Raw genomic sequence first — 72,089 nt, forward strand, 5'->3', positions numbered from 1 at the left:
TCCATTGTTCCTGAGGACAGGTCATAGTCAGGTCTCAATGTTCCTATCAATCTCCAGCAAACAAATGCACTCTCTGGGTGACAAGAAAGGGCAAGGTCCCAAGGCACAAGACTCACCCTCTGAGGTCCAGACCCACCTAAGAGAAAGGGGTCCCTGGGAGGGGTGGTGGTCCTCCTGCCATGGAGGGTTTGTCGAAGAGCTGGTCTGAGGCCTCCCACCAGTGCCCACGCCTCACAGAGGAGGCAGCTCTGCCTTGGTGGCTCCCTCAGGGCCAGGTCCCAGACCCTTGTTAGCTCTCATCCCTGAGGGAGCCGGGTGCACATGACCCAACAGGTCTTAATACTCCTCAGGCCACCCAAACAGTGGCGGTCAGGTACCCCAGACTGTGAGCCATACCCTTAGGGTCGCAGTGCCGGTGTGTGGTAGAGGTTCAACACTGCCTCAAGGCCTGGTCTGGGCCAATGGTCATTCATGGCCTTGGCTCTGGAGCCCTGCAGGACACACCCCCAGCCTGTTCTCTGGGCCCCCCATCACACCAGCTGGCCCAAGGCCGTGTGAGCAGAAGAATGCTGGGGAGAAGGCTGGCACTTGCCTTTTACCTCATGCTCCAGGTCTGAAGGGGCAGCACTCCACTGACTGCTGCCTAACAAAGGGCCCCCACTAAAGATGGCTGACAGACAGTGGCTTGCTTGGGGCAGGGGCCCACTACACTGCCCACCAATGGCTGAGCAGGGTGGTCACAGTGGCATTAGTGGTCTCCTGGTAACCATTGCCTGGTAACGGGGCAGTGGGTCACAGTGCACAGCAAGGGCTGCCTGGGAAGGGCTGCATTCAGCTGGCTATGGTACAATTCCCCCTTTTCTTTGGTCCTCTGCAACCCTGAGGAGAATATGTGGGTATGATTTGGATAGAGTGGTTAATCATAAACTCAGCAGCGGCTCTCTGTTTTAGGGGACTTGCTTTCAACCTAGATTCCTGGTTCATCTTTTCCCAAGTCTTTCAGGGAATGGGGTGACGACCACTCTAGCTACGTGCTGCTGGAGGAAAGCAAAGCCCTACAGTGCATTCTGAGTTGGAAGCAATGCCACGTTGCAAGGCTTGATCCAAGTCTTATATAAACTTGTATAAGGAATCCAGGAGAATAAGCCTGAAAAGCAGCGTGAGGGTGGCACTCTGGGGGAGACGTTCTGGCAGGTAATCCAGACACGCAGAAGCAGAAGGGAAGAAATTGTTGTAAGTTGTTAGGAAGTTGAGGGGAAGAGCTTCCCGTAACGGGAGAACACAGATCAAAATCAGCATTATTGCAAAGCAAATCCATAAACGTTAGTAGCATATGCATCTGTTTACTCAGTTTGTCAAAACTGCATTGCTAACAGTCTTCTTGAAGTTGAAGCACTTTGGGAAAGCCTCAGCCTAACTATCTGTTAGACACTTAAAGAGGCAAGGTTAAAGATCGCATGACAAGGGGTTGCGAAGGAAGCTTAATCAAGTGGCTCTCATGTAACCGTCAGCATGGCTGACCAATTATCCCAAGGCATACCTGCATTTCAGAAACTTTGTACCCTTTCTAGAATATCGACAGGTGTGCCATGTATCCATCCTGTGTAATTGGAGAAGCTTCTCCCCCATTTCACAATGTTTTCTCTGTAATTTCCATACCAGATATACGACTGAAATAGTCCTCCTTGAGTTGCCTTAAGGGCCCCACAACTAATCCAAAGTTAACAAACTATTTCAAAACACCTGGTCCAATAAGCTCATCAGTCCTTTGAAGAGAATTCTTCTTTCTTCTCCAAAGTGAGAAGAGATCTTAAAAGCAAATCGAGATCCCTTAAAGGCAGGACAGTTCACATACCATGTTATTGAAAGCAGCTTTCCAAGTAAACGTGTTCTCTTGGCAGAGGGGAACCCAATCCAGCCTTGAAAAAACCGTATTTTTAATAACATTATCCATTTCCCGAAGTGGAGTTTCGTTTCAGCCCAATGATGCATCAAATGTTGGTTTTTGGCTCAACACATTTATCCCACCTTCCTACTCTATCCTGAAATGTGTTCCTTTTCATGAGTTTCTTAGCTTTAATTACATATTTCGATTACAATCCGCAAGTCCTTAACACCTTCACTTAGTGAAAACCAAGAAGCAAGCAATTGTCAGCTGGATGCCATACCAGCATTTCTGATTGCAAACGGATGCTTTTGAGACCTTCTGCTAAGTAGGCAAAGGTAGGGAATCTTAGATGTGCCCAGCATCCAATGTTCCAATCCTCTATCCTCTTTGAAATGACCCGGAGAGTCAAGGAATGCTTGCCACTTACCTTGGTGAAGTTTCATGCTACCCAAATCTAGAGAGGCCATTTAGAAAGACTTCAAGTGTCATCATTTCAACTTATGGTCCTTGCTGTCAAATTGGCAACAGATATAAGGTCTTTTTGGATCTCTAAGAAACCTAGGGACCGCAGAAGGTTTATACTTCAGAATGCAAGAAGCTTAAGGCAGCTTCCATACCAGATATCAGTTCAGTACTAGCTATTTGCCAGATCATCAGGACCGAAAATCCATGGAAGCCAATTATCTCAAGAGGAGAAAGTATTGAATAGGTAAGTGCTTCCCTTTCAGTGAAATAGAGCTCATTTACACATCAACTCGGCAGTTGATGTCAATTGCCTTATCCCTAAAAGTGGCCCAAATCTGGAGAATGCACCTGAAAGGGGTGCGTTGGGGAAGCACATTTGAGTTTCCCAGAGCCACAACACTTTCACACAAAACAAACGCAAAAGTACATGCAAAAAAGAAACTCTCAGTCCTGAGGACCAAAGCAAAGGGTGAGGATGAACAACATCCTCAGTGTTTTCGAACTAAGTTCCCTCATTTTAACAACAAAACGACAAACAACATGCAAATTGAAAGATAGGGAATCAGGACCACAGTTGTCATGCCTACTGACCTGGGAAGCAGAAAGAGCCAAAAAGGAAAAAGCAAAGAAATTAGGAAAAGTTCAATTTGCTTCATTAACTTCCACATGTCTCCTGGAAATATGCTCGTTTTCTCAGGGTCACAATGATGAAAACCAAAAGGATTTCACTGAGCAAACTTTCTCTAACTGAATATTTTATATAGACTGGTTTTGCAGATATGAAAATCATTCATTTGATGCCATGTTTCACCAGAATCTGTGGAATATGCTGGCCATGCAATGTAAAAAAAAAAAAAAAAAATACTTGCTTGTCCCTTAGCGGACTACAAGATGGACTAGAGCTCTGCTGATCACAGCAGGTGTTATCCAATAGCAGAGAGACAAATGCAATGCCAAAAGGTCTCTCAGGATCGCAGTTCCCAGGCACCAAAGGGCAGATTCCTACCCATTGGAAAGGGAATATGTCAACCAATGTTCCACCACAGCTGAAACACAACGCAGGAGGGAACGATACCTAGTGTGATCATATGCAAGCTCCGTTACTGACCAAAGACGTCTCAAGTACTCAATGCAAGTGCTGTTTCACACACCTACAATGTACGAATCACAAACAGGATCCCACAAACCACAGCACAGACTGCCGTGATTAACACCACATTGACACACACAAACACATGAAGAACAAATAAACACTCCAATCACAAAGACAGAAAGCCAGAGAAGGCATTTTGTCAACTTCCACTTCCACTCCCACATGGAGGCCCCCAGTTCTCAAGAGGGAATGGACTCAGAGGGGCTCACATCCGCTAAGGGGAGCAGCCCAGTTGGAGTAGACCTATTTCCCAGCCTGTGCAAGCTGGAGCGACTTACCCCCAAATGACATGAACTGTATACCGTTGCTCTGGACATGTCTCCAAGACAAGCAGCCTCGTGCTGTAGGGCAGCCACTGCATATCAGGGAGAATCCCTGCCAGTATCCTGGAGCCAAATGTACTCTGGCATGTGCTGGGAACTATAAATGCAACGCCCCTGATCAAGATCAACACACCATGGGCACACACCTCCTGGCTGGCTCGCTATAATTGGTAACCAAAGGCCAGGATGTGTGCGCGACGCACAGTGAGGCCAAACAACAGCAAAACATTGGACTTTGGAGCCGAGAAATATTTGTTGTTGAGACATTCAATGAAATGGGTGGCTTATGCTGGGTAATCCCCAACCTTGAAAGCTTTTAGCAATGCCCTCTTAGAGGTAAGGTGATGGAGGGGTGTGGCTTTTCGTTGAAAACTTCTCCCTGTCCGATCCATTGTTCTTGAGGACAGGTCATAGTCAGGTCTCAATGTTCCTATCAATCTCCAGCAAACAAATGTCACTCTCTGGGTGATAAGAAAGGGCAAGGTCCCAAGGCACAAGACTCACCCTCTGAGGTCCAGACCCACCTAAGAGAAAGGGGTCCCTGAGAGGGGTGGTGGTCCTCCTGCCATGGAGGGTTTGTCCAGGAGCTGCTCTGGGTCCTCCCACCAGTGCCCACGCCTCACAGAGGAGGCAGCTCTGCCTTGGTGGCTCCCTCAGTTCCCGGTCCCAGACCCTTGCTAGCTCTCATCACTGAGGGAGCCGGGTGGACACGACCCAAGAGGTCTTAATGCTCCTCAGGCCACCCAAACAGTGGCGGTCAGGTACCCCAGACTGTGAGCCATACCCTTAGCGTCACAGAGGCGGTGTGTGGTAGAGGTTCAACACTGCCTCAAGGCCTTGTCTGGGCCAATGTTCATTCATGGCCTTGGCTCTGGAGCCCTGCAGGACACACCCCCAGCCTGTTCTCTGGGCCCCCCATCACACCAGCTGGCCCAAGGCCGTGTGAGCAGAAGAATGCTGGGGAGAAGGCTGGCACTTGCCTCTTACCTCATGCTCCAGGTCTGAAGGGGCAGCACTCCACTGACTGCTGCCTAACAAAGGGCCCCCACTAAAGATGGCTGACAGACAGTGGCTTGCTTGGGGCAGGGGCCCACTACACTGCCCACCAATGGCTGAGCAGGGTGGTCACAGTGGCATTAGTGGTCTCCTGGTAACCATTGCCTGGTAACGGGGCAGTGGGTCACAGTGCACAGCAAGGGCTGCCTGGGAAGGGCTGCATTCAGCTGGCTATGGTACAATTCCCCCTTTTCTTTGGTCCTCTGCAACCCTGAGGAGAATATGTGGGTATGATTTGGATAGAGTGGTTAATCATAAACTCAGCAGCGGATCTCTGTTTTAGGGGACTTGCTTTCAACCTCCATTCCTGGTTCATCTTTTCCCAAGTCTTTCAGGGAATGGGGTGACGACCACTCTAGCTACGTGCTGCTGGAGGAAAGCAAAGCCCTACAGTGCATTCTGAGTTGGAAGCAAGGCCACGTTGCAAGTCTTGATCCAAGTCTTATATAAACTTGTATAAGGAATCCAGGAGAATAAGCCTGAAAAGCAGCATGAGGGTGGCACTCTGGGGGAGATGTTCTGGCAGGTAATCCAGACACGCAGAAGCAGAAGGGAAGAAATTGTTGTAAGTTGTTAGGAAGTTGAGGGGAAGAGCTTCCCTTAACGGGAGAACACAGATCAAAATCAGCATTATTGCGAAGAAAATCCACAAATGTTAGTAGCATATGCATCTGTTTACTCAGTTTGTCAAAACTGCATTGGTAAGAGTCTTCTTGAAGTTGAAGCACTTTGGGAAAGCCTCAGCCTAACTATCTGTTAGACACTTAAAGAGGCAAGGTTAAAGATCGGATGACAAGGGGTTGAGAAGGAAGCTTAATCAAGTGGCTCTCATGTAACCGTCAGCATGGCTGACCGATTATCCCAAGGCATACCTGCATTTCAGAAACTTTGTACCCTTTCTAGAATATCGACAGGTGTGCCATGTATCCATCCTGTGTAATTGGAGAAGCTTCTCCCCCATTTCACAATGTTTTCTCTGTAATTTCCATACCAGATATACGACTGAAATAGTCCTCCTTGAGTTGCCTTAAGGGCCCCGCAACTAATCCAAAGTTAACAAACTATTTCAAAACACCTGGTCCAATAAGCTCATCAGTCCTTTGAAGAGAATTCTTCTTTCTTCTCCAAAGTGAGAAGAGATCTTAAAAGCAAATCGAGATCCCTTAAAGGCAGGACAGTTCACATACCATGTTATTGAAAGCAGCATTCCAAGTAAACGTGTTCTCTTGGCAGAGGGGAACCCAATCCAGCCTTGAAAAAAACGTATTTTTAATAACAGTATCCATTTCCCAAAGTGGGTTTCGTTTCAGCCCAATGATGCATCAAATGTTGGTTTTTGGCTCAACACATTTATCCCACCTTCCTACTCTATCCTGAAATGTGATCCTTTTCATGAGTTTCTTAGCTTTAATTACATATTTCGATTACAATCCTCAAGTCCTTAACACCTTCACTTAGTGAAAACCAAGAAGCAAGCAATTGTCAGCTGGATGCCATACCAGCATTTCTGATTGCAAACGGATGCTTTTGAGACCTTCTGCTAAGTAGGCAAAGGTAGCGAATCTTAGATGTGCCCAGCATCCAATGTCCCAATCCTCTATCCTCTTTGAAATGACCCGGAGAGTCAAGGAATGCTTGCCACTTACCTTGGTGAAGTTTCATGCTACCCAAATCTAGAGAGGCCATTTAGAAAGACTTCAAGTGTCATCATTTCAACTTATGGTCCTTGCTGTCAAATTGGCAACAGATATAAGGTCTTTTTGGATCTCTAAGAAACCTAGGGACCGCAGAAGGTTTATACTTCAGAATGCAAGAAGCTTAAGGCAGCTTCCATACCAGATATCAGTTCAGTACTAGCTATTTGCCAGATCATCAGGACCGAAAATCCATGGAAGCCAATTCTCTCAAGAGGAGGAAGTATTGAATAGGTAAGTGCTTCCCTTTCAGTGAAATAGAGCTCATTTACACATCAACTCGGCAGTTGATGTCAATTGCCTTATCCCTAAAAGTGGCCCAAATCTGGAGAATGCACCTGAAGGGGGTGTGTTGGGGAAGCACATTTGAGTTTCCCAGAGCCACAACACTTTCACACAAAACAAACGCAAAAGTACATGCAAAAAAGAAACTCTCAGTCCTGAGGACCAAAGCAAAGGGTGAGGATGAACAACATCCTCAGTGTTTTCGAACTACGTTCCCTCATTTTAACAACAAAACGACAAACAACATGCAAATTGAAAGATAGGGAATCAGGACCACAGTTGTCATGCCTACTGACCTGGGAAGCAGAAAGAGCCAAAAAGGAAAAAGCAAAGAAATTAGGAAAAGTTCAATTTGCTTCATTAACTTCCACATGTCTCCTGGAAATATGCTCGTTTTCTCAGGGTCACAATGATGAAAACCAAAAGGATTTCACTGAGCAAACTTTCTCTAACTGAATATTTTATATAGACTGGTTTTGCAGATATGAAAATGATTCATTTGATGCCATGTTTCACCAGAATCTGTGGAATATGCTGGCCATGCAATGTAAAAAAAAAAAAAAAATACTTGCTTGTCCCTTAGCGGACTACAAGATGGACTAGAGCTCTGCTGATCACAGCAGGTGTTATCCAATAGCAGAGAGACAAATGCAATGCCAAAAGGTCTCTCAGGATCGCAGTTCCCAGGCACCAAAGGGCAGATTCCTACCCATTGGAAAGGGAATATGTCAACCAATGTTCCACCACAGCTGAAACACAACGCAGGAGGGAACGATACCTAGTGTGATCATATGCAAGCTCCGTTACTGACCAAAGACGTCTCAAGTACTCAATGCAAGTGCTGTTTCACACACCTACAATGTACGAATCACAAACAGGATCCCACAAACCACAGCACAGACTGCCGTGATTAACACCACATTGACACACACAAACACATGAAGAACAAATAAACACTCCAATCACAAAGACAGAAAGCCAGAGAAGGCATTTTGTCAACTTCCACTTCCACTCCCACATGGAGGCCCCCAGTTCTCAAGAGGGAATGGACTCAGAGGGGCTCACATCCGCTAAGGGGAGCAGCCCAGTTGGAGTAGACCTATTTCCCAGCCTGTGCAAGCTGGAGCGACTTACCCCCAAATGACATGAACTGTATACCGTTGCTCTGGACATGTCTCCAAGACAAGCAGCCTCGTGCTGTAGGGCAGCCACTGCATATCAGGGAGAATCCCTGCCAGTATCCTGGAGCCAAATGTACTCTGGCATGTGCTGGGAACTATAAATGCAACGCCCCTGATCAAGATCAACACACCATGGGCACACACCTCCTGGCTGGCTCGCTATAATTGGTAACCAAAGGCCAGGATGTGTGCGCGACGCACAGTGAGGCCAAACAACAGCAAAACATTGGACTTTGGAGCCGAGAAATATTTGTTGTTGAGACATTCAATGAAATGGGTGGCTTATGCTGGGTAATCCCCAACCTTGAAAGCTTTTAGCAATGCCCTCTTAGAGGTAAGGTGATGGAGGGGTGTGGCTTTTCGTTGAAAACTTCTCCCTGTCCGATCCATTGTTCTTGAGGACAGGTCATAGTCAGGTCTCAATGTTCCTATCAATCTCCAGCAAACAAATGTCACTCTCTGGGTGATAAGAAAGGGCAAGGTCCCAAGGCACAAGACTCACCCTCTGAGGTCCAGACCCACCTAAGAGAAAGGGGTCCCTGAGAGGGGTGGTGGTCCTCCTGCCATGGAGGGTTTGCCCAGGAGCTGCTCTGGGTCCTCCCACCAGGGCCCACGCCTCACAGAGGAGGCAGCTCTGCCTTGGTGGCTCCCTCAGTTCCCGGTCCCAGACCCTTGCTAGCTCTCATCACTGAGGGAGCTGGGTGGACACGACCCAAGAGGTCTTAATGCTCCTCAGGCCACCCAAACAGTGGCGGTCAGGTACCCCAGACTGTGAGCCATACCCTTAGCGTCACAGAGGCGGTGTGTGGTAGAGGTTCAACACTGCCTCAAGGCCTTGTCTGGGCCAATGTTCATTCATGGCCTTGGCTCTGGAGCCCTGCAGGACACACCCCCAGCCTGTTCTCTGGGCCCCCCATCACACCAGCTGGCCCAAGGCCGTGTGAGCAGAAGAATGCTGGGGAGAAGGCTGGCACTTGCCTCTTACCTCATGCTCCAGGTCTGAAGGGGCAGCACTCCACTGACTGCTGCCTAACAAAGGGCCCCCACTAAAGATGGCTGACAGACAGTGGCTTGCTTGGGGCAGGGGCCCACTACACTGCCCACCAATGGCTGAGCAGGGTGGTCACAGTGGCATTAGTGGTCTCCTGGTAACCATTGCCTGGTAACGGGGCAGTGGGTCACAGTGCACAGCAAGGGCTGCCTGGGAAGGGCTGCATTCAGCTGGCTATGGTACAATTCCCCCTTTTCTTTGGTCCTCTGCAACCCTGAGGAGAATATGTGGGTATGATTTGGATAGAGTGGTTAATCATAAACTCAGCAGCGGATCTCTGTTTTAGGGGACTTGCTTTCAACCTCCATTCCTGGTTCATCTTTTCCCAAGTCTTTCAGGGAATGGGGTGACGACCACTCTAGCTACGTGCTGCTGGAGGAAAGCAAAGCCCTACAGTGCATTCTGAGTTGGAAGCAATGCCACGTTGCAAGTCTTGATCCAAGTCTTATATAAACTTGTATAAGGAATCCAGGAGAATAAGCCTGAAAAGCAGCATGAGGGTGGCACTCTGGGGGAGACGTTCTGGCAGGTAATCCAGACACGCAGAAGCAGAAGGGAAGAAATTGTTGTAAGTTGTTAGGAAGTTGAGGGGAAGAGCTTCCCTTAACGGGAGAACACAGATCAAAATCAGCATTATTGCGAAGAAAATCCACAAATGTTAGTAGCATATGCATCTGTTTACTCAGTTTGTCAAAACTGCATTGGTAAGAGTCTTCTTGAAGTTGAAGCACTTTGGGAAAGCCTCAGCCTAACTATCTGTTAGACACTTAAAGAGGCAAGGTTAAAGATCGCATGACAAGGGGTTGAGAAGGAAGCTTAATCAAGTGGCTCTCATGTAACCGTCAGCATGGCTGACCGATTATCCCAAGGCATACCTGCATTTCAGAAACTTTGTACCCTTTCTAGAATATCGACAGGTGTGCCATGTATCCATCCTGTGTAATTGGAGAAGCTTCTCCCCCATTTCACAATGTTTTCTCTGTAATTTCCATACCAGATATACGACTGAAATAGTCCTCCTTGAGTTGCCTTAAGGGCCCCGCAACTAATCCAAAGTTAACAAACTATTTCAAAACACCTGGTCCAATAAGCTCATCAGTCCTTTGAAGAGAATTCTTCTTTCTTCTCCAAAGTGAGAAGAGATCTTAAAAGCAAATCGAGATCCCTTAAAGGCAGGACAGTTCACATACCATGTTATTGAAAGCAGCATTCCAAGTAAACGTGTTCTCTTGGCAGAGGGGAACCCAATCCAGCCTTGAAAAAAACGTATTTTTAATAACAGTATCCATTTCCCAAAGTGGGTTTCGTTTCAGCCCAATGATGCATCAAATGTTGGTTTTTGGCTCAACACATTTATCCCACCTTCCTACTCTATCCTGAAATGTGATCCTTTTCATGAGTTTCTTAGCTTTAATTACATATTTCGATTACAATCCTCAAGTCCTTAACACCTTCACTTAGTGAAAACCAAGAAGCAAGCAATTGTCAGCTGGATGCCATACCAGCATTTCTGATTGCAAACGGATGCTTTTGAGACCTTCTGCTAAGTAGGCAAAGGTAGCGAATCTTAGATGTGCCCAGCATCCAATGTCCCAATCCTCTATCCTCTTTGAAATGACCCGGAGAGTCAAGGAATGCTTGCCACTTACCTTGGTGAAGTTTCATGCTACCCAAATCTAGAGAGGCCATTTAGAAAGACTTCAAGTGTCATCATTTCAACTTATGGTCCTTGCTGTCAAATTGGCAACAGATATAAGGTCTTTTTGGATCTCTAAGAAACCTAGGGACCGCAGAAGGTTTATACTTCAGAATGCAAGAAGCTTAAGGCAGCTTCCATACCAGATATCAGTTCAGTACTAGCTATTTGCCAGATCATCAGGACCGAAAATCCATGGAAGCCAATTCTCTCAAGAGGAGGAAGTATTGAATAGGTAAGTGCTTCCCTTTCAGTGAAATAGAGCTCATTTACACATCAACTCGGCAGTTGATGTCAATTGCCTTATCCCTAAAAGTGGCCCAAATCTGGAGAATGCACCTGAAGGGGGTGTGTTGGGGAAGCACATTTGAGTTTCCCAGAGCCACAACACTTTCACACAAAACAAACGCAAAAGTACATGCAAAAAAGAAACTCTCAGTCCTGAGGACCAAAGCAAAGGGTGAGGATGAACAACATCCTCAGTGTTTTCGAACTACGTTCCCTCATTTTAACAACAAAACGACAAACAACATGCAAATTGAAAGATAGGGAATCAGGACCACAGTTGTCATGCCTACTGACCTGGGAAGCAGAAAGAGCCAAAAAGGAAAAAGCAAAGAAATTAGGAAAAGTTCAATTTGCTTCATTAACTTCCACATGTCTCCTGGAAATATGCTCGTTTTCTCAGGGTCACAATGATGAAAACCAAAAGGATTTCACTGAGCAAACTTTCTCTAACTGAATATTTTATATAGACTGGTTTTGCAGATATGAAAATGATTCATTTGATGCCATGTTTCACCAGAATCTGTGGAATATGCTGGCCATGCAATGTAAAAAAAAAAAAAAAATACTTGCTTGTCCCTTAGCGGACTACAAGATGGACTAGAGCTCTGCTGATCACAGCAGGTGTTATCCAATAGCAGAGAGACAAATGCAATGCCAAAAGGTCTCTCAGGATCGCAGTTCCCAGGCACCAAAGGGCAGATTCCTACCCATTGGAAAGGGAATATGTCAACCAATGTTCCACCACAGCTGAAACACAACGCAGGAGGGAACGATACCTAGTGTGATCATATGCAAGCTCCGTTACTGACCAAAGACGTCTCAAGTACTCAATGCAAGTGCTGTTTCACACACCTACAATGTACGAATCACAAACAGGATCCCACAAACCACAGCACAGACTGCCGTGATTAACACCACATTGACACACACAAACACATGAAGAACAAATAAACACTCCAATCACAAAGACAGAAAGCCAGAGAAGGCATTTTGTCAACTTCCACTTCCACTCCCACATGGAGGCCCCCAGTTCTCAAGAGGGAATGGACTCAGAGGGGCTCACATCCGCTAAGGGGAGCAGCCCAGTTGGAGTAGACCTATTTCCCAGCCTGTGCAAGCTGGAGCGACTTACCCCCAAATGACATGAACTGTATACCGTTGCTCTGGACATGTCTCCAAGACAAGCAGCCTCGTGCTGTAGGGCAGCCACTGCATATCAGGGAGAATCCCTGCCAGTATCCTGGAGCCAAATGTACTCTGGCATGTGCTGGGAACTATAAATGCAACGCCCCTGATCAAGATCAACACACCATGGGCACACACCTCCTGGCTGGCTCGCTATAATTGGTAACCAAAGGCCAGGATGTGTGCGCGACGCACAGTGAGGCCAAACAACAGCAAAACATTGGACTTTGGAGCCGAGAAATATTTGTTGTTGAGACATTCAATGAAATGGGTGGCTTATGCTGGGTAATCCCCAACCTTGAAAGCTTTTAGCAATGCCCTCTTAGAGGTAAGGTGATGGAGGGGTGTGGCTTTTCGTTGAAAACTTCTCCCTGTCCGATCCATTGTTCTTGAGGACAGGTCATAGTCAGGTCTCAATGTTCCTATCAATCTCCAGCAAACAAATGTCACTCTCTGGGTGATAAGAAAGGGCAAGGTCCCAAGGCACAAGACTCACCCTCTGAGGTCCAGACCCACCTAAGAGAAAGGGGTCCCTGAGAGGGGTGGTGGTCCTCCTGCCATGGAGGGTTTGCCCAGGAGCTGCTCTGGGTCCTCCCACCAGGGCCCACGCCTCACAGAGGAGGCAGCTCTGCCTTGGTGGCTCCCTCAGTTCCCGGTCCCAGACCCTTGCTAGCTCTCATCACTGAGGGAGCCGGGTGGACACGACCCAAGAGGTCTTAATGCTCCTCAGGCCACCCAAACAGTGGCGGTCAGGTACCCCAGACTGTGAGCCATACCCTTAGCGTCACAGAGGCGGTGTGTGGTAGAGGTTCAACACTGCCTCAAGGCCTTGTCTGGGCCAATGTTCATTCATGGCCTTGGCTCTGGAGCCCTGCAGGACACACCCCCAGCCTGTTCTCTGGGCCCCCCATCACACCAGCTGGCCCAAGGCCGTGTGAGCAGAAGAATGCTGGGGAGAAGGCTGGCACTTGCCTCTTACCTCATGCTCCAGGTCTGAAGGGGCAGCACTCCACTGACTGCTGCCTAACAAAGGGCCCCCACTAAAGATGGCTGACAGACAGTGGCTTGCTTGGGGCAGGGGCCCACTACACTGCCCACCAATGGCTGAGCAGGGTGGTCACAGTGGCATTAGTGGTCTCCTGGTAACCATTGCCTGGTAACGGGGCAGTGGGTCACAGTGCACAGCAAGGGCTGCCTGGGAAGGGCTGCATTCAGCTGGCTATGGTACAATTCCCCCTTTTCTTTGGTCCTCTGCAACCCTGAGGAGAATATGTGGGTATGATTTGGATAGAGTGGTTAATCATAAACTCAGCAGCGGATCTCTGTTTTAGGGGACTTGCTTTCAACCTCCATTCCTGGTTCATCTTTTCCCAAGTCTTTCAGGGAATGGGGTGACGACCACTCTAGCTACGTGCTGCTGGAGGAAAGCAAAGCCCTACAGTGCATTCTGAGTTGGAAGCAATGCCACGTTGCAAGTCTTGATCCAAGTCTTATATAAACTTGTATAAGGAATCCAGGAGAATAAGCCTGAAAAGCAGCATGAGGGTGGCACTCTGGGGGAGACGTTCTGGCAGGTAATCCAGACACGCAGAAGCAGAAGGGAAGAAATTGTTGTAAGTTGTTAGGAAGTTGAGGGGAAGAGCTTCCCTTAACGGGAGAACACAGATCAAAATCAGCATTATTGCGAAGAAAATCCACAAATGTTAGTAGCATATGCATCTGTTTACTCAGTTTGTCAAAACTGCATTGGTAAGAGTCTTCTTGAAGTTGAAGCACTTTGGGAAAGCCTCAGCCTAACTATCTGTTAGACACTTAAAGAGGCAAGGTTAAAGATCGCATGACAAGGGGTTGAGAAGGAAGCTTAATCAAGTGGCTCTCATGTAACCGTCAGCATGGCTGACCGATTATCCCAAGGCATACCTGCATTTCAGAAACTTTGTACCCTTTCTAGAATATCGACAGGTGTGCCATGTATCCATCCTGTGTAATTGGAGAAGCTTCTCCCCCATTTCACAATGTTTTCTCTGTAATTTCCATACCAGATATACGACTGAAATAGTCCTCCTTGAGTTGCCTTAAGGGCCCCGCAACTAATCCAAAGTTAACAAACTATTTCAAAACACCTGGTCCAATAAGCTCATCAGTCCTTTGAAGAGAATTCTTCTTTCTTCTCCAAAGTGAGAAGAGATCTTAAAAGCAAATCGAGATCCCTTAAAGGCAGGACAGTTCACATACCATGTTATTGAAAGCAGCATTCCAAGTAAACGTGTTCTCTTGGCAGAGGGGAACCCAATCCAGCCTTGAAAAAAACGTATTTTTAATAACAGTATCCATTTCCCAAAGTGGGTTTCGTTTCAGCCCAATGATGCATCAAATGTTGGTTTTTGGCTCAACACATTTATCCCACCTTCCTACTCTATCCTGAAATGTGATCCTTTTCATGAGTTTCTTAGCTTTAATTACATATTTCGATTACAATCCTCAAGTCCTTAACACCTTCACTTAGTGAAAACCAAGAAGCAAGCAATTGTCAGCTGGATGCCATACCAGCATTTCTGATTGCAAACGGATGCTTTTGAGACCTTCTGCTAAGTAGGCAAAGGTAGCGAATCTTAGATGTGCCCAGCATCCAATGTCCCAATCCTCTATCCTCTTTGAAATGACCCGGAGAGTCAAGGAATGCTTGCCACTTACCTTGGTGAAGTTTCATGCTACCCAAATCTAGAGAGGCCATTTAGAAAGACTTCAAGTGTCATCATTTCAACTTATGGTCCTTGCTGTCAAATTGGCAACAGATATAAGGTCTTTTTGGATCTCTAAGAAACCTAGGGACCGCAGAAGGTTTATACTTCAGAATGCAAGAAGCTTAAGGCAGCTTCCATACCAGATATCAGTTCAGTACTAGCTATTTGCCAGATCATCAGGACCTGAAATCCATGGAGGCCAATTCTCTCCAGAGGAGGAAGTATTGAATTGGTAAGTGCTTCCCTTTCAGTGAAATAGAGCTCATTTACACATCAACTCGGCAGTTGATGTCAATTGCCTTATCCCTAAAAGTGGCCCAAATCTGGAGAATGCACCTGAAAGGGGTGCGTTGGGGAAACACATTTGAGTTTCCCAGAGCAACAACACTTTCACACAAAACAAACGCAAAAGTACATGCCAAAAAGAAACTCTCAGTCCTGAGGACCAAAGCAAAGGGTGAGGATGAACAACATCCTCAGTGTTTTTGAAGTACGTCCCCTCATTTTAACAACAAAACGACAAACAACATGCAAATTGAAAGATAGGGAATCAGGACCACAGTTGTCATGCCTACTGACCTGGGAAGCAGAAAGAGCCAAAAAGGAAAAAGCAAAGAAATTAGGAAAAGTTCAATTTGCTTCATTAACTTCCACATGTCTCCTGGAAATATGCTCGTTTTCTCAGGGTCACAATGATGAAAACCAAAAGGATTTCACTGAGCAAACTTTCTCTAACTGAATATTTTACATAGACTGGTTTTGGAGATATCAAAATGATTCATTTGATGCCATGTTTCACAAGAATCTGTAGAATATGCTGGCCATGCAATGTAAAAAAAAAAAATACTTGCTTGTCCCTTAGCGGACTACAAGATGGACTAGAGCTCTGCTGATCACAGCAGGTGTTATCCAATAGCAGAGAGACAAATGCAATGCCAAAAGGTCTCTCAGGATCGCAGTTCCCAGGCACCAAAGGGCAGATTCCTACCCATTGGAAAGGGAATATGTCAACCAATGTTCCACCACAGCTGAAACACAACGCAGGAGGGAACGATACCTAGTGTGATCATATGCAAGCTCCGTTACTGACCAAAGACGTCTCAAGTACTCAATGCAAGTGCTGTTTCACACACCTACAATGTACGAATCACAAACTGGATCCCACAAACCAAAGCACAGACTGCCGTGATTAACACCACATTGACACACACAAACACATGAAGAACAAATAAACACTCCAATCACAAAGACAGAAAGCCAGAGAAGGCATTTTGTCAACTTCCACTTCCACTCCCACATGGAGGCCCCCAGTTCTCAAGAGGGAATGGACTCAGAGGGGCTCACATCCGCTAAGGGGAGCAGCCCAGTTGGAGTAGACCTATTTCCCAGCCTGTGCAAGCTGGAGCGACTTACCCCCAAATGACATGAACTGTATACCGTTGCTCTGGACATGTCTCCAAGACAAGCAGCCTCGTGCTGTACGGCAGCCACTGCATATCAGGGAGAATCCCTGCCAGTATCCTGGAGCCAAATGTACTCTGGCATGTGCTGGGAAGTATAAATGGCGACGCCCCTGATCGAGATCAACACACCATGGGCACAGACCTCCTGGCTGGCTCGCTATAATTGATAACCAAAGGCCAGGATGTGTGCGCGACGCATAGTGAGGCCAAACAACAGCAAAACATTGGACTTTGGAGCCGAGAAATATTTGTTGTTGAGACATTCAAGGAAATGGGTGGCTTATGCTGGGTAATGCCCAACCTTGAAAGCTTTTAGCAAAGCCCTCTTAGAGGTAAGGTGATGGAGGGGTGTGGCTTTTCGTTGAAAACTTCTCCCTGTCCGATCCTTTGTTCTTGAGGACAGGTCATAGTCAGGTCTCAATGTTCCTATCAATCTCCAGCAAACAAATGTCACTCTCTGGGTGACAAGAAAGGGCAAGGTCCCAAGGCACAAGACTCACCCTCTGAGGTCCAGACCCACCTAAGAGAAAGGGGTCCCTGGGAGGGGTGGTGGTCCTCCTGCCATGGAGGGTTTGTCCACGAGCTGGTCTGAGTCCTCCCACCAGTGCCCACGCCTCACAGAGGAGGCAGCTCTGCCTTGGTGGCTCCCTCAGGGCCAGGTCCCAGACCCTTGCTAGCTCTCATCACTGAGGGAGCCGGGTGCACATGACCCAACCGGTCTTAATGCTCCTCAGGCCACCCAAACAGTGGTGGTCAGGTACCCCAGACTGTGAGCCATACCCTTAGGGTCACAGTGGCGGTGTGTGGTAGAGGTTCAACACTGCCTCAAGGCCTGGTCTGGGCCAATGGTCATTCATGGCCTTGGCTCTGGAGCCCTGCAGGACACACCCCCAGCCTGTTCTCTGGGCCCCCCATCACACCAGCTGGCCCAAGGCCGTGTGAGCAGAAGAATGCTGGGGAGAAGGCTGGCACTTGCCTCTTACCTCATGCTCCAGGTCTGAAGGGGCAGCACTCCACTGACTGCTGCCTAACAAAGGGCCCCCACTAAAGATGGCTGACAGACAGTGGCTTGCTTGGGGCAGGGGCCCACTACACTGCCCACCAATGGCTGAGCAGGGTGGTCACAGTGGCATTAGTGGTCTCTTGGTAACCATTGCCTGGTAACGGGGCAGTGGGTCACAGTGCACAGCAAGGGCTGCCTGGGAAAGGCTGCATTCAGCTGGCTATGGTACAATTCCCCCTTTTCTTTGGTCCTCTGCAACTCTGAGGAAAATATGTGGGTATGATTTGGATAGAGTGGTTAATCATAAACTCAGCAGCGGATCTCTGTTTTAGGGGACTTGCTTTCAACCTAGATTCCTGGTTCATCTTTTCCCAAGTCTTTCAGGGAATGGGGTGACGACCACTCTAGCTACGTGCTGCTGGAGGAAAGCAAAGCCCTACAGTGCATTCTGAGTTGGAAGCAATGCCACGTTGCAAGTCTTGATGCAAGTCTTATATAAACTTGTATAAGGAATCCAGGAGAATAAGCCTGAAAAGCAGCGTGAGGGTGGCACTCTGGGGGAGACGTTCTGGCAGGTAATCCAGACACGCAGAAGCAGAAGGGAAGAAATTGTTGTAAGTTGTTAGGAAGTTGAGGGGAAGAGCTTCCCTTAACGGGAGAACACAGATCAAAATCAGCATTATTGCGAAGCAAATCCATAAACGTTAGTAGCATATGCATCTGTTTACTCAGTTTGTCAAAACTGCATTGGTAAGAGTCTTCTTGAAGTTGAAGCATTTTGGGAAAGCCTCAGCCTAACTATCTGTTAGACACTTAAAGAGGCAAGGTTAAAGATCGCATGACAAGGGGTTGCGAAGGAAGCTTAATCAAGTGGCTCTCATGTAACCGTCAGCATGGCTGACCAATTATCCCAAGGCATACCTGCATTTCAGAAACTTTGTACCCTTTCTAGAATATCGACAGGTGTGCCATGTATCCATCCTGTGTAATTGGAGAAGCTTCTCCCCCATTTCACAATGTTTTCTCTGTAATTTCCATACCAGATATACGACTGAAATAGTCCTCCTTGAGTTGCCTTAAGGGCCCCGCAACTAATCCAAAGTTAACAAAATGTTTCAAAACACCTGGTCCAATAAGCTCATCAGTCCTTTGAAGAGAATTCTTCTTTCTTCTCCAAAGTGAGAAGAGATCTTAAAAGCAAATCGAGATCCCTTAAAGGCAGGACAGTTCACATACCATGGTATTGAAAGCAGCATTCCAAGTAAACGTGTTCTCTTGGCAGAGGGGAACCCAATCCAGCCTTGAAAAAAACGTATTTTTAATAACAGTATCCATTTCCCGAAGTGGAGTTTCGTTTCAGCCCAATGATGCATCAAATGTTGGTTTTTGGCTCAACACATTTATCCCACCTTCCTACTCTATCCTGAAATGTGTTCCTTTTCATGAGTTTCTTAGCTTTAATTACATATTTCGATTACAATCCTCAAGTCCTTAACACCTTCACTTAGTGAAAACCAAGAAGCAAGCAATTGTCAGCTGGATGCCATACCAGCATTTCTGATTGCAAACGGATGCTTTTGAGACCTTCTGCTAAGTAGGCAAAGGTAGGGAATCTTAGATGTGCCCAGCATCCAATGTTCCAATCCTCTATCCTCTTTGAAATGACCCGGAGAGTCAAGGAATGCTTGCCACTTACCTTGGTGAAGTTTCATGCTACCCAAATCTAGAGAGGCCATGTAGAAAGACTTCAAGTGTCATCATTTCAACTTATGGTCCTTGCTGTCAAATTGGCAACAGATATAAGGTCTTTTTGGATCTCTAAGAAACCTAGGGACCGCAGAAGGTTTATACTTCAGAATGCAAGAAGCTTAAGGCAGCTTCCATACCAGATATCAGTTCAGTACTAGCTATTTGCCAGATCATCAGGACCTGAAATCCATGGAGGCCAATTCTCTCAAGAGGAGGAAGTATTGAATAGGTAAGTGCTTCCCTTTCAGTGAAAAAGAGCTCATTTACACATCAACTCAGCAGTTGATGTCAATTGCCTTAACCCTAAAAGTGGCCCAAATCTGGAGAATGCACCTGAAAGGGGTGCGTTGGGGAAGCACATTTGAGTTTCCCAGAGCCACAACACTTTCACACAAAACAAACGCAAAAGTACATGCAAAAAAGAAACTCTCAGTCCTGAGGACCAAAGCAAGGGGTGAGGATGAGCAACATCCTCAGTGTTTTTGAAGTACGTTCCCTCATTTTAACAACAAAATGACAAACAACATGCAAATTGAAAGATAGGGAATCAGGACCACAGTTGTCATGCCTACTGACCTGGGAAGCAGAAAGAGCCAAAAAGGAAAAAGCAAAGAAATTAGGAAAAGTTCAATTTGCTTCATTAACTTCCACATGTCTCCTGGAAATATGGTCGTTTCCTCAGGGTCACAATGATGAAAACCAAAAGGATTTCACTGAGCAAACTTTCTCTAACTGAATATTTTACATAGACTGGTTTTGGAGATATGAAAACGATTCATTTGATGCCATGTTTCACCAGAATCTGTAGAATATGCTGGCCATGCAATGTAAAAAAAAAAAAAAAAAAATACTTGCTTGTCCCTTAGCGGACTACAAGATGGACTAGAGCTCTGCTGATCACAGCAGGTGTTATCCAATAGCAGAGAGACAAATGCAATGCCAAAAGGTCTCTCAGGATCGCAGTTCCCAGGCACCAGAGGGCAGATTCCTACCCATTGGAAAGGGAATATGTCAACCAATGTTCCACCACAGCTGAAACACAACGCAGGAGGGAACGATACCTAGTGTGATCATATGCAAGCTCCGTTACTGACCAAAGACGTCTCAAGTACTCAATGCAAGTGCTGTTTCACACACATACAATGTACGAATCACAAACAGGATCCCACAAACCAAAGCACAGACTGCCGTGATTAACACCACATTGACACACACAAACACATGAAGAACAAATAAACACTCCAATCACAAAGACAGAAAGCCAGAGAAGGCATTTTGTCAACTTCCACTTCCACTCCCACATGGAGGCCCCCAGTTCTCAAGAGGGAATGGACTCAGAGGGGCTCACATCCGCTAAGGGGAGCAGCCCAGTTGGAGTAGACCTATTTCCCAGCCTGTGCAAGCTGGAGCGACTTACCCCCAAATGACATGAACTGTATACCGTTGCTCTGGACATGTCTCCAAGACAAGCAGCCTCGTGCTGTAGGGCAGCCACTGCATATCAGGGAGAATCCCTGCCAGTATCCTGGAGCCAAATGTACTCTGGCATGTGCTGGGAACTATAAATGGCGACGCCCCTGATCGAGATCAATACACCATGGGCACAGACCTCCTGGCTGGCTCGCTATAATTGGTAACCAAAGGCCAGGATGTGTGCCCGACGCACAGTGAGGCCAAACAACAGCAAAACATTGGACTTTGGAGCCGAGAAATATTTGTTGTTGAGACATTCAAGGAAATGGGTGGCTTATGCTGGGTAATGCCCAACCTTGAAAGCTTTTAGCAAAGCCCTCTTAGAGGTAAGGTGATGGAGGGGTGTGGCTTTTCGTTGAAAACTTCTCCCTGTCCGATCCATTGTTCTTGAGGACAGGTCATAGTCAGGTCTCAATGTTCCTATCAATCTCCAGCAAACAAATGTCACTCTCTGGGTGACAAGAAAGGGCAAGGTCCTAAGGCACAAGACTCACCCTCTGAGGTCCAGACCCACCTAAGAGAAAGGGGTCCCTGGGAGGGGTGGTGGTCCTCCTGCCATGGAGGGTTTGTCCAGGAGCTGGTCTGAGGCCTCCCACCAGTGCCCACGCCTCACAGAGGAGGCAGCTCTGCCTTGGTGGCTCCCTCAGGGCCCGGTCCCAGACCCTTGCTAGCTCTCATCACTGAGGGAGCCGGGTGCACATGACCCAACAGGTCTTAATGCTTCTCAGGCCACCCAAACAGTGGCTGTCAGGTACCCCAGACTGTGAGCCATACCCTTAGGGTCACAGGGGCGGTGTGTGGTAGAGGTTCAACACTGCCTCAAGGCCTGGTCTGGGCCAATGGTCATTCATGGCCTTGGCTCTGGAGCCCTGCAGGACACACCCCCAGCCTGTTCTCTGGGCCCCCCATCACACCAGCTGGCCCAAGGCCGTGTGAGCAGAAGAATGCTGGGGAGAAGGCTGGCACTTGCCTCTTACCTCATGCTCCAGGTCTGAAGGGGCAGCACTCCACTGACTGCTGCCTAGAAAAAGGGCCCCCACTAAAGATGGCTGACAGACAGTGGCTTGCTTGGGGCAGGGGCCCACTACACTGCCCACCAATGGCTGAGCAGGGTGGTCACAGTGGCATTAGTGGTCTCCTGGTAACCATTGCCTGGTAACGGGGCAGTGGGTCACAGTGCACAGCAAGGGCTGCCTGGGAAGGGCTGCATTCAGCTGGCTATGGTACAATTCCCCCTTTTCTTTGGTCCTCTGCAACCCTGAGGAGAATATGTGGGTATGATTTGGATAGAGTGGTTAATCATAAACTCAGCAGCGGATCTCTGTTTTAGGGGACTTGCTTTCAACCTCCATTCCTGGTTCATCTTTTCCCAAGTCTTTCAGGGAATGGGGTGACGACCACTCTAGCTACGTGCTGCTGGAGGAAAGCAAAGCCCTACAGTGCATTCTGAGTTGGAAGCAATGCCACGTTGCAAGTCTTGATCCAAGTCTTATATAAACTTGTATAAGGAATCCAGGAGAATAAGCCTGAAAAGCAGCGTGAGGGTGGCACTCTGGGGGAGACGTTCTGGCAGGTAATCCAGACACGCAGAAGCAGAAGGGAAGAAATTGTTGTAAGTTGTTAGGAAGTTGAGGGGAAGAGCTTCCCTTAACGGGAGAACACAGATCAAAATCAGCATTATTGCGAAGCAAATCCATAAACGTTAGTAGCATATGCATCTGTTTACTCAGTTTGTCAAAACTGCATTGGTAAGAGTCTTCTTGAAGTTGAAGCACTTTGGGAAAGCCTCAGCCTAACTATCTGTTAGACACTTAAAGAGGCAAGGTTAAAGATCGCATGACAAGGGGTTGCGAAGGAAGCTTAATCAAGTGGCTCTCATGTAACCGTCAGCATGGCTGACCAATTATCCCAAGGCATACCTGCATTTCAGAAACTTTGTACCCTTTCTAGAATATCGACAGGTGTGCCATGTATCCATCCTGTGTAATTGGAGAAGCTTCTCCCCCATTTCACAATGTTTTCTCTGTAATTTCCATACCAGATATACGACTGAAATAGTCCTCCTTGAGTTGCCTTAAGGGCCCCGCAACTAATCCAAAGTTAACAAAATGTTTCAAAACACCTGGTCCAATAAGCTCATCAGTCCTTTGAAGAGAATTCTTCTTTCTTCTCCAAAGTGAGAAGAGATCTTAAAAGCAAATCGAGATCCCTTAAAGGCAGGACAGTTCACATACCATGGTATTGAAAGCAGCATTCCAAGTAAACGTGTTCTCTTGGCAGAGGGGAACCCAATCCAGCCTTGAAAAAAACGTATTTTTAATAACAGTATCCATTTCCCGAAGTGGAGTTTCGTTTCAGCCCAATGATGCATCAAATGTTGGTTTTTGGCTCAACACATTTATCCCACCTTCCTACTCTATCCTGAAATGTGTTCCTTTTCATGAGTTTCTTAGCTTTAATTACATATTTCGATTACAATCCTCAAGTCCTTAACACCTTCACTTAGTGAAAACCAAGAAGCAAGCAATTGTCAGCTGGATGCCATACCAGCATTTCTGATTGCAAACGGATGCTTTTGAGACCTTCTGCTAAGTAGGCAAAGGTAGGGAATCTTAGATGTGCCCAGCATCCAATGTTCCAATCCTCTATCCTCTTTGAAATGACCCGGAGAGTCAAGGAATGCTTGCCACTTACCTTGGTGAAGTTTCATGCTACCCAAATCTAGAGAGGCCATGTAGAAAGACTTCAAGTGTCATCATTTCAACTTATGGTCCTTGCTGTCAAATTGGCAACAGATATAAGGTCTTTTTGGATCTCTAAGAAACCTAGGGACCGCAGAAGGTTTATACTTCAGAATGCAAGAAGCTTAAGGCAGCTTCCATACCAGATATCAGTTCAGTACTAGCTATTTGCCAGATCATCAGGACCTGAAATCCATGGAGGCCAATTCTCTCAAGAGGAGGAAGTATTGAATAGGTAAGTGCTTCCCTTTCAGTGAAATAGAGCTCATTTACACATCAACTCAGCAGTTGATGTCAATTGCCTTAACCCTAAAAGTGGCCCAAATCTGGAGAATGCACCTGAAAGGGGTGCGTTGGGGAAGCACATTTGAGTTTCCCAGAGCCACAACACTTTCACACAAAACAAACGCAAAAGTACATGCAAAAAAGAAACTCTCAGTCCTGAGGACCAAAGCAAGGGGTGAGGATGAGCAACATCCTCAGTGTTTTTGAAGTACGTTCCCTCATTTTAACAACAAAATGACAAACAACATGCAAATTGAAAGATAGGGAATCAGGACCACAGTTGTCATGCCTACTGACCTGGGAAGCAGAAAGAGCCAAAAAGGAAAAAGCAAAGAAATTAGGAAAAGTTCAATTTGCTTCATTAACTTCCACATGTCTCCTGGAAATATGGTCGTTTCCTCAGGGTCACAATGATGAAAACCAAAAGGATTTCACTGAGCAAACTTTCTCTAACTGAATATTTTACATAGACTGGTTTTGGAGATATGAAAACGATTCATTTGATGCCATGTTTCACCAGAATCTGTAGAATATGCTGGCCATGCAATGTAAAAAAAAAAAAAAAAATACTTGCTTGTCCCTTAGCGGACTACAAGATGGACTAGAGCTCTGCTGATCACAGCAGGTGTTATCCAATAGCAGAGAGACAAATGCAATGCCAAAAGGTCTCTCAGGATCGCAGTTCCCAGGCACCAGAGGGCAGATTCCTACCCATTGGAAAGGGAATATGTCAACCAATGTTCCACCACAGCTGAAACACAACGCAGGAGGGAACGATACCTAGTGTGATCATATGCAAGCTCCGTTACTGACCAAAGACGTCTCAAGTACTCAATGCAAGTGCTGTTTCACACACATACAATGTACGAATCACAAACAGGATCCCACAAACCAAAGCACAGACTGCCGTGATTAACACCACATTGACACACACAAACACATGAAGAACAAATAAACACTCCAATCACAAAGACAGAAAGCCAGAGAAGGCATTTTGTCAACTTCCACTTCCACTCCCACATGGAGGCCCCCAGTTCTCAAGAGGGAATGGACTCAGAGGGGCTCACATCCGCTAAGGGGAGCAGCCCAGTTGGAGTAGACCTATTTCCCAGCCTGTGCAAGCTGGAGCGACTTACCCCCAAATGACATGAACTGTATACCGTTGCTCTGGACATGTCTCCAAGACAAGCAGCCTCGTGCTGTAGGGCAGCCACTGCATATCAGGGAGAATCCCTGCCAGTATCCTGGAGCCAAATGTACTCTGGCATGTGCTGGGAACTATAAATGGCGACGCCCCTGATCGAGATCAATACACCATGGGCACAGACCTCCTGGCTGGCTCGCTATAATTGGTAACCAAAGGCCAGGATGTGTGCGCGACGCACAGTGAGGCCAAACAACAGCAAAACATTGGACTTTGGAGCCGAGAAATATTTGTTGTTGAGACATTCAAGGAAATGGGTGGCTTATGCTGGGTAATGCCCAACCTTGAAAGCTTTTAGCAAAGCCCTCTTAGAGGTAAGGTGATGGAGGGGTGTGGCTTTTCGTTGAAAACTTCTCCCTGTCCGATCCATTGTTCTTGAGGACAGGTCATAGTCAGGTCTCAATGTTCCTATCAATCTCCAGCAAACAAATGTCACTCTCTGGGTGACAAGAAAGGGCAAGGTCCTAAGGCACAAGACTCACCCTCTGAGGTCCATACCCACCTAAGAGAAAGGGGTCCCTGGGAGGGGTGGTGGTCCTCCTGCCATGGAGGGTTTGTCCAGGAGCTGGTCTGAGGCCTCCCACCAGTGCCCACGCCTCACAGAGGAGGCAGCTCTGCCTTGGTGGCTCCCTCAGGGCCCGGTCCCAGACCCTTGCTAGCTCTCATCACTGAGGGAGCCGGGTGCACATGACCCAACAGGTCTTAATGCTTCTCAGGCCACCCAAACAGTGGCTGTCAGGTACCCCAGACTGTGAGCCATACCCTTAGGGTCACAGGGGCGGTGTGTGGTAGAGGTTCAACACTGCCTCAAGGCCTGGTCTGGGCCAATGGTCATTCATGGCCTTGGCTCTGGAGCCCTGCAGGACACACCCCCAGCCTGTTCTCTGGGCCCCCCATCACACCAGCTGGCCCAAGGCCGTGTGAGCAGAAGAATGCTGGGGAGAAGGCTGGCACTTGCCTCTTACCTCATGCTCCAGGTCTGAAGGGGCAGCACTCCACTGACTGCTGCCTAGAAAAAGGGCCCCCACTAAAGATGGCTGACAGACAGTGGCTTGCTTGGGGCAGGGGCCCACTACACTGCCCACCAATGGCTGAGCAGGGTGGTCACAGTGGCATTAGTGGTCTCCTGGTAACCATTGCCTGGTAACGGGGCAGTGGGTCACAGTGCACAGCAAGGGCTGCCTGGGAAGGGCTGCATTCAGCTGGATATGGTACAATTCCCCCTTTTCTTTGGTCCTCTGCAACCCTGAGGAGAATATGTGGGTATGATTTGGATAGAGTGGTTAATCATAAACTCCGCCGCGGATCTCTGTTTTAGGGGACTTGCTTTCAACCTCCATTCCTGGTTCATCTTTTCCCAAGTCTTTCAGGGAATGGGGTGACGACCACTCTAGCTACGTGCTGCTGGAGGAAAGCAAAGCCCTACAGTGCATTCTGAGTTGGAAGCAATGCCACGTTGCAAGTCTTGATCCAAGTCTTATATAAACTTGTATAAGGAATCCAGGAGAATAAGCCTGAAAAGCAGCGTGAGGGTGGCACTCTGGGGGAGACGTTCTGGCAGGTAATCCAGACACGCAGAAGCAGAAGGGAAGAAATTGTTGTAAGTTGTTAGGAAGTTGAGGGGAAGAGTTTCCCTTAACGGGAGAACACAGATCAAAATCAGCATTATTGCAAAGCAAATCCATAAACGTTAGTAGCATATGCATCTGTTTACTCAGTTTGTCAAAACTGCATTGGTAAGAGTCTTCTTGAAGTTGAAGCACTTTGGGAAAGCCTCAGCCTAACTATCTGTTAGACACTTAAAGAGGCAAGGTTAAAGATCGCATGACAAGGGGTTGCGAAGGAAGCTTAATCAAGTGGCTCTCATGTAACCGTCAGCATGGCTGACCGATTATCCCAAGGCATACCTGCATTTCAGAAACTTTGTACCCTTTCTAGAATATCGACAGGTGTGCCATGTATCCATCCTGTGTAATTGGAGAAGCTTCTCCCCCATTTCACAATGTTTTCTCTGTAATTTCCATACCAGATATACGACTGAAATAGTCCTCCTTGAGTTGCCTTAAGGGCCCCGCAACTAATCCAAAGTTAACAAAATGTTTCAAAACACCTGGTCCAATAAGCTCATCAGTCCTTTGAAGAGAATTCTTCTTTCTTCTCCAAAGTGAGAAGAGATCTTAAAAGCAAATCGAGATCCCTTAAAGGCAGGACAGTTCACATACCATGGTATTGAAAGCAGCATTCCAAGTAAACGTGTTCTCTTGGCAGAGGGGAACCCAATCCAGCCTTGAAAAAAACGTATTTTTAATAACAGTATCCATTTCCCGAAGTGGAGTTTCGTTTCAGCCCAATGATGCATCAAATGTTGGTTTTTGGCTCAACACATTTATCCCACCTTCCTACTCTATCCTGAAATGTGTTCCTTTTCATGAGTTTCTTAGCTTTAATTACATATTTCGATTACAATCCTCAAGTCCTTAACACCTTCACTTAGTGAAAACCAAGAAGCAAGCAATTGTCAGCTGGATGCCATACCAGCATTTCTGATTGCAAACGGATGCTTTTGAGACCTTCTGCTAAGTAGGCAAAGGTAGGGAATCTTAGATGTGCCCAGCATCCAATGTTCCAATCCTCTATCCTCTTTGAAATGACCCGGAGAGTCAAGGAATGCTTGCCACTTACCTTGGTGAAGTTTCATGCTACCCAAATCTAGAGAGGCCATGTAGAAAGACTTCAAGTGTCATCATTTCAACTTATGGTCCTTGCTGTCAAATTGGCAACAGATATAAGGTCTTTTTGGATCTCTAAGAAACCTAGGGACCGCAGAAGGTTTATACTTCAGAATGCAAGAAGCTTAAGGCAGCTTCCATACCAGATATCAGTTCAGTACTAGCTATTTGCCAGATCATCAGGACCTGAAATCCATGGAGGCCAATTCTCTCAAGAGGAGGAAGTATTGAATAGGTAAGTGCTTCCCTTTCAGTGAAATAGAGCTCATTTACACATCAACTCGGCAGTTGATGTCAATTGCCTTAACCCTAAAAGTGGCCCAAATCTGGAGAATGCACCTGAAAGGGGTGCGTTGGGGAAGCACATTTGAGTTTCCCAGAGCCACAACACTTTCACACAAAACAAACGCAAAAGTACATGCAAAGAAGAAACTCTCAGTCCTGAGGACCAAAGCAAGGGGTGAGGATGAGCAACATCCTCAGTGTTTTTGAAGTACGTTCCCTCATTTTAACAACAAAATGACAAACAACATGCAAATTGAAAGATAGGGAATCAGGACCACAGTTGTCATGCCTACTGACCTGGGAAGCAGAAAGAGCCAAAAAGGAAAAAGCAAAGAAATTAGGAAAAGTTCAATTTGCTTCATTAACTTCCACATGTCTCCTGGAAATATGGTCGTTTCCTCAGGGTCACAATGATGAAAACCAAAAGGATTTCACTGAGCAAACTTTCTCTAACTGAATATTTTACATAGACTGGTTTTGGAGATATGAAAACGATTCATTTGATGCCATGTTTCACCAGAATCTGTAGAATATGCTGGCCATGCAATGTAAAAAAAAAAAAAAAATACTTGCTTGTCCCTTAGCGGACTACAAGATGGACTAGAGCTCTGCTGATCACAGCAGGTGTTATCCAATAGCAGAGAGACAAATGCAATGCCAAAAGGTCTCTCAGGATCGCAGTTCCCAGGCACCAGAGGGCAGATTCCCACCCATTGGAAAGGGAATATGTCAACCAATGTTCCACCACAGCTGAAACACAACGCAGGAGGGAACGATACCTAGTGTGATCATATGCAAGCTCCGTTACTGACCAAAGACGTCTCAAGTACTCAATGCAAGTGCTGTTTCACACACATACAATGTACGAATCACAAACAGGATCCCACAAACCAAAGCACAGACTGCCGTGATTAACACCACATTGACACACACAAACACATGAAGAACAAATAAACACTCCAATCACAAAGACAGAAAGCCAGAGAAGGCATTTTGTCAACTTCCACTTCCACTCCCACATGGAGGCCCCCAGTTCTCAAGAGGGAATGGACTCAGAGGGGCTCACATCCGCTAAGGGGAGCAGCCCAGTTGGAGTAGACCTATTTCCCAGCCTGTGCAAGCTGGAGCGACTTACCCCCAAATGACATGAACTGTATACCGTTGCTCTGGACATGTCTCCAAGACAAGCAGCCTCGTGCTGTAGGGCAGCCACTGCATATCAGGGAGAATCCCTGCCAGTATCCTGGAGCCAAATGTACTCTGGCATGTGCTGGGAACTATAAATGGCGACGCCCCTGATCGAGATCAATACACCATGGGCACAGACCTCCTGGCTGGCTCGCTATAATTGGTAACCAAAGGCCAGGATGTGTGCGCGACGCACAGTGAGGCCAAACAACAGCAAAACATTGGACTTTGGAGCCGAGAAATATTTGTTGTTGAGACATTCAAGGAAATGGGTGGCTTATGCTGGGTAATGCCCAACCTTGAAAGCTTTTAACAAAGCCCTCTTAGAGGTAAGGTGATGGAGGGGTGTGGCTTTTCGTTGAAAACTTCTCCCTGTCCGATCCATTGTTCTTGAGGACAGGTCATAGTCAGGTCTCAATGTTCCTATCAATCTCCAGCAAACAAATGTCACTCTCTGGGTGACAAGAAAGGGCAAGGTCCCAAGGCACAAGACTCACCCTCTGAGGTCCAGACCCACCTAAGAGAAAGGGGTCCCTGGGAGGGGTGGTGGTCCTCCTGCCATGGAGGGTTTGTCCAGGAGCTGGTCTGAGGCCTCCCACCAGTGCCCACGCCTCACAGAGGAGGCAGCTCTGCCTTGGTGGCTCCCTCAGGGCCCGGTCCCAGACCCTTGCTAGCTCTCATCACTGAGGGAGCCGGGTGCACATGACCCAACATGTCTTAATGCTTCTCAGGCCACCCAAACAGTGGCTGTCAGGTACCCCAGACTGTGAGCCATACCCTTAGGGTCACAGGGGCGGTGTGTGGTAGAGGTTCAACACTGCCTCAAGGCCTGGTCTGGGCCAATGGTCATTCATGGCCTCGGCTCTGGAGCCCTGCAGGACACACCCCCAGCCTGTTCTCTGGGCCCCCCATCACACCAGCTGGCCCAAGGCCGTGTGAGCAGAAGAATGCTGGGGAGAAGGCTGGCACTTGCCTCTTACCTCATGCTCCAGGTCTGAAGGGGCAGCACTCCACTGACTGCTGCCTAGAAAAAGGGCCCCCACTAAAGATGGCTGACAGACAGTGGCTTGCTTGGGGCAGGGGCCCACTACACTGCCCACCAATGGCTGAGCAGGGTGGTCACAGTGGCATTAGTGGTCTCCTGGTAACCATTGCCTGGTAACGGGGCAGTGGGTCACAGTGCACAGCAAGGGCTGCCTGGGAAGGGCTGCATTCAGCTGGCTATGGTACAATTCCCCCTTTTCTTTGGTCCTCTGCAACCCTGAGGAGAATATGTGGGTATGATTTGGATAGAGTGGTTAATCATAAACTCCGCAGCGGATCTCTGTTTTAGGGGACTTGCTTTCAACCTCCATTCCTGGTTCATCTTTTCCCAAGTCTTTCAGGGAATGGGGTGATGACCACTCTAGCTACGTGCTGCTAGAGGAAAGCAAAGCCCTACAGTGCATTCTGAGTTGGAAGCAATGCCACGTTGCAAGTCTTGATCCAAGTCTTATATAAACTTGTATAAGGAATCCAGGAGAATAAGCCTGAAAAGCAGCGTGAGGGTGGCACTCTGGGGGAGACGTTCTGGCAGGGAATCCAGACACACAGAAGCAGAAGGGAAGAAATTGTTGTAAGTTGTTAGGAAGTTGAGGGGAAGAGCGTCCCTTAACGGGAGAACACAGATCAAAATCAGCATTATTGCGAAGCAAATCCATAAACGTTAGTAGCATATGCATCTGTTTACTCAGTTTGTCAAAACTGCATTGGTAAGAGTCTTCTTGAAGTTGAAGCACTTTGGGAAAGCCTCAGCCTAACTATCTGTTAGACACTTAAAGAGGCAAGGTTAAAGATCGCATGACAAGGGGTTGCGAAGGAAGCTTAATCAAGTGGCTCTCATGTAACCGTCAGCATGGCTGACCAATTATCCCAAGGCATACCTGCATTTCAGAAACTTTGTACCCTTTCTAGAATATCGACAGGTGTGCCATGTATCCATCCTGTGTAATTGGAGAAGCTTCTCCCCCATTTCACAATGTTTTCTCTGTAATTTCCATACCAGATATACGACTGAAATAGTCCTCCTTGAGTTGCCTTAAGGGCCCCGCAACTAATCCAAAGTTAACAAAATGTTTCAAAACACCTGGTCCAATAAGCTCATCAGTCCTTTGAAGAGAATTCTTCTTTCTTCTCCAAAGTGAGAAGAGATCTTAAAAGCAAATCGAGATCCCTTAAAGGCAGGACAGTTCACATACCATGGTATTGAAAGCAGCATTCCAAGTAAACGTGTTCTCTTGGCAGAGGGGAACCCAATCCAGCCTTGAAAAAAACGTATTTTTAATAACAGTATCCATTTCCCGAAGTGGAGTTTCGTTTCAGCCCAATGATGCATCAAATGTTGGTTTTTGGCTCAACACATTTATCCCACCTTCCTACTCTATCCTGAAATGTGTTCCTTTTCATGAGTTTCTTAGCTTTAATTACATATTTCGATTACAATCCTCAAGTCCTTAACACCTTCACTTAGTGAAAACCAAGAAGCAAGCAATTGTCACCTGGATGCCATACCAGCATTTCTGATTGCAAACGGATGCTTTTGAGACCTTCTGCTAAGTAGGCAAAGGTAGGGAATCTTAGATGTGCCCAGCATCCAATGTTCCAATCCTCTATCCTCTTTGAAATGACCCGGAGAGTCAAGGAATGCTTGCCACTTACCTTGGTGAAGTTTCATGCTACCCAAATCTAGAGAGGCCATTTAGAAAGACTTCAAGTGTCATCATTTCAACTTATGGTCCTTGCTGTCAAATTGGCAACAGATATAAGGTCTTTTTGGATCTCTAAGAAACCTAGGGACTGCAGAAGGTTTATACTTCAGAATGCAAGAAGCTTAAGGCAGCTTCCATACCAGATATCAGTTCAGCACTAGCTATTTGCCAGATCATCAGGACCTGAAATCCATGGAGGCCAATTCTCTCCAGAGGAGGAAGTATTGAATAGGTAAGTGCTTCCCTTTCAGTGAAATAGAGCTCATTTACACATCAACTCGGCAGTTGATGTCAATTGCCTTATCCCTAAAAGTGGCCGAAATCTGGAGAATGCACCTGAAAGGGGTGCGTTGGGGAAGCACATTTGAGTTTCCCAGAGCCACAACACTTTCACACAAAACAAACGCAAAAGTACATGCAAAAAAGAAACTCTCAGTCCTGAGGACCAAAGCAAAGGGTGAGGATGAGCAACATCCTCAGTGTTTTTGAAGTACGTTCCCTCATTTTAACAACAAAACGACAAACAACATGCAAATTGAAAGATAGGGAATCAGGACCACAGTTGTCATGCCTACTGACCTGGGAAGCAGAAAGAGCCAAAAAGGAAAAAGCAAAGAAATTAGGAAAAGTTCAATTTGCTTCATTAACTTCCACATGTCTCCTGGAAATATCCTCGTTTCCTCAGGGTCACAATGATGAAAACCAAAAGGATTTCACTGAGCAAACTTTCTCTAACTGAATATTTTACATAGACTGGTTTTGGAGATATGAAAATGATTCATTTGATGCCATGTTTCACCAGAATCTGTAGAATATGCTGGCCATGCAATGTAAAAAAAAAAAAAAAAATACTTGCTTGTCCCTTAGCGGACTACAAGATGGACTAGAGCTCTGCTGATCACAGCAGGTGTTATCCAATAGCAGAGAGACAAATGCAATGCCAAAAGGTCTCTCAGGATCGCAGTTCCCAGGCACCAGAGGGCAGATTCCTACCCATTGGAAAGGGAATATGTCAACCAATGTTCCACCACAGCTGAAACACAACGCAGGAGGGAACGATACCTAGTGTGATCATATGCAAGCTCCGTTACTGACCAAAGACGTCTCAAGTACTCAATGCAAGTGCTGTTTCACACACCTACAATGTACGAATCACAAACAGGATCCCACAAACCACAGCACAGACTGCCGTGATTAACACCACATTGACACACACAAACACATGAAGAACAAATAAACACTCCAATCACAAAGACAGAAAGCCAGAGAAGGCATTTTGTCAACTTCCACTTCCACTCCCACATGGAGGCCCCCAGTTCTCAAGAGGGAATGGACTCAGAGGGGCTCACATCCGCTAAGGGGAGCAGCCCAGTTGGAGTAGACCTATTTCCCAGCCTGTGCAAGCTGGAGCGACTTACCCCCAAATGACATGAACTGTATACCGTTGCTCTGGACATGTCTCCAAGACAAGCAGCCTCGTGCTGTAGGGCAGCCACTGCATATCAGGGAGAATCCCTGCCAGTATCCTGGAGCCAAATGTACTCTGGCATGTGCTGGGAACTATAAATGGCGACGCCCCTGATCGAGAACAACACACCATGGGCACAGACCTCCTGGCTGGCTCGCTATAATTGGTAACCAAAGGCCAGGATGTGTGCCCGACGCACAGTGAGGCCAAGCAACAGCAAAACATTGGACTTTGGAGCCGAGAAATATTTGTTGTTGAGACATTCAAGGAAATGGGTGGCTTATGCCGGGTAATCCCCAACCTTGAAAGCTTTTAGCAAAGCCCTCTTAGAGGTAAGGTGATGGAGGGGTGTGGCTGTTCATTGAAAACTTCTCCCTGTCAGATCCTTTCTTCTTGAGGACAGGTCATAGTCAGGTCTCAATGTTCCTAACAATCTCCAGCAAACAAAGGTCACTCTCTGGGTGATGAGAAAGGGCAAGTTCCCAAGGCACAAGACTCACCCTCTGAGGTCCAGACCCACCTAAGAGAAAGGGGTCCCTGGGAGGAGTGGTGGTCCCCCTGCCATGGAGGGTTTGTCCAGGAGCTGGTCTGAGGCCTCCCACCAGTGCGCACGCCTCACAGAGGAGGCAGCTCTGCCTTGGTGGCTCCCTCAGGGCCAGGTCCCAGACCCTTGCTAGCTCTCATCACTGAGGGAGCCGGTTGCACATGACCCAACAGGTCTAAATGCTCCTCAGGCCACCCAAACAGTGGCGGTCAGGTACCCCAGACTATGAGCCATACCCTTAGGGTCACAGTGGCGGTGTGTGGTAGAGGTTCAACACTGCCTCAAGGCCTGGTCTGGGCCAATGGTCATTCATGGCCTTGGCTCTGGAGCCATGCAGGACACACCCCCAGCCTGTTCTCTGGGCTCCCCATCACACCAGCTGGCCCAAGGCCGTGTGAGCAGAAGAATGCTGGGGAGAAGGCTGGCACTTGCCTCTTACCTCATGCTCCAGGTCTGAAGGGGCAGCACTCCACTGACAGCTGCCTAGAAAAAGGGCCCCCACTAAAGATGGCTGACAGACAGTGGCTTGCTTGGGGCAGGGGCCCACTACACTGCCCACCAATGGCTGAGCAGGGTGGTCACAGTGGCATTAGTGGTCTCCTGGTAACCATTGCCTGGTAACGGGGCAGTGGGTCACAGTGCACAGCAAGGGCTGCCTGGGAAGGGCTGCATTCAGCTGGCTATGGTACAATTCCCCCTTTTCTTTGGTCCTCTGCAACCCTGAGGAGAATATGTGGGTATGATTTGGATAGAGTGGTTAATCATAAACTCCGCAGCGGATCTCTGTTTTAGGGGACCTGCTTTCAACCTAGATTCCTGGTTCATCTTTTCCCAAGTCTTTCAGGGAATGGGGTGACCACCACTCTAGCTACGTGCTACTGGAGGAAAGCAAAGCCCTACAGTGCATTCTGAGTTGGAAGCAATGCCACGTTGCAAGGCTTGATCCAAATCTTATATAAACTTGTATAAGGAATCCAGGAGAATAAGCCTGAAAAGCAGCGTGAGGGTGGCACTCTGGGGGAGACGTTCTGGCAGGGAATCCAGACACGCAGAAGCAGAAGGGAAGAAATTGTTGTAAGTTGTTAGGAAGTTGAGGGGAAGAGCTTCCCTTAACGGGAGAACACAGATCAAAATCAGCATTATTGCGAAGCAAATCCACAAACGTTAGTAGGATATGCATCTGTTTACTCAGTTTGTCAAAACTGCATTGGTAAGAGTCTTCTTGAAGTTGAAGCACTTTGGGAAAGCCTCAGCCTATCTATCTGTTAGACACTTAAAGAGGCAAGGTTAAAGATCGCATGACAAGGGGTTGAGAAGGAAGCTTAATCAAGTGGCTCTCATGTAACCGTCAGCATGGCTGACCGATTACCCCAAGACATACCTGCATTTCAGAAACTTTGTACCCTTTCTAGAATATCGACAGGTGTGCCATGTATTCATCCTGTGTAATTGGAGAAGCTTCTCCCCCATTTCACAATGTTTTCTCTGTAATTTCCATACCAGATATACGACTGAAATAGTCCTCCTTGAGTTGCCTTAAGGGCCCCGCAACTAATCCAAAGTTAACAAACTATTTCAAAACACCTGGTCCAATAAGCTCATCAGTCCTTTGAAGAGAATTCTTCTTTCTTCTCCAAAGTGAGAAGAGATCTTAAAAGCAAATCGAGATCCCTTAAAGGCAGGACAGTTCACATACCATGTTATTGAAAGCAGCATTCCAAGCAAACGTGTTCTCTTGGCAGAGGGGAACCCAATCCAGCCTTGAAAAAACCGTATTTTTAATAACAGTATCCATTTCCCGAAGTGGAGTTTCGTTTCAGCCCAATGATGCATCAAATGTTGGTTTTTGGCTCAACACATTTATCCCACCTTCCTACTCTATCCTGAAATGTGTTCCTTTTCATGAGTTTCTTAGCTTTAATTACATATTTCGATTACAATCCTCAAGTCCTTAACACCTTCACTTAGTGAAAACCAAGAAGCAAGCAATTGTCAGCTGGATGCCATACCAGCATTTCTGATTGCAAACGGATGCTTTTGAGACCTTCTGCTAAGTAGGCAAAGGTAGGGAATCTTAGATGTGCCCAGCATCCAATGTTCCAATCCTCTATCCTCTTTGAAATGAGCCAGAGAGTCAAGGAATGCTTGCCACTTACCTTGGTGAAGTTTCATGCTACCCAAATCTAGAGAGGCCATTTAGAAAGACTTCAAGTGTCATCATTTCAACTTATGGTCCTTGCTGTCAAATTGGCAACAGATATAAGGTCTTTTTGGATCTCTAAGAAACCTAGGGACCGCAGAAGGTTTATACTTCAGAATGCAAGAAGCTTAAGGCAGCTTCCATACCAGATATCAGTTCAGTACTAGCTATTTGCCAGATCATCAGGACCTGAAATCCATGGAGGCCAATTCTCTCCAGAGGAGGAAGTATTGAATAGGTAAGTGCTTCCCTTTCAGTGAAATAGAGCTCATTTACACAACAACTCGGCAGTTGATGTCAATTGCCTTATCCCTAAAAGTGGCCCAAATCTGGAGAATGCACCTGAAAGGGGTGCGTTGGGGAAGCACATTTGAGTTTCCCAGAGCCACAACACTTTCACACAAAACAAACGCAAAAGTACATGCAAAAAAGAAACTCTCAGTCCGGAGGACCAAAGCAAAGGGTGAGGATGAGCAACATCCTCAGTGTTTTTGAAGTACGTTCCCTCATTTTAATAAAAAAAAGACAAACAACATGCAAATTGAAAGATAGGGAATCAGGACCACAGTTGTCATACCTACTGACCTGGGAAGCAGAAAGAGCCAAAAAGGAAAAAGCAAAGAAATTAGGAAAAGTTCAATTTGCTTCATTAACTTCCACATGTCTCCTGGAAATATGCTCATTTCCTCAGGGTCACAATGATGAAAACCAAAAGGATTTCACTGAGCAAACTTTCTCTAACTGAATATTTTACACAGACTGGTTTTGGAGATATGAAAATGATTCATTTGATGCCATGTTTCACCAGAATCTGTAGAATATGCTGGCCATGCAATGTAAAAAAAAAAAAAAATACTTGCTTGTCCCTTAGCGGACTACAAGATGGACTAGAGCTCTGCTGATCACAGCAGGTGTTATCCAATAGCAGAGAGACAAATGCAATGCTAAAAGGTCTCTCAGGATCGCAGTTCCCAGGCACCAAAGGGCAGATTCCTACCCATTGGAAAGGGAATATGTCAACCAATGTTCCACCACAGCTGAAACACAACGCAGGAGGGAACGATACCTAGTGTGATCATATGCAAGCTCCGTTACTGACCAAAGACGTCTCAAGTACTCAATGCAAGTGCTGTTTCACACACCTACAATGTACGAATCACAAACTGGATCCCACAAACCAAAGCACAGACTGCCGTGATTAACACCACATTGACACACACAAACACATGAAGAACAAATAAACACTCCAATCACAAAGACAGAAAGCCAGAGAAGGCATTTTGTCAACTTCCACTTCCACTCCCACATGGAGGCCCCCAGTTCTCAAGAGGGAATGGACTCAGAGGGGCTCACATCCGCTAAGGGGAGCAGCCCAGTTGGAGTAGACCTATTTCCCAGCCTGTGCAAGCTGGAGCGACTTACGCCCAAATGACATGAACTGTATAACGTTGCTCTGGACATGTCTCCAAGACAAGCAGCCTCGTGCTGTACGGCAGCCACTGCATATCAGGGAGAATCCCTGCCAGTATCCTGGAGCCAAATGTACTCTGGCATGTGCTGGGAAGTATAAATGGCGACGCCCCTGATCGAGATCAATACACCATGGGCACAGACCTCCTGGCTGGCTCGCTATAATTGGTAACCAAAGGCCAATATGTGTGCCCAACGCACAGTGAGGCCAAACAACAGCAAAACATTGGACTTTGGAGCCGAGAAATATTTGTTGTTGAGACATTCAAGGAAATGGGTGGCTTATGCTGGGTAATCCCCAACCTTGAAAGCTTTAAGCAAAGCCCTCTTAGAGGTAAGGTGATGGAGGGGTGTGGCTTTTCGTTGAAAACTTCTCCCTGTCCGATCCATTGTTCCTGAGGACAGGTCATAGTCAGGTCTCAATGTTCCTATCAATCTCCAGCAAACAAATGTCACTCTCTGGGTGACAAGAAAGGGCAAGGTCCCAAGGCACAAGGCTCACCCTCTGAGGTCCAGACCCACCTAAGAGAAAGGGGTCCCTGGGAGGGGTGGTGGTCCTCCTGCCATGGAGGGTTTGTCCAGGAGCTGGTCTGAGGCCTCCTACCAGTGCCCACGCCTCACAGAGGAGGCGGCTCTGCCTTGGTGGCTCCCTCAGGGCCAGGTCCCAGACCCTTGCTAGCTCTCATCACTGAGGGAGCCGGGTGCACATGACCCAACAGGTCTTAATGCTCCTCAGGCCACCCAAACAGTGGCGGTCAGGTACCCCAGACTATGAGCCATTCCCTTAGGGTCACAGTGGCGGTGTGGTAGAGGTTCAACACTGCCTCAAGGCCTGGTCTGGGCCAATGGTCATTCATGGCCTTGGCTCTGGAGCCCTGCAGGACACACCCCCAGCCTGTTCTCTGGGCCCCCCATCACACCAGCTTGCCCAAGGCCGTGTGAGCAGAAGAATGCTGGGGAGAAGGCTGGCACTTGCCTCTTACCTCATGCTCCAGGTCTGAAGGGGCAGCACTCCACTGACTGCTGCCTAGAAAAAGGGCCCCCACTAAAGATGGCTGACAGACAGTGGCTTGCTTGGGGCAGGGGCCCACTACACTGCCCACCAATGGCTGAGCAGGGTGGTCACAGTGGCATTAGTGGTCTCCTGGTAACCATTGCCTGGTAACGGGGCAGTGGGTCACAGTGCACAGCAAGGGCTGCCTGGGAAGGGCTGCATTCAGCTGGCTATGGTACAATTCCCCCTTTTCTTTGGTCCTCTGCAACCCTGAGGAGAATATGTGGGTATGATTTGGATAGAGTGGTTAATCATAAACTCAGCAGCGGATCTCTGTTTTAGGGGACCTGCTTTCAACCTAGATTCCTGGTTCATCTTTTCCCAAGTCTTTCAGGGAATGGGGTGACGACCACTCTAGCTACGTGCTACTGGAGGAAAGCAAAGCCCTACAGTGCATTCTGCTTTGGAAGCAATGCCACGTTGCAAGGCTTGATCCAAGTCTTATATAAACTTGTATAAGGAATCCAGGAGAATAAGCCTGAAAAGCAGCGTGAGGGTGGCACTCTGGGGGAGACGTTCTGGCAGGTAATCCAGACACGCAGAAGCAGAAGGGAAGAAATTGTTGTAAGTTGTTAGGAAGTTGAGGGGAAGAGCTTCCCTTAACGGGAGAACACAGATCAAAATCAGCATTATTGCGAAGCAAATCCACAAACGTTAGTAGCATATGCATCTGTTTACTCAGCTTGTCAAAACTGCATTGGTAAGAGTCTTCTTGAAGTTGAAGCACTTTGGGAAAGCCTCAGCCTAACTATCTGTTAGACACTTAAAGAGGCAAGGTTAAAGATCGCATGACAAGGGGTTGAGAAGGAAGCTTAATCAAGTGGCTCTCATGTAACCGTCAGCATGGCTGACCAATTATCCCAAGGCATACCTGCATTTCAGAAACTTTGTACCCTTTCTAGAATATCGACAGGTGTGCCATGTATCCATCCTGTGTAATTGGAGAAGCTTCTCCCCCATTTCACAATGTTTTCTCTGTAATTTCCATACCAGATATACGACTGAAATAGTCCTCCTTGAGTTGCCTTAAGGGCCCCGCAACTAATCCAAAGTTAACAAACTATTTCAAAACACCTGGTCCAATAAGCTCATCAGTCCTTTGAAGAGAATTCTTCTTTCTTCTCCAAAGTGAGAAGAGATCTTAAAAGCAAATCGAGATCCCTTAAAGGCAGGACAGTTCACATACCATGTTATTGAAAGCAGCATTCCAAGCAAACGTGTTCTCTTGGCCGAGGGGAACCCAATCCAGCCTTGAAAAAAACGTATTTTTAAAAACAGTATCCATTTCCTGAAGTGGAGTTTCGTTTCAGCCCAATGATGCATCAAATGTTGGTTTTTGGCTCAACACATTTATCCCACCTTCCTACTCTATCCTGAAATGTGTTCCTTTTCATGAGTTTCTTAGCTTTAATTACATATTTCAATTACAATCCTCAAGTCCTTAACACCTTCACTTAGTGAAAACCAAGAAGCAAGCAATTGTCAGCTGGATGCCATACCAGCATTTCTGATTGCAAACGGATGCTTTTGAGACCTTCTGCTAAGTAGGCAAAGGTAGGGAATCTTAGATGTGCCCAGCATCCAATGTTCCAATCCTCTATCCTCTTTGAAATGACCCGGAGAGTCAAGGAATGCTTGCCACTTACCTTGGTGAAGTTTCATGCTACCCAAATCTAGAGAGGCCATTTAGAAAGACTTCAAGTGTCATCATTTCAACTTATGGTCCTTGCTGTCAAATTTACAACAGATATAAGGTCTTTTTGGATCTCTAAGAAACCTAGGGACCGCAGAAGGTTTATACTTCAGAATGCAAGAAGCTTAAGGCAGCTTCCATACCAGATATCAGTTCAGTACTAGCTATTTGCCAGATCATCAGGACCTGAAATCCATGGAGGCCACTTCTCTCCAGAGGAGGAAGTATTGAATAGGTAAATGCTTCCCTTTCAGTGAAATAGAGCTCATTTACACATCAACTCGGCAGTTGATGTCAATTGCCTTATCCCTAAAAGTGGCCCAAATCTGGAGAATGCACCTGAAAGGGGTGCGTTGGGGAAGCACATTTGAGTTTCCCAGAGCCACAACACTTTCACACAAAACAAACGCAAAAGTACATGCAAAAAAGAAACTATCAGTCCGGAGGACCAAAGCAAAGGGTGAGGATGAGCAACATCCTCAGTGTTTTTGAAGTACGTTCCCTCATTTTAATAACAAAAAGACAAACAACATGCAAATTGAAAGATAGGGAATCAGGACCACAGTTGTCATACCTACTGACCTGGGAAGCAGAAAGAGCCAAAAAGGAAAAAGCAAAGAAATTAGGAAAAGTTCAATTTGCTTCATTAACTTCCACATGTCTCCTGGAAATATGCTCGTTTCCTCAGGGTCACAATGATGAAAACCAAAAGGATTTCACTGAGCAAACTTTCTCTAACTGAATATTTTACATAGACTGGTTTTGGAGATATGAAAATGATTCATTTGATGCCATGTTTCACCAGAATCTGTAGAATATGCTGGCCATGCAATGTAAAAAAAAAAAAAATACTTGCTTGTCCCTTAGCGGACTACAAGATGGACTAGAGCTCTGCTGATCACAGCAGGTGTTATCCAATAGCAGAGAGACAAATGCAATGCTAAAAGGTCTCTCAGGATCGCAGTTCCCAGGCACCAGAGGGCAGATTCCTACCCATTGGAAAGGGAATATGTCAACCAATGTTCCACCACAGCTGAAACACAACGCAGGAGGGAACGATACCTAGTGTGATCATATGCAAGCTCCGTTACTGACCAAAGACGTCTCAAGTACTCAATGCAAGTGCTGTTTCACACACCTACAATGTACGAATCACAAACAGGATCCCACAAACCACAGCACAGACTGCCGTGATTAACACCACATTGACACACACAAACACATGAAGAACAAATAAACACTCCAATCACAAAGACAGAAAGCCAGAGAAGGCATTTTGTCAACTTCCACTTCCACTCCCACATGGAGGCCCCCAGTTCTCAAGAGGGAATGGACTCAGAGGGGCTCACATCCGCTAAGGGGAGCAGCCCAGTTGGAGTAGACCTATTTCCCAGCCTGTGCAAGCTGGAGCGACTTACCCCCAAATGACATGAACTGTATACCGTTGCTCTGGACATGTCTCCAAGACAAGCAGCCTCGTGCTGTAGGGCAGCCACTGCATATCAGGGAGAATCCCTGCCAGTATCCTGGAGCCAAATGTACTCTGGCATGTGCTGGGAACTATAAATGGCGACGCCCCTGATCAAGATCAACACACCATGGGCACACACCTCCTGGCTGGCTCGCTATAATTGGTAACCAAAGGCCAGGATGTGTGCGCGACGCACAGTGAGGCCAAACAACAGCAAAACATTGGACTTTGGAGCCGAGAAATATTTGTTGTTGAGACATTCAATGAAATGGGTGGCTTATGCTGGGTAATCCCCAACCTTGAAAGCTTTTAGCAATGCCCTCTTAGAGGTAAGGTGATGGAGGGGTGTGGCTTTTCGTTGAAAACTTCTCCCTGTCCGATCCATTGTTCTTGAGGACAGGTCATAGTCAGGTCTCAATGTTCCTATCAATCTCCAGCAAACAAATGTCACTCTCTGGGTGATAAGAAAGGGCAAGGTCCCAAGGCACAAGACTCACCCTCTGAGGTCCAGACCCACCTAAGAGAAAGGGGTCCCTGGGAGGGGTGGTGGTCCTCCTGCCATGGAGGGTTTGTCCAGGAGCTGGTCTGGGTCCTCCCACCAGTGCCCATGCCTCACAGAGGAGGCAGCTCTGCCTTGGTGGCTCCCTCAGGGCCAGGTCTCAGACCCTTACTAGCTGTCATCACTGAGGGAGCCGGGAGCACATGACCCAACAGGTTTTAATGCTCCTCAGGCCACCCAAACAGTGGCGGTCGGGTACCCCAGACTGTGAGCCATCCTCTTAGGGTCACAGTGGCGGTGTGTGGTAGAGGTTCAACACTGCCTCAAGGCCTGGTCTGGGCCAATGGTCATTCATGGCCTTGGCTCTGGAGCCCTGCAGGTCACACCCCCAGCCTGTTCTCTGGGCCCCCCATCGCACCAGCTGGCCCAAGGCTGTGTGAGCAGAAGAATGCTGGGGAGAAGGCTTGCACTTGCCTCTTACCTCACGCTCCAGGTCTGAAGGGGCAGCACTCCACTGACTGCTGCCTAACAAAGGGCCCCCACTAAAGATGGCTGACAGACAGTGGCTTGCTTGGGGCAGGGGCCCACTACACTGGCAACCAATGGCTGAGCAGGGTGGTCACAGTGGCATTAGTGGTCTCCTGGTAACCATTGCCTGGTAACGGGGCAGTGGGTCACAGTGCACAGCAAGGGCTGCCTGGGAAGGGCTGCATTCAGCTGGCTATGGTACAATTCCCCCTTTTCTTTGGTCCTCTGCAACCCTGAGGAGAATATGTGGGTATGATTTGGCTAGAGTGGTTAATCATAAACTCAGCAGCGGATCTCTGTTTTAGGGGACTTGCTTTCAACCTAGATTCCTGGTTCATCTTTTCCCAAGTCTTTCAGAGAATGGGGTGATGACCACTCTAGCTACGTGCTGCTGGAGGAAAGCAAAGCCCTACAGTGCATTCTGAGTTGGAAGCAATGCCACGTTGCAAGTCTTGATCCAAGTCTTATATAAACTTGTATAAGGAATCCAGGAGAATAAGCCTGAAAAGCAGCGTGAGGGTGGCACTCTGGGGCAGACGTTCTGGCAGGCAATCCAGACACGCAGAAGCAGAAGGGAAGAAATTGTTGTTAGTTGTTAGGAAGTTGAGGGGAAGAGCTTCCCGTAACGGGAGAACACAGATCAAAATCAGCATTATTGCGAAGCAAATCCATAAACGTTAGTAGCATATGCATCCGTTTACTCAGCTTGTCAAAACTGCATTGGAAAAAGTCTTCTTGAAGTTGAAGCACTTTGGGAAAGCCTCAGCCTAACTATCTGTTAGACACTTAAAGAGGCAAGGTTAAAGATCGCATGACAAGGGGTTGAGAAGGAAGCTTAATCAAGTGGCTCTCATGTAACCGTCAGCATGGCTGACCGATTATCCCAAGGCATACCTGCATTTCAGAAACTTCGTACCCTTTCTAGAATATCGACAGGTGTGCCATGTATCCATCCTGTGTAATTGGAGAAGCTTCTCCCCCATTTCACAATGTTTTCTCTGTAATTTCCATACCAGATATACGACTGAAATAGTCCTCCTTGAGTTGCCTTAAGGGCCCCACAACTAATCCAAAGTTAACAAACTATTTCAAAACACCTGGTCCAATAAGCTCATCAGTCCTTTGAAGAGAATTCTTCTTTCTTCTCCAAAGTGAGAAGAGATCTTAAAAGCAAATCGAGATCCCTTAAAGGCAGGACAGTTCACATACCATGTTATTGAAAGCAGCATTCCAAGTAAACGTGTTCTCTTGGCCGAGGGGAACCCAATCCAGCCTTGAAAAAAACGTATTTTTAATAACAGTATCCATTTCCCAAAATGGGTTTCGTTTCAGCCCAATGATGCATCAAATGTTGGTTTTTGGCTCAACACATTTATCCCACCTTCCTACTCTATCCTGAAATGTGTTCCTTTTCATGAGTTTCTTAGCTTTAATTACATATTTCGATTACAATCCTCAAGTCCTTAACACCTTCACTTAGTGAAAACCAAGAAGCAAGCAATTGTCAGCTGGATGCCATACCAGCATTTCTGATTGCAAACGGATGCTTTTGAGACCTTCCGCTAAGTAGGCAAAGGTAGGGAATCTTAGATGTGCCCAGCATCCAATGTTCCAATCCTCTATCCTCTTTGAAATGACCCGGAGAGTCAAGGAATGCTTGCCACTTACCTTGGTGAAGTTTCATGCTACCCAAATCTAGAGAGGCCATTTAGAAAGACTTCAAGTGTCATCATTTCAACTTATGGTCCTTGCTGTCAAATTGGCAACAGATATAAGGTCTTTTTGGATCTCTAAGAAACCTAGGGACCGCAGAAGGTTTATACTTCAGAATGCAAGAAGCTTAAGGCAGCTTCCATACCAGATATCAGTTCAGTACTAGCTATTTGCCAGATCATCAGGACCTGCAATCCATGGAGGCCAATTCTCTCCAGAGGAGGAAGTATTGAATTGGTAAGTGCTTCCCTTTCAGTGAAATAGAGCTCATTTACACATCAACTCGGCAGTTGATGTCAATTGCCTTATCCCTAAAAGTGGCCCAAATCTGGAGAATGCACCTGAAAGGGGTGCGTTGGGGAAGCACATTTGAGTTTCCCAGAGCCACAACACTTTCACACAAAACAAACGCAAAAGTACATGCAAAAAAGAAACTCTCAGTCCTGAGGACCAAAGCAAAGGGTGAGGATGAACAACATCCTCAGTGTTTTTGAAGTACGTTCCCTCATTTTAACAACAAAACGACAAACAACATGCAAATTGAAAGATAGGGAATCACGACCACAGTTGTCATGCCTACTGACCTGGGAAGCAGAAAGAGCCAAAAAGGAAAAAGCAAAGAAATTAGGAAAAGTTCAATTTGCTTCATGAACTTCCACATGTCTCCTGGAAATATGGTCGTTTTCTCAGGGTCACAATGATGAAAACCAAAAGGATTTCACTGAGCAAACTTTCTCTAACTGAATATTTTACATAGACTGGTTTTGGAGATATCAAAATGATTCATTTGATGCCATGTTTCACAAGAATCTGTAGAATATGCTGGCCATGCAATGTAAAAAAAAAAAAAAATACTTGCTTGTACCTTAGCGGACTACAAGATGGACTAGAGCTCTGCTGATCACAGCAGGTGTTATCCAATAGCAGAGAGACAAATGCAATGCCAAAAGGTCTCTCAGGATCGCAGTTCCCAGGCACCAGAGGGCAGATTCCTACCCATTGGAAAGGGAATATGTCAACCAATGTTCCACCACAGCTGAAACACAACGCAGGAGGGAACGATACCTAGTGTGATCATATGCAAGCTCCGTTACTGACCAAAGACGTCTCAAGTACTCAATGCAAGTGCTGTTTCACACACCTACAATGTACGAATCACAAACAGGATCCCACAAACCACAGCACAGACTGCCGTGATTAACACCACATTGACACACACAAACACATGAAGAACAAATAAACACTCCAATCACAAAGACAGAAAGCCAGAGAAGGCATTTTGTCAACTTCCACTTCCACTCCCACATGGAGGCCCCCAGTTCTCAAGAGGGAATGGACTCAGAGGGGCTCACATCCGCTAAGGGGAGCAGCCCAGTTGGAGTAGACCTATTTCCCAGCCTGTGCAAGCTGGAGCGACTTACCCCCAAATGACATGAACTGTATACCGTTGCTCTGGACATGTCTCCAAGACAAGCAGCCTCGTGCTGTAGGGCAGCCACTGCATATCAGGGAGAATCCCTGCCAGTATCCTGGAGCCAAATGTACTCTGGCATGTGCTGGGAACTATAAATGGCGACGCCCCTGATCGAGATCAACATACCATGGGCACAGACCTCCTGGCTGGCTCGCTATAATTGATAACCAAAGGCCAGGATGTGTGCGCGACGCACAGTGAGGCCAAACAACAGCAAAACATTGGACTTTGGAGCCGAGAAATATTTGTTGTTGAGACATTCAAGGAAATGGGTGGCTTATGCTGGGTAATCAACAAACTTGAAAGCTTTTAGCAAAGCCCTCTTAGAGGTAAGGTGATGGAGGGGTGTGGCTGTTCGTTGAAAACTTCTCCCTGTCCGATCCATTGTTCTTGAGGACAGGTCATAGTCAGGTCTCAATGTTCCTATCAATCTCCAGCAAACAAATGTCACTCTCTGGGTGACAAGAAAGGGCAAGGTCCCAAGGCACAAGACTCACCCTCTGAGGTCCAGACCCACCTAAGAGAAAGGGGTCCCTGAGAGGGGAGGTGGTCCTCCTGCCATGGAGGGTTTGTCCAGGAGCTGGTCTGGGTCCTCCCACCCGTGCCCACGCCTCACAGAGGAGGCAGCTCTGCCTTGGTGGCTCCCTCAGGGCCCGGTCCCAGACCCTTGCTAGCTCTCATCACTGAGGGAGCCGGGTGGACACGACCTAACAGGTCTTAATGCTCCTCAGGCCACCCAAACAGTGGCGGTCAGGTACCCCAGACTGTGAGCCATACCCTTAGCGTCACAGAGGCGGTGTGTGGTAGAGGTTCAACACTGGCTCAAGGCCTTGTCTGGGCCAATGTTCATTCATGGCCTTGGCTCTGGAGCCCTGCAGGACACACCCCCAGCCTGTTCTCTGGGCCCCCCATCACACCAGCTGGCCCAAGGCCGTGTGAGCAGAAGAATGCTGGGGAGAAGGCTGGCACTTGCCTCTTACCTCATGCTCCAGGTCTGAAGGGGCAGCACTCCACTGACTGCTGCCTAAAAAAGGGCCCCCACTAAAGATGGCTGACAGACAGTGGCTTGCTTGGGGCAGGGGCCCACTACACTGCCCACCAATGGCTGAGCAGGGTGGTCACAGTGGCATTAGTGGTCTCCTGGTAACCATTGCCTGGTAACGGGGAAGTGGGTCTCAGTGCACAGCAAGGGCTGCCTAGGAAGGGCTGCATTCAGCTGGCTATGGTACAATTCCCCCTTTTCTTTGGTCCTCTGCAACCCTGAGGAGAATATGTGGGTATGATTTGGATAGAGTGGTTAATCATAAACTCAGCAGCGGATCTCTGTTTTAGGGGACTTGCTTTCAACCTATATTCCTGGTTCATCTTTTCCCAAGTCTTTCAGGGAATGGGGTGACCACCACTCTAGCTACGTCCTGCTGCAGGAAAGCAAAGCCCTAGAGTGCATTCTGAGTTGGAAGCAATGCCACGTTGCAAGTCTTGATCCAAGTCTTATATAAACTTGTATAAGGAATCCAGGAGAATAAGCCTGAAAAGCAGCGTGAGGGTGGCACTCTGGGGGAGACGTTCTGGCAGGGAATCCAGACACGCAGAAGCAGAAGGGAAGAAATTGTTGTAAGTTGTTAGGAAGTTGAGGGGAAGAGCGTCCCTTAACGGGAGAACACAGATCAAAATCAGCATTATTGCAAAGCAAATCCATAAACGTTAGTAGCATATGCATCTGTTTACTCAGTTTGTCAAAACTGCATTGGTAAGAGTCTTCTTGAAGTTGAAGCACTTTGGGAAAGCCTCAGCCTAACTATCTGTTAGACACTTAAAGAGGCAAGGTTAAAGATCGCATGACAAGGGGTTGCAAAGGAAGCTTAATCAAGTGGCTCTCATGTAACCGTCAGCATGGCTGACCAATTATCCCAAGGCATACCTGCATTTCAGAAACTTTGTACCCTTTCTAGAATATCGACAGGTGTGCCATGTATCCATCCTGTGTAATTGGAGAAGCTTCTCCCCCATTTCACAATGTTTTCTCTGTAATTTCCATACCAGATATACGACTGAAATAGTCCTCCTTGAGTTGCCTTAAGGGCCCCGCAACTAATCCAAAGTTAACAAAATGTTTCAAAACACCTGGTCCAATAAGCTCATCAGTCCTTTGAAGAGAATTCTTCTTTCTTCTCCAAAGTGAGAAGAGATCTTAAAAGCAAATAGAGATCCCTTAAAGGCAGGACAGGTCACATACCATGTTATTGAAAGCAGCATTCCAAGTAAACGTGTTCTCTTGGCAGAGGGGAACCCAATCCAGCCTTGAAAAAAACGTATTTTTAATAGCAGTATCCATTTCCCGAAGTGGAGTTTCGTTTCAGCCCAATGATGCATCAAATGTTGGGTTTTGGCTCAATACATTTATCCCACCTTCCTACTCTATCCTGAAATGTGTTCCTTTTCATGAGTTTCTTAGCTTTAATTACATATTTCGATTGCAATCCTCAAGTCCGTAACACCTTCACTTAGTGAAAACCAAGAAGCAAGCAATTGTCAGCTGGATGCCATACCAGCATTTCTGATTGCAAACGGATGCTTTTGAGACCTTCTGCTAAGTAGGCAAAAGTAGGGAATCTTAGATGTGCCCAGCATCCAATGTTCCAATCCTCTATCCTCTTTGAAATGACCCGGAGAGTCAAGGAATGCTTGCCACTTACCTTGGTGAAGTTTCATGCTACCCAAATCTAGAGAGGCCATTTAGAAAGATTTCAAGTGTCATCATTTCAACTTATGGTCCTTGCTGTCAAATTGGCAACAGATATAAGGTCTTTTTGGATCTCTAAGAAACCTAGGGACCGCAGAAGGTTTATACTTCAGAATGCAAGAAGCTTAAGACAGCTTCCATACCAGATATCAGTTCAGTACTAGCTATTTGCCAGATCATCAGGACCTGAAATCCATGGAGGCCAATTCTCTCAAGAGGAGGAAGTATTGAATAGGTAAGTGCTTCCCTTTCAGTGAAATAGAGCTCATTTACACATCAACTCGGCAGTTGATGTCAATTGCCTTAACCCTAAAAGTGGCCCAAATCTGGAGAATGCACCTGAAAGGGGTGCGTTGGGGAAGCACATTTGAGTTTCCCAGAGCCACAACACTTTCACACAAAACAAACGCAAAAGTACATGCCAAAAAGAAACTCTCAGTCCTGAGGACCAAAGCAAAGGGTGAGGATGAGCAACATCCTCAGTGTTTTTGAAGTACGTTCCCTCATTTTAACAACAAAACGACAAACAACATGCAAATTGAAAGATAGGGAATCAGGACCACAGTTGTCATGCCTACTGACCTGGGAAGCAGAAAGAGCCAAAAAGGAAAAAGCAAAGAAATTAGGAAAAGTTCAATTTGCTTCATTAACTTCCACATGTCTCCTGGAAATATGGTCGTTTCCTCAGGGTCACAATGATGAAAACCAAAAGGATTTCACTGAGCAAACTTTCTCTAACTGAATATTTTACATAGACTGGTTTTGGAGATATGAAAATGATTCATTTGTTGCCATGTTTCACCAGAATCTGTAGAATATGCTGGCCATGCAATGTAAAAAAAAAAAAAAAAATACTTGCTTGTCCCTTAGCGGACTACAAGATGGACTAGAGCTCTGCTGATCACAGCAGGTGTTATCCAATAGCAGAGAGACAAATGCAATGCCAAAAGGTCTCTCAGGATCGCAGTTCCCAGGCACCAGAGGGCAGATTCCTACCCATTGGAAAGGGAATATGTCAACCAATGTTCCACCACAGCTGAAACACAACGCAGGAGGGAACGATACCTAGTGTGATCATATGCAAGCTCCGTTACTGACCAAAGACGTCTCAAGTACTCAATGCAAGTGCTGTTTCACACACCTACAATGTACGAATCACAAACAGGATCCCACAAACCACAGCACAGACTGCCGTGATTAACACCACATTGACACACACAAACACATGAAGAACAAATAAACACTCCAATCACAAAGACAGAAAGCCAGAGAAGGCATTTTGTCAACTTCCACTTCCACTCCCACATGGAGGCCCCCAGTTCTCAAGAGGGAATGGACTCAGAGGGGCTCACATCCGCTAAGGGGAGCAGCCCAGTTGGAGTAGACCTATTTCCCAGCCTGTGCAAGCTGGAGCGACTTACCCCCAAATGACATGAACTGTATACCGTTGCTCTGGACATGTCTCCAAGACAAGCAGCCTCGTGCTGTAGGGCAGCCACTGCATATCAGGGAGAATCCCTGCCAGTATCCTGGAGCCAAATGTACTCTGGCATGTGCTGGGAAGTATAAATGGCGACGCCCCTGATCGAGATCAATACACCATGGGCACAGACCTCCTGGCTGGCTCGCTATAATTGGTAACCAAAGGCCAGGATGTGTGCGCGACGCACAGTGAGGCCAAACAACAGCAAAATATTGGAGTTTGGAGCCGAGAAATATTTGTTGTTGAGACATTCAAGGAAATGGGTGGCTTATGCTGGGTAATCCCCAACCTTGAAAGCTTTTAGCAAAGCCCTCTTAGAGGTAAGGTGATGGAGGGGTGTGGCTTTTCGTTGAAAACTTCTCCCTGTCCGATCCACTGTTCTTGAGGACAGGTCATAGTCAGGTCTCAATGTTCCTATCAATCTCCAGCAAACAAATGTCACTCTCTGGGTGACAAGAAAGGGCAAGGTTCCAAGGCACAAGACTCACCCTCTGAGGTCCAGACCCACCTAAGAGAAAGGGGTCCCTGGGAGGGGTGGTGGTCCTCCTGCCATGGAGGGTTTGTCCACGAGCTGGTCTGAGTCCTCCCACCAGTGCCCACGCCTCACAGAGGAGGCAGCTCTGCCTTGGTGGCTCCCTCAGGGCCAGGTCCCAGACCCTTGCTAGCTCTCATCACTGAGGGAGCCGGGTGCACATGACCCAACTGGTCTTAATGCTCCTCAGGCCACCCAAACAGTAGTGTTCAGGTGCCCCAGACTGTGAGCCATACCCTTAGGGTCACAGGGGCGGTGTGTGGTAGAGGTTCAACACTGCCTCAAGGCCTGGTCTGGGCCAATGGTCATTCATGGCCTTGGCTCTGGAGCCCTGCAGGACACACCACCAGCCTGTTCTCTGCGCCCCCCATCACACCAGCTGGCCCAAGGCCGTGTGAGCAGAAGAATGCTGGGGAGAAGGCTGGCACTTGCCTCTTACCTCATGCTCCAGGTCTGAAGGGGCAGCACTCCACTGACTGCTGCTTAACAAAGGGCCCCCACTAAAGATGGCTGACAGACAGTGGCTTGCTTGGGGCAGGGGCCCACTACACTGCCCACCAATGGCTGAGCAGGGTGGTCACAGTGGCATTAGTGGTCTCCTGTTAACCATTGCCTGGTAACGGGGCAGCGGGTCACAGTGCACAGCAAGGGCTGCCTGGGAAGGGCTGCATTCAGCTGGCTATGGTACAATTCCCCCTTTTCTTTGGTCCTCTGCAACCCTGAGGAGAATATGTGGGTATGATTTGGATAGAGTGGTTAATCATAAACTCAGCAGCGGATTTCTGTTTTAGGGGACTTGCTTTCAACCTAGATTCCTGGTTCATCTTTTCCCAAGTCTTTCAGGGAATGGGGTGACCACCACTCTAGCTACGTCCTGCTGGAGGAAAGCAAAGCCCTACAGTGCATTCTGAGTTGGAAGCAATGCCACGTTGCAAGTCTTGATCCAAGTCTTATATAAACTTGTATAAGGAATCCAGGAGAATAAGCCTGAAAAGCAGCGTGAGGGTGGCACTCTGGGGGAGACATTCTGGCAGGTAATCCAGACACGCAGAAGCAGAAGGGAAGAAATTGTTGTAAGTTGTTAGGAAGTTGAGGGGAAGAGCTTCCCTTAACGGGAGAACACAGATCAAAATCAGCATTATTGCGAAGCAAATCCACAAACGTTAGTAGCATATGCATCTGTTTACTCAGTTTGTCAAAACTGCATTGCTAAGAGTCTTCTTGAAGTTGAAGCACTTTGGGAAAGCCTCAGCCTAACTATCTGTTAGACACTTAAAGAGGCAAGGTTAAAGATCGCATGACAAGGGGTTGCGAAGGAAGCTTAATCAAGTGGCTCTCATGTAACCGTCATCATGGCTGACCAATTATCCCAAGGCATACCTGCATTTCAGAAACTTTGTACCCTTTCTAGAATATCGACAGGTGTGCCATGTATCCATCCTGTGTAATTGGAGAAGCTTCTCCCCCATTTCACAATGTTTTCTCTGTAATTTCCATACCAGATATATGACTGAAATAGTCCTCCTTGAGTTGCCTTAAGGGCCCCGCAACTAATCCAAAGTTAACAAAATGTTTCAAAACACCTGGTCCAATAAGCTCATCAGTCCTTTGAAGAGAATTCTTCTTTCTTCTCCAAAGTGAGAAGAGATCTTAAAAGCAAATCGAGATCCCTTAAAGGCAGGACAGTTCACATACCATGTTATTGAAAGCAGCATTCCAAGTAAACGTGTTCTCTTGGCAGAGGGGAACCCAATCCAGCCTTGAAAAAAACGTATTTTTAATAACAGTATCCATTTCCTGAAGTGGAGTTTCGTTTCAGCCCAGTGATGCATCAAATGTTGGTTTTTGGCTCAACACATTTATCCCACCTTCCTACTCTATCCTGAAATGTGTTCCTTTTCATGAGTTTCTTAGCTTTAATTACATATTTCGATTACAATCCTCAAGTCCTTAACACCTTCACTTAGTGAAAACCAAGAAGCAAGCAATTGTCAGCTGGATGCCATACCAGCATTTCTGATTGCAAACGGATGCTTTTGAGACCTTCTGCTAAGTAGGCAAAGGTAGGGAATCTTAGATGTGCCCAGCATCCAATGTTCCAATCCTCTATCCTCTTTGAAATGACCCGGAGAGTCAAGGAATGCTTGCCACTTACCTTGGTGAAGTTTCATGCTACCCAAATCTAGAGAGGCCATTTAGAAAGACTTCAAGTGTCATCATTTCAACTTATGGTCCTTGCTGTCAAATTTACAACAGATATAAGGTCTTTTTGGATCTCTAAGAAACCTAGGGACCGCAGAAGGTTTATACTTCAGAATGCAAGAAGCTTAAGGCAGCTTCCATACCAGATATCAGTTCAGTACTAGCTATTTGCCAGATCATCAGGACCTGAAATCCATGGAGGCCACTTCTCTCCAGAGGAGGAAGTATTGAATAGGTAAATGCTTCCCTTTCAGTGAAATAGAGCTCATTTACACATCAACTCGGCAGTTGATGTCAATTGCCTTATCCCTAAAAGTGGCCCAAATCTGGAGAATGCACCTGAAAGGGGTGCGTTGGGGAAGCACATTTGAGTTTCCCAGAGCCACAACACTTTCACACAAAACAAACGCAAAAGTACATGCAAAAAAGAAACTCTCAGTCCGGAGGACCAAAGCAAAGGGTGAGGATGAGCAACATCCTCAGTGTTTTTGAAGTACGTTCCCTCATTTTAATAACAAAAAGACAAACAACATGCAAATTGAAAGATAGGGAATCAGGACCACAGTTGTCATACCTACTGACCTGGGAAGCAGAAAGAGCCAAAAAGGAAAAAGCAAAGAAATTAGGAAAAGTTCAATTTGCTTCATTAACTTCCACATGTCTCCTGGAAATATGCTCGTTTCCTCAGGGTCACAATGATGAAAACCAAAAGGATTTCACTGAGCAAACTTTCTCTAACTGAATATTTTACATAGACTGGTTTTGGAGATATGAAAATGATTCATTTGATGCCATGTTTCACCAGAATCTGTAGAATATGCTGGCCATGCAATGTAAAAAAAAAAAAAATACTTGCTTGTCCCTTAGCGGACTACAAGATGGACTAGAGCTCTGCTGATCACAGCAGGTGTTATCCAATAGCAGAGAGACAAATGCAATGCTAAAAGGTCTCTCAGGATCGCAGTTCCCAGGCACCAGAGGGCAGATTCCTACCCATTGGAAAGGGAATATGTCAACCAATGTTCCACCACAGCTGAAACACAACGCAGGAGGGAACGATACCTAGTGTGATCATATGCAAGCTCCGTTACTGACCAAAGACGTCTCAAGTACTCAATGCAAGTGCTGTTTCACACACCTACAATGTACGAATCACAAACAGGATCCCACAAACCACAGCACAGACTGCCGTGATTAACACCACATTGACACACACAAACACATGAAGAACAAATAAACACTCCAATCACAAAGACAGAAAGCCAGAGAAGGCATTTTGTCAACTTCCACTTCCACTCCCACATGGAGGCCCCCAGTTCTCAAGAGGGAATGGACTCAGAGGGGCTCACATCCGCTAAGGGGAGCAGCCCAGTTGGAGTAGACCTATTTCCCAGCCTGTGCAAGCTGGAGCGACTTACGCCCAAATGACATGAACTGTATACCGTTGCTCTGGACATGTCTCCAAGACAAGCAGCCTCGTGCTGTAGGGCAGCCACTGCATATCAGGGAGAATCCCTGCCAGTATCCTGGAGCCAAATGTACTCTGGCATGTGCTGGGAACTATAAATGGCGACGCCCCTGATCAAGATCAACACACCATGGGCACACACCTCCTGGCTGGCTCGCTATAATTGGTAACCAAAGGCCAGGATGTGTGCGCGACGCACAGTGAGGCCAAACAACAGCAAAACATTGGACTTTGGAGCCGAGAAATATTTGTTGTTGAGACATTCAATGAAATGGGTGGCTTATGCTGGGTAATCCCCAACCTTGAAAGCTTTTAGCAATGCCCTCTTAGAGGTAAGGTGATGGAGGGGTGTGGCTTTTCGTTGAAAACTTCTCCCTGTCCGATCCATTGTTCTTGAGGACAGGTCATAGTCAGGTCTCAATGTTCCTATCAATCTCCAGCAAACAAATGTCACTCTCTGGGTGATAAGAAAGGGCAAGGTCCCAAGGCACAAGACTCACCCTCTGAGGTCCAGACCCACCTAAGAGAAAGGGGTCCCTGGGAGGGGTGGTGGTCCTCCTGCCATGGAGGGTTTGTCCAGGAGCTGGTCTGGGTCCTCCCACCAGTGCCCATGCCTCACAGAGGAGGCAGCTCTGCCTTGGTGGCTCCCTCAGGGCCAGGTCTCAGACCCTTACTAGCTGTCATCACTGAGGGAGCCGGGAGCACATGACCCAACAGGTTTTAATGCTCCTCAGGCCACCCAAACAGTGGCGGTCGGGTACCCCAGACTGTGAGCCATCCTCTTAGGGTCACAGTGGCGGTGTGTGGTAGAGGTTCAACACTGCCTCAAGGCCTGGTCTGGGCCAATGGTCATTCATGGCCTTGGCTCTGGAGCCCTGCAGGTCACACCCCCAGCCTGTTCTCTGGGCCCCCCATCGCACCAGCTGGCCCAAGGCTGTGTGAGCAGAAGAATGCTGGGGAGAAGGCTTGCACTTGCCTCTTACCTCACGCTCCAGGTCTGAAGGGGCAGCACTCCACTGACTGCTGCCTAACAAAGGGCCCCCACTAAAGATGGCTGACAGACAGTGGCTTGCTTGGGGCAGGGGCCCACTACACTGGCAACCAATGGCTGAGCAGGGTGGTCACAGTGGCATTAGTGGTCTCCTGGTAACCATTGCCTGGTAACGGGGCAGTGGGTCACAGTGCACAGCAAGGGCTGCCTGGGAAGGGCTGCATTCAGCTGGCTATGGTACAATTCCCCCTTTTCTTTGGTCCTCTGCAACCCTGAGGAGAATATGTGGGTATGATTTGGCTAGAGTGGTTAATCATAAACTCAGCAGCGGATCTCTGTTTTAGGGGACTTGCTTTCAACCTAGATTCCTGGTTCATCTTTTCCCAAGTCTTTCAGAGAATGGGGTGATGACCACTCTAGCTACGTGCTGCTGGAGGAAAGCAAAGCCCTACAGTGCATTCTGAGTTGGAAGCAATGCCACGTTGCAAGTCTTGATCCAAGTCTTATATAAACTTGTATAAGGAATCCAGGAGAATAAGCCTGAAAAGCAGCGTGAGGGTGGCACTCTGGGGCAGACGTTCTGGCAGGCAATCCAGACACGCAGAAGCAGAAGGGAAGAAATTGTTGTTAGTTGTTAGGAAGTTGAGGGGAAGAGCTTCCCGTAACGGGAGAACACAGATCAAAATCAGCATTATTGCGAAGCAAATCCATAAACGTTAGTAGCATATGCATCCGTTTACTCAGCTTGTCAAAACTGCATTGGAAAAAGTCTTCTTGAAGTTGAAGCACTTTGGGAAAGCCTCAGCCTAACTATCTGTTAGACACTTAAAGAGGCAAGGTTAAAGATCGCATGACAAGGGGTTGAGAAGGAAGCTTAATCAAGTGGCTCTCATGTAACCGTCAGCATGGCTGACCGATTATCCCAAGGCATACCTGCATTTCAGAAACTTCGTACCCTTTCTAGAATATCGACAGGTGTGCCATGTATCCATCCTGTGTAATTGGAGAAGCTTCTCCCCCATTTCACAATGTTTTCTCTGTAATTTCCATACCAGATATACGACTGAAATAGTCCTCCTTGAGTTGCCTTAAGGGCCCCGCAACTAATCCAAAGTTAACAAAATGTTTCAAAACACCTGGTCCAATAAGCTCATCAGTCCTTTGAAGAGAATTCTTCTTTCTTCTCCAAAGTGAGAAGAGATCTTAAAAGCAAATCGAGATCCCTTAAAGGCAGGACAGTTCACATACCATGTTATTGAAAGCAGCATTCCAAGTAAACGTGTTCTCTTGGCAGAGGGGAACCCAATCCAGCCTTGAAAAAAACGTATTTTTAATAGCAGTATCCATTTCCCGAAGTGGAGTTTCGTTTCAGCCCAATGATGCATCAAATGTTGGGTTTTGGCTCAACACATTTATCCCACCTTCCTACTCTATCCTGAAATGTGTTCCTTTTCATGAGTTTCTTAGCTTTAATTACATATTTCGATTACAATCCTCAAGTCCTTAACACCTTCACTTAGTGAAAACCAAGAAGCAAGCAATTGTCAGCTGGATGCCATACCAGCATTTCTGATTGCAAACGGATGCTTTTGAGACCTTCCGCTAAGTAGGCAAAGGTAGGGAATCTTAGATGTGCCCAGCATCCAATGTTCCAATCCTCTATCCTCTTTGAAATGACCCGGAGAGTCAAGGAATGCTTGCCACTTACCTTGGTGAAGTTTCATGCTACCCAAATCTAGAGAGGCCATTTAGAAAGACTTCAAGTGTCATCATTTCAACTTATGGTCCTTGCTGTCAAATTGGCAACAGATATAAGGTCTTTTTGGATCTCTAAGAAACCTAGGGACCGCAGAAGGTTTATACTTCAGAATGCAAGAAGCTTAAGGCAGCTTCCATACCAGATATCAGTTCAGTACTAGCTATTTGCCAGATCATCAGGACCTGCAATCCATGGAGGCCAATTCTCTCCAGAGGAGGAAGTATTGAATTGGTAAGTGCTTCCCTTTCAGTGAAATAGAGCTCATTTACACATCAACTCGGCAGTTGATGTCAATTGCCTTATCCCTAAAAGTGGCCCAAATCTGGAGAATGCACCTGAAAGGGGTGCGTTGGGGAAGCACATTTGAGTTTCCCAGAGCCACAACACTTTCACACAAAACAAACGCAAAAGTACATGCAAAAAAGAAACTCTCAGTCCTGAGGACCAAAGCAAAGGGTGAGGATGAACAACATCCTCAGTGTTTTTGAAGTACGTTCCCTCATTTTAACAAGAAAACGACAAACAACATGCAAATTGAAAGATAGGGAATCAGGACCACAGTTGTCATGCCTACTGACCTGGGAAGCAGAAAGAGCCAAAAAGGAAAAAGCAAAGAAATTAGGAAAAGTTCAATTTGCTTCATTAACTTCCACATGTCTCCTGGAAATATGGTCGTTTTCTCAGGGTCACAATGATGAAAACCAAAAGGATTTCACTGAGCAAACTTTCTCTAACTGAATATTTTACATAGACTGGTTTTGGAGATATCAAAATGATTCATTTGATGCCATGTTTCACAAGAATCTGTAGAATATGCTGGCCATGCAATGTAAAAAAAAAAAAAAATACTTGCTTGTCCCTTAGCGGACTACAAGATGGACTAGAGCTCTGCTGATCACAGCAGGTGTTATCCAATAGCAGAGAGACAAATGCAATGCCAAAAGGTCTCTCAGGATCGCAGTTCCCAGGCACCAGAGGGCAGATTCCTACCCATTGGAAAGGGAATATGTCAACCAATGTTCCACCACAGCTGAAACACAACGCAGGAGGGAACGATACCTAGTGTGATCATATGCAAGCTCCGTTACTGACCAAAGACGTCTCAAGTACTCAATGCAAGTGCTGTTTCACACACCTACAATGTACGAATCACAAACAGGATCCCACAAACCACAGCACAGACTGCCGTGATTAACACCACATTGACACACACAAACACATGAAGAACAAATAAACACTCCAATCACAAAGACAGAAAGCCAGAGAAGGCATTTTGTCAACTTCCACTTCCACTCCCACATGGAGGCCCCCAGTTCTCAAGAGGGAATGGACTCAGAGGGGCTCACATCCGCTAAGGGGAGCAGCCCAGTTGGAGTAGACCTATTTCCCAGCCTGTGCAAGCTGGAGCGACTTACCCCCAAATGACATGAACTGTATACCGTTGCTCTGGACATGTCTCCAAGACAAGCAGCCTCGTGCTGTAGGGCAGCCACTGCATATCAGGGAGAATCCCTGCCAGTATCCTGGAGCCAAATGTACTCTGGCATGTGCTGGGAACTATAAATGGCGACGCCCCTGATCGAGATCAACATACCATGGGCACAGACCTCCTGGCTGGCTCGCTATAATTGATAACCAAAGGCCAGGATGTGTGCGCGACGCACAGTGAGGCCAAACAACAGCAAAACATTGGACTTTGGAGCCGAGAAATATTTGTTGTTGAGACATTCAAGGAAATGGGTGGCTTATGCTGGGTAATCAACAAACTTGAAAGCTTTTAGCAAAGCCCTCTTAGAGGTAAGGTGATGGAGGGGTGTGGCTGTTCGTTGAAAACTTCTCCCTGTCCGATCCATTGTTCTTGAGGACAGGTCATAGTCAGGTCTCAATGTTCCTATCAATCTCCAGCAAACAAATGTCACTCTCTGGGTGACAAGAAAGGGCAAGGTCCCAAGGCACAAGACTCACCCTCTGAGGTCCAGACCCACCTAAGAGAAAGGGGTCCCTGAGAGGGGAGGTGGTCCTCCTGCCATGGAGGGTTTGTCCAGGAGCTGGTCTGGGTCCTCCCACCCGTGCCCACGCCTCACAGAGGAGGCAGCTCTGCCTTGGTGGCTCCCTCAGGGCCCGGTCCCAGACCCTTGCTAGCTCTCATCACTGAGGGAGCCGGGTGGACACGACCTAACAGGTCTTAATGCTCCTCAGGCCACCCAAACAGTGGCGGTCAGGTACCCCAGACTGTGAGCCATACCCTTAGCGTCACAGAGGCGGTGTGTGGTAGAGGTTCAACACTGGCTCAAGGCCTTGTCTGGGCCAATGTTCATTCATGGCCTTGGCTCTGGAGCCCTGCAGGACACACCCCCAGCCTGTTCTCTGGGCCCCCCATCACACCAGCTGGCCCAAGGCCGTGTGAGCAGAAGAATGCTGGGGAGAAGGCTGGCACTTGCCTCTTACCTCATGCTCCAGGTCTGAAGGGGCAGCACTCCACTGACTGCTGCCTAAAAAAGGGCCCCCACTAAAGATGGCTGACAGACAGTGGCTTGCTTGGGGCAGGGGCCCACTACACTGCCCACCAATGGCTGAGCAGGGTGGTCACAGTGGCATTAGTGGTCTCCTGGTAACCATTGCCTGGTAACGGGGAAGTGGGTCTCAGTGCACAGCAAGGGCTGCCTAGGAAGGGCTGCATTCAGCTGGCTATGGTACAATTCCCCCTTTTCTTTGGTCCTCTGCAACCCTGAGGAGAATATGTGGGTATGATTTGGATAGAGTGGTTAATCATAAACTCAGCAGCGGATCTCTGTTTTAGGGGACTTGCTTTCAACCTATATTCCTGGTTCATCTTTTCCCAAGTCTTTCAGGGAATGGGGTGACCACCACTCTAGCTACGTCCTGCTGCAGGAAAGCAAAGCCCTAGAGTGCATTCTGAGTTGGAAGCAATGCCACGTTGCAAGTCTTGATCCAAGTCTTATATAAACTTGTATAAGGAATCCAGGAGAATAAGCCTGAAAAGCAGCGTGAGGGTGGCACTCTGGGGGAGACGTTCTGGCAGGGAATCCAGACACGCAGAAGCAGAAGGGAAGAAATTGTTGTAAGTTGTTAGGAAGTTGAGGGGAAGAGCGTCCCTTAACGGGAGAACACAGATCAAAATCAGCATTATTGCAAAGCAAATCCATAAACGTTAGTAGCATATGCATCTGTTTACTCAGTTTGTCAAAACTGCATTGGTAAGAGTCTTCTTGAAGTTGAAGCACTTTGGGAAAGCCTCAGCCTAACTATCTGTTAGACACTTAAAGAGGCAAGGTTAAAGATCGCATGACAAGGGGTTGCAAAGGAAGCTTAATCAAGTGGCTCTCATGTAACCGTCAGCATGGCTGACCAATTATCCCAAGGCATACCTGCATTTCAGAAACTTTGTACCCTTTCTAGAATATCGACAGGTGTGCCATGTATCCATCCTGTGTAATTGGAGAAGCTTCTCCCCCATTTCACAATGTTTTCTCTGTAATTTCCATACCAGATATACGACTGAAATAGTCCTCCTTGAGTTGCCTTAAGGGCCCCGCAACTAATCCAAAGTTAACAAAATGTTTCAAAACACCTGGTCCAATAAGCTCATCAGTCCTTTGAAGAGAATTCTTCTTTCTTCTCCAAAGTGAGAAGAGATCTTAAAAGCAAATCGAGATCCCTTAAAGGCAGGACAGTTCACATACCATGTTATTGAAAGCAGCATTCCAAGTAAACGTGTTCTCTTGGCAGAGGGGAACCCAATCCAGCCTTGAAAAAAACGTATTTTTAATAGCAGTATCCATTTCCCGAAGTGGAGTTTCGTTTCAGCCCAATGATGCATCAAATGTTGGGTTTTGGCTCAACACATTTATCCCACCTTCCTACTCTATCCTGAAATGTGTTCCTTTTCATGAGTTTCTTAGCTTTAATTACATATTTCGATTACAATCCTCAAGTCCTTAACACCTTCACTTAGTGAAAACCAAGAAGCAAGCAATTGTCAGCTGGATGCCATACCAGCATTTCTGATTGCAAACGGATGCTTTTGAGACCTTCCGCTAAGTAGGCAAAGGTAGGGAATCTTAGATGTGCCCAGCATCCAATGTTCCAATCCTCTATCCTCTTTGAAATGACCCGGAGAGTCAAGGAATGCTTGCCACTTACCTTGGTGAAGTTTCATGCTACCCAAATCTAGAGAGGCCATTTAGAAAGACTTCAAGTGTCATCATTTCAACTTATGGTCCTTGCTGTCAAATTGGCAACAGATATAAGGTCTTTTTGGATCTCTAAGAAACCTAGGGACCGCAGAAGGTTTATACTTCAGAATGCAAGAAGCTTAAGGCAGCTTCCATACCAGATATCAGTTCAGTACTAGCTATTTGCCAGATCATCAGGACCTGCAATCCATGGAGGCCAATTCTCTCCAGAGGAGGAAGTATTGAATTGGTAAGTGCTTCCCTTTCAGTGAAATAGAGCTCATTTACACATCAACTCGGCAGTTGATGTCAATTGCCTTATCCCTAAAAGTGGCCCAAATCTGGAGAATGCACCTGAAAGGGGTGCGTTGGGGAAGCACATTTGAGTTTCCCAGAGCCACAACACTTTCACACAAAACAAACGCAAAAGTACATGCAAAAAAGAAACTCTCAGTCCTGAGGACCAAAGCAAAGGGTGAGGATGAACAACATCCTCAGTGTTTTTGAAGTACGTTCCCTCATTTTAACAAGAAAACGACAAACAACATGCAAATTGAAAGATAGGGAATCAGGACCACAGTTGTCATGCCTACTGACCTGGGAAGCAGAAAGAGCCAAAAAGGAAAAAGCAAAGAAATTAGGAAAAGTTCAATTTGCTTCATTAACTTCCACATGTCTCCTGGAAATATGGTCGTTTTCTCAGGGTCACAATGATGAAAACCAAAAGGATTTCACTGAGCAAACTTTCTCTAACTGAATATTTTACATAGACTGGTTTTGGAGATATCAAAATGATTCATTTGATGCCATGTTTCACAAGAATCTGTAGAATATGCTGGCCATGCAATGTAAAAAAAAAAAAAAATACTTGCTTGTCCCTTAGCGGACTACAAGATGGACTAGAGCTCTGCTGATCACAGCAGGTGTTATCCAATAGCAGAGAGACAAATGCAATGCCAAAAGGTCTCTCAGGATCGCAGTTCCCAGGCACCAGAGGGCAGATTCCTACCCATTGGAAAGGGAATATGTCAACCAATGTTCCACCACAGCTGAAACACAACGCAGGAGGGAACGATACCTAGTGTGATCATATGCAAGCTCCGTTACTGACCAAAGACGTCTCAAGTACTCAATGCAAGTGCTGTTTCACACACCTACAATGTACGAATCACAAACAGGATCCCACAAACCACAGCACAGACTGCCGTGATTAACACCACATTGACACACACAAACACATGAAGAACAAATAAACACTCCAATCACAAAGACAGAAAGCCAGAGAAGGCATTTTGTCAACTTCCACTTCCACTCCCACATGGAGGCCCCCAGTTCTCAAGAGGGAATGGACTCAGAGGGGCTCACATCCGCTAAGGGGAGCAGCCCAGTTGGAGTAGACCTATTTCCCAGCCTGTGCAAGCTGGAGCGACTTACCCCCAAATGACATGAACTGTATACCGTTGCTCTGGACATGTCTCCAAGACAAGCAGCCTCGTGCTGTAGGGCAGCCACTGCATATCAGGGAGAATCCCTGCCAGTATCCTGGAGCCAAATGTACTCTGGCATGTGCTGGGAACTATAAATGGCGACGCCCCTGATCGAGATCAACATACCATGGGCACAGACCTCCTGGCTGGCTCGCTATAATTGATAACCAAAGGCCAGGATGTGTGCGCGACGCACAGTGAGGCCAAACAACAGCAAAACATTGGACTTTGGAGCCGAGAAATATTTGTTGTTGAGACATTCAAGGAAATGGGTGGCTTATGCTGGGTAATCAACAAACTTGAAAGCTTTTAGCAAAGCCCTCTTAGAGGTAAGGTGATGGAGGGGTGTGGCTGTTCGTTGAAAACTTCTCCCTGTCCGATCCATTGTTCTTGAGGACAGGTCATAGTCAGGTCTCAATGTTCCTATCAATCTCCAGCAAACAAATGTCACTCTCTGGGTGACAAGAAAGGGCAAGGTCCCAAGGCACAAGACTCACCCTCTGAGGTCCAGACCCACCTAAGAGAAAGGGGTCCCTGAGAGGGGAGGTGGTCCTCCTGCCATGGAGGGTTTGTCCAGGAGCTGGTCTGGGTCCTCCCACCCGTGCCCACGCCTCACAGAGGAGGCAGCTCTGCCTTGGTGGCTCCCTCAGGGCCCGGTCCCAGACCCTTGCTAGCTCTCATCACTGAGGGAGCCGGGTGGACACGACCTAACAGGTCTTAATGCTCCTCAGGCCACCCAAACAGTGGCGGTCAGGTACCCCAGACTGTGAGCCATACCCTTAGCGTCACAGAGGCGGTGTGTGGTAGAGGTTCAACACTGGCTCAAGGCCTTGTCTGGGCCAATGTTCATTCATGGCCTTGGCTCTGGAGCCCTGCAGGACACACCCCCAGCCTGTTCTCTGGGCCCCCCATCACACCAGCTGGCCCAAGGCCGTGTGAGCAGAAGAATGCTGGGGAGAAGGCTGGCACTTGCCTCTTACCTCATGCTCCAGGTCTGAAGGGGCAGCACTCCACTGACTGCTGCCTAAAAAAGGGCCCCCACTAAAGATGGCTGACAGACAGTGGCTTGCTTGGGGCAGGGGCCCACTACACTGCCCACCAATGGCTGAGCAGGGTGGTCACAGTGGCATTAGTGGTCTCCTGGTAACCATTGCCTGGTAACGGGGAAGTGGGTCTCAGTGCACAGCAAGGGCTGCCTAGGAAGGGCTGCATTCAGCTGGCTATGGTACAATTCCCCCTTTTCTTTGGTCCTCTGCAACCCTGAGGAGAATATGTGGGTATGATTTGGATAGAGTGGTTAATCATAAACTCAGCAGCGGATCTCTGTTTTAGGGGACTTGCTTTCAACCTATATTCCTGGTTCATCTTTTCCCAAGTCTTTCAGGGAATGGGGTGACCACCACTCTAGCTACGTCCTGCTGCAGGAAAGCAAAGCCCTAGAGTGCATTCTGAGTTGGAAGCAATGCCACGTTGCAAGTCTTGATCCAAGTCTTATATAAACTTGTATAAGGAATCCAGGAGAATAAGCCTGAAAAGCAGCGTGAGGGTGGCACTCTGGGGGAGACGTTCTGGCAGGGAATCCAGACACGCAGAAGCAGAAGGGAAGAAATTGTTGTAAGTTGTTAGGAAGTTGAGGGGAAGAGCGTCCCTTAACGGGAGAACACAGATCAAAATCAGCATTATTGCAAAGCAAATCCATAAACGTTAGTAGCATATGCATCTGTTTACTCAGTTTGTCAAAACTGCATTGGTAAGAGTCTTCTTGAAGTTGAAGCACTTTGGGAAAGCCTCAGCCTAACTATCTGTTAGACACTTAAAGAGGCAAGGTTAAAGATCGCATGACAAGGGGTTGCAAAGGAAGCTTAATCAAGTGGCTCTCATGTAACCGTCAGCATGGCTGACCAATTATCCCAAGGCATACCTGCATTTCAGAAACTTTGTACCCTTTCTAGAATATCGACAGGTGTGCCATGTATCCATCCTGTGTAATTGGAGAAGCTTCTCCCCCATTTCACAATGTTTTCTCTGTAATTTCCATACCAGATATACGACTGAAATAGTCCTCCTTGAGTTGCCTTAAGGGCCCCGCAACTAATCCAAAGTTAACAAAATGTTTCAAAACACCTGGTCCAATAAGCTCATCAGTCCTTTGAAGAGAATTCTTCTTTCTTCTCCAAAGTGAGAAGAGATCTTAAAAGCAAATCGAGATCCCTTAAAGGCAGGACAGTTCACATACCATGTTATTGAAAGCAGCATTCCAAGTAAACGTGTTCTCTTGGCAGAGGGGAACCCAATCCAGCCTTGAAAAAAACGTATTTTTAATAGCAGTATCCATTTCCCGAAGTGGAGTTTCGTTTCAGCCCAATGATGCATCAAATGTTGGGTTTTGGCTCAATACATTTATCCCACCTTCCTACTCTATCCTGAAATGTGTTCCTTTTCATGAGTTTCTTAGCTTTAATTACATATTTCGATTGCAATCCTCAAGTCCGTAACACCTTCACTTAGTGAAAACCAAGAAGCAAGCAATTGTCAGCTGGATGCCATACCAGCATTTCTGATTGCAAACGGATGCTTTTGAGACCTTCTGCTAAGTAGGCAAAAGTAGGGAATCTTAGATGTGCCCAGCATCCAATGTTCCAATCCTCTATCCTCTTTGAAATGACCCGGAGAGTCAAGGAATGCTTGCCACTTACCTTGGTGAAGTTTCATGCTACCCAAATCTAGAGAGGCCATTTAGAAAGATTTCAAGTGTCATCATTTCAACTTATGGTCCTTGCTGTCAAATTGGCAACAGATATAAGGTCTTTTTGGATCTCTAAGAAACCTAGGGACCGCAGAAGGTTTATACTTCAGAATGCAAGAAGCTTAAGACAGCTTCCATACCAGATATCAGTTCAGTACTAGCTATTTGCCAGATCATCAGGACCTGAAATCCATGGAGGCCAATTCTCTCAAGAGGAGGAAGTATTGAATAGGTAAGTGCTTCCCTTTCAGTGAAATAGAGCTCATTTACACATCAACTCGGCAGTTGATGTCAATTGCCTTAACCCTAAAAGTGGCCCAAATCTGGAGAATGCACCTGAAAGGGGTGCGTTGGGGAAGCACATTTGAGTTTCCCAGAGCCACAACACTTTCACACAAAACAAACGCAAAAGTACATGCCAAAAAGAAACTCTCAGTCCTGAGGACCAAAGCAAAGGGTGAGGATGAACAACATCCTCAGTGTTTTTGAAGTACGTTCCCTCATTTTAACAACAAAACGACAAACAACATGCAAATTGAAAGATAGGGAATCAGGACCACAGTTGTCATGCCTACTGACCTGGGAAGCAGAAAGAGCCAAAAAGGAAAAAGCAAAGAAATTAGGAAAAGTTCAATTTGCTTCATTAACTTCCACATGTCTCCTGGAAATATGGTCGTTTCCTCAGGGTCACAATGATGAAAACCAAAAGGATTTCACTGAGCAAACTTTCTCTAACTGAATATTTTACATAGACTGGTTTTGGAGATATGAAAATGATTCATTTGATGCCATGTTTCACCAGAATCTGTAGAATATGCTGGCCATGCAATGTAAAAAAAAAAAAAAAAATACTTGCTTGTCCCTTAGCGGACTACAAGATGGACTAGAGCTCTGCTGATCACAGCAGGTGTTATCCAATAGCAGAGAGACAAATGCAATGCCAAAAGGTCTCTCAGGATCGCAGTTCCCAGGCACCAGAGGGCAGATTCCTACCCATTGGAAAGGGAATATGTCAACCAATGTTCCACCACAGCTGAAACACAACGCAGGAGGGAACGATACCTAGTGTGATCATATGCAAGCTCCGTTACTGACCAAAGACGTCTCAAGTACTCAATGCAAGTGCTGTTTCACACACCTACAATGTACGAATCACAAACAGGATCCCACAAACCACAGCACAGACTGCCGTGATTAACACCACATTGACACACACAAACACATGAAGAACAAATAAACACTCCAATCACAAAGACAGAAAGCCAGAGAAGGCATTTTGTCAACTTCCACTTCCACTCCCACATGGAGGCCCCCAGTTCTCAAGAGGGAATGGACTCAGAGGGGCTCACATCCGCTAAGGGGAGCAGCCCAGTTGGAGTAGACCTATTTCCCAGCCTGTGCAAGCTGGAGCGACTTACCCCCAAATGACATGAACTGTATACCGTTGCTCTGGACATGTCTCCAAGACAAGCAGCCTCGTGCTGTAGGGCAGCCACTGCATATCAGGGAGAATCCCTGCCAGTATCCTGGAGCCAAATGTACTCTGGCATGTGCTGGGAAGTATAAATGGCGACGCCCCTGATCGAGATCAATACACCATGGGCACAGACCTCCTGGCTGGCTCGCTATAATTGGTAACCAAAGGCCAGGATGTGTGCGCGACGCACAGTGAGGCCAAACAACAGCAAAATATTGGAGTTTGGAGCCGAGAAATATTTGTTGTTGAGACATTCAAGGAAATGGGTGGCTTATGCTGGGTAATCCCCAACCTTGAAAGCTTTTAGCAAAGCCCTCTTAGAGGTAAGGTGATGGAGGGGTGTGGCTTTTCGTTGAAAACTTCTCCCTGTCCGATCCACTGTTCTTGAGGACAGGTCATAGTCAGGTCTCAATGTTCCTATCAATCTCCAGCAAACAAATGTCACTCTCTGGGTGACAAGAAAGGGCAAGGTTCCAAGGCACAAGACTCACCCTCTGAGGTCCAGACCCACCTAAGAGAAAGGGGTCCCTGGGAGGGGTGGTGGTCCTCCTGCCATGGAGGGTTTGTCCACGAGCTGGTCTGAGTCCTCCCACCAGTGCCCACGCCTCACAGAGGAGGCAGCTCTGCCTTGGTGGCTCCCTCAGGGCCAGGTCCCAGACCCTTGCTAGCTCTCATCACTGAGGGAGCCGGGTGCACATGACCCAACTGGTCTTAATGCTCCTCAGGCCACCCAAACAGTAGTGTTCAGGTGCCCCAGACTGTGAGCCATACCCTTAGGGTCACAGGGGCGGTGTGTGGTAGAGGTTCAACACTGCCTCAAGGCCTGGTCTGGGCCAATGGTCATTCATGGCCTTGGCTCTGGAGCCCTGCAGGACACACCCCCAGCCTGTTCTCTGGGGCCCCCATCACACCAGCTGGCCCAAGGCCGTGTGAGCAGAAGAATGCTGGGGAGAAGGCTGGCACTTGCCTCTTACCTCATGCTCCAGGTCTGAAGGGGCAGCACTCCACTGACTGCTGCTTAACAAAGGGCCCCCACTAAAGATGGCTGACAGACAGTGGCTTGCTTGGGGCAGGGGCCCACTACACTGCCCACCAATGGCTGAGCAGGGTGGTCACAGTGGCATTAGTGGTCTCCTGTTAACCATTGCCTGGTAACGGGGCAGCGGGTCACAGTGCACAGCAAGGGCTGCCTGGGAAGGGCTGCATTCAGCTGGCTATGGTACAATTCCCCCTTTTCTTTGGTCCTCTGCAACCCTGAGGAGAATATGTGGGTATGATTTGGATAGAGTGGTTAATCATAAACTCAGCAGCGGATTTCTGTTTTAGGGGACTTGCTTTCAACCTAGATTCCTGGTTCATCTTTTCCCAAGTCTTTCAGGGAATGGGGTGACCACCACTCTAGCTACGTCCTGCTGGAGGAAAGCAAAGCCCTACAGTGCATTCTGAGTTGGAAGCAATGCCACGTTGCAAGTCTTGATCCAAGTCTTATATAAACTTGTATAAGGAATCCAGGAGAATAAGCCTGAAAAGCAGCGTGAGGGTGGCACTCTGGGGGAGACATTCTGGCAGGTAATCCAGACACGCAGAAGCAGAAGGGAAGAAATTGTTGTAAGTTGTTAGGAAGTTGAGGGGAAGAGCTTCCCTTAACGGGAGAACACAGATCAAAATCAGCATTATTGCGAAGCAAATCCACAAACGTTAGTAGCATATGCATCTGTTTACTCAGTTTGTCAAAACTGCATTGCTAAGAGTCTTCTTGAAGTTGAAGCACTTTGGGAAAGCCTCAGCCTAACTATCTGTTAGACACTTAAAGAGGCAAGGTTAAAGATCGCATGACAAGGGGTTGCGAAGGAAGCTTAATCAAGTGGCTCTCATGTAACCGTCATCATGGCTGACCAATTATCCCAAGGCATACCTGCATTTCAGAAACTTTGTACCCTTTCTAGAATATCGACAGGTGTGCCATGTATCCATCCTGTGTAATTGGAGAAGCTTCTCCCCCATTTCACAATGTTTTCTCTGTAATTTCCATACCAGATATATGACTGAAATAGTCCTCCTTGAGTTGCCTTAAGGGCCCCGCAACTAATCCAAAGTTAACAAAATGTTTCAAAACACCTGGTCCAATAAGCTCATCAGTCCTTTGAAGAGAATTCTTCTTTCTTCTCCAAAGTGAGAAGAGATCTTAAAAGCAAATCGAGATCCCTTAAAGGCAGGACAGTTCACATACCATGTTATTGAAAGCAGCATTCCAAGTAAACGTGTTCTCTTGGCAGAGGGGAACCCAATCCAGCCTTGAAAAAAACGTATTTTTAATAACACTATCCATTTCCTGAAGTGGAGTTTCGTTTCAGCCCAGTGATGCATCAAATGTTGGTTTTTGGCTCAACACATTTATCCCACCTTCCTACTCTATCCTGAAATGTGTTCCTTTTCATGAGTTTCTTAGCTTTAATTACATATTTCGATTACAATCCTCAAGTCCTTAACACCTTCACTTAGTGAAAACCAAGAAGCAAGCAATTGTCAGCTGGATGCCATACCAGCATTTCTGATTGCAAACGGATGCTTTTGAGACCTTCTGCTAAGTAGGCAAAGGTAGGGAATCTTAGATGTGCCCAGCATCCAATGTTCCAATCCTCTATCCTCTTTGAAATGACCTGGAGAGTCAAGGAATGCTTGCCACTTACCTTGGTGAAGTTTCATGCTACCCAAATCTAGAGAGGCCATTTAGAAAGATTTCAAGTGTCATCATTTCAACTTATGGTCCTTGCTGTCAAATTGGCAACAGATATAAGGTCTTTTTGGATCTCTAAGAAACCTAGGGACCGCAGAAGGTTTATACTTCAGAATGCAAGAAGCTTAAGGCAGCTTCCATACCAGATATCAGTTCAGTACTAGCTATTTGCCAGATCATCAGGACCTGAAATCCATGGAGGCCAATTCTCTCCAGAGGAGGAAGTATTGAATAGGTAAGTGCTTCCCTTTCAGTGAAATAGAGCTCATTTACACATCAACTCGGCAGTTGATGTCAATTGCCTTATCCCTAAAAGTGGCCCAAATCTGGAGAATGCACCTGAAAGGGGTGCGTTGGGGAAGCACATTTGAGTTTCCCAGAGCCACAACACTTTCACACAAAACAAACGCAAAAGTACATGCAAAAAAGAAACTCTCAGTCCGGAGGACCAAAGCAAAGGGTGAGGATGAGCAACATCCTCAGTGTTTTTGAAGTACGTTCCCTCATTTTAACAACAAAACGACAAACAACATGCAAATTGAAAGATAGGGAATCAGGACCACAGTTGTCATGCCTACTGACCTGGGAAGCAGAAAGAGCCAAAAAGGAAAAAGCAAAGAAATTAGGAAAAGTTCAATTTGCTTCATTAACTTCCACATGTCTCCTGGAAATATGCTCGTTTCCTCAGGGTCACAATGATGAAAACCAAAAGGATTTCACTGAGCAAACTTTCTCTAACTGAATATTTTACATAGACTGCTTTTGGAGATATGAAAATGATTCATTTGATGCCATGTTTCACCAGAATCTGTAGAATATGCTGGCCATGCAATGTAAAAAAAAAAAAAAAATACTTGCTTGTCCCTTAGCGGACTACAAGATGGACTAGAGCTCTGCTGATCACAGCAGGTGTTATCCAATAGCAGAGAGACAAATGCAATGCCAAAAGGTCTCTCAGGATCGCAGTTCCCAGGCACCAGAGGGCAGATTCCTACCCATTGGAAAGGGAATATGTCAACCAATGTTCCACCACAGCTGAAACACAACGCAGGAGGGAACGATACCTAGTGTGATCATATGCAAGCTCCGTTACTGACCAAAGACGTCTCAAGTACTCAATGCAAGTGCTGTTTCACACACATACAATGTACGAATCACAAACAGGATCCCACAAACCACAGCACAGACTGCCGTGATTAACACCACATTGACACACACAAACACATGAAGAACAAATAAACACTCCAATCACAAAGACAGAAAGCCAGAGAAGGCATTTTGTCAACTTCCACTTCCACTCCCACATGGAGGCCCCCAGTTCTCAAGAGGGAATGGACTCAGAGGGGCTCACATCCGCTAAGGGGAGCAGCCCAGTTGGAGTAGACCTATTTCCCAGCCTGTGCAAGCTGGAGCGACTTACCCCCAAATGACATGAACTGTATACCGTTGCTCTGGACATGTCTCCAAGACAAGCAGCCTCGTGCTGTAGGGCAGCCACTGCATATCAGGGAGAATCCCTGCCAGTATCCTGGAGCCAAATGTACTCTGGCATGTGCTGGGAACTATAAATGGCGACGCCCCTGATCGAGAAAAACACACCATGGGCACAGACCTCCTGGCTGGCTCGCTATAATTGGTAACCAAAGGCCAGGATGTGTGCCCGACGCACAGTGAGGCCAAGCAACAGCAAAACATTGGACTTTGGAGCCGAGAAATATTTGTTGTTGAGACATTCAAGGAAATGGGTGGCTTATGCCGGGTAATCCCCAACCTTGAAAGCTTTTAGCAAAGCCCTCTTAGAGGTAAGGAGATGGAGGGGTGTGGCTGTTCATTGAAAACTTCTCCCTGTCAGATCCTTTCTTCTTGAGGACAGGTCATAGTCAGGTCTCAATGTTCCTAACAATCTCCAGCAAACAAAGGTCACTCTCTGGGTGATGAGAAAGGGCAAGTTCCCAAGGCACAAGACTCACCCTCTGAGGTCCAGACCCACCTAAGAGAAAGGGGTCCCTGGGAGGGGTGGTGGTCCTCCTGCCATGAAGGGTTTGTCCAGGAGCTGGTCTGAGGCCTCCCACCAGTGCCCATGCCTCACAGAGGAGGCAGCTCTGCCTTGGTGGCTCCCTCAGGGCCAGGTCCCAGACCCTTGCTAGCTCTCATCACTGAGGGAGCCGGGTGCACATAACCCAACAGGTCTTAATGCTCCTCAGGCCACCCAAACAGTGGCGGTCAGGTACCCCAGACTATGAGCCATACCCTTAGGGTCACAGTGGCGGTGTGTGGT

The sequence above is a fragment of the Hippopotamus amphibius genome, chromosome 10 (genome assembly GCF_030028045.1).
Source record: "Hippopotamus amphibius kiboko isolate mHipAmp2 chromosome 10, mHipAmp2.hap2, whole genome shotgun sequence".
NCBI lineage: Eukaryota > Metazoa > Chordata > Mammalia > Artiodactyla > Hippopotamidae > Hippopotamus > Hippopotamus amphibius.